This window comes from Maylandia zebra, linkage group LG6 (genome assembly GCF_041146795.1).
Source record: "Maylandia zebra isolate NMK-2024a linkage group LG6, Mzebra_GT3a, whole genome shotgun sequence".
Classification (NCBI taxonomy): Eukaryota; Metazoa; Chordata; class Actinopteri; order Cichliformes; family Cichlidae; genus Maylandia; species Maylandia zebra.
This window is the reverse complement of record NC_135172.1, coordinates 38,561,069-38,633,157: the sequence shown is the minus strand read 5'-3', so window position 1 is coordinate 38,633,157 and position 72,089 is coordinate 38,561,069. Positions and strand designations below refer to the sequence as shown.

Here is a 72,089-nt window from a genome sequence, read left to right as displayed (position 1 = left end):
TTCCTGGTTCACTGGTCTGTTTTATTATAAGTTGTGAGTTTTGGTAGACTTAAAATAACTGTTCAACTGAAAACATTAGTTTCATTAAAACCACTTGTACTGCTTGATACAAATGCTTTCTATAAAATGATAAAGTGAGGGGACTATTCAGATGCATTAAGGTAGAATTTCAGGATTAAGTGGGATTGACATAATCCTGCCAGAGGAGGGAAAAGGCCAAAACACAGGTTAACCACTAAAAAGCAGGAAAGGGATAAAACGAGCAGAAAAAAAAGCTTCAAACAGAGGGAGAGCACAGAAAAACAATATCTGTTAATGTAACAAGCAAACGGTTGGTGTAAAAGGACAGAGAAAACAGTTGGTATTGTTTTAATCCTGTCAGTGGGAACCTTCTAATCCCTTGCTGTGAGCATCACAGAAACACGTTGGTGTTTTTGTCTTTTGTTCCTGGGGCTAATCCCTGGCTTGCTGGCCCCCAGGTCTGGGGTGGTATATTGATGACATGGTTTTTTTCAGCCTATACATTACACAAAGCACAGAACACACACAAAAATCCCTGACCTGACATGTCATCAGGGAATCCTAGACATTGGTGGTTTTGGCACAGTATAGTTTTTACTGTAGTAAGAAATATAGGAAAAATAAGATTAAAATATTATCACAACAGAGTAATAACCATGAGATAATGTCTTTAAAGCATTGTGCAGACAGACCTTTGTCTTTCTTTTTGTAATCCACATTTTCAACTGCAAAAAATATGATACCTAATTATTTTAGTCGAGCTTGTATTAGTTCAGACAGTTATTTTCAGGCTTTACTGTAATGTTTTTCTCTCTATGTTTTCACTTATTTTTTCTCCCTGATACGCTTTAGATAGCTTTGGACAACACAACCTTGTGGATAGGTCTTGAAAAAGATTACTCTAATGTTGATTGTGTACCTGAAAATGAGCACCTTTCTGAAAATGTATGATATTTTACAAACCATTATCCACCCAAATCGGAGAAAGACACATAGTTTGTTTTAACCCTATTGTTGATGCTTTATTTTGTTCATTTTTTCCAGTCTGAAATAAATAAATACATTTTCTTATACTGCAGCAACAGAAAATATTTGCTTGTGCTTTGCTATGAAAGTCAACCCTGATAATATACCAAAGCATATGAATTTAGTATTGCAAATAGCAGTTCAAACCCTCAAAAATCTGTTTAAATACTAAAGTAACTGTTCAACAAGTAGGTAAATAAGAGATATTCCTCTTGTTTTGTATCAAGTATGCTCTCATATGCAATAGCTGTTTCATCTATGCACCACATAAGACAGTTAAGATGCATTGTTATGACTGGACCTGAATGCTGTACTATGAACCACCAAAAGGATCAAAATCAGTGCCCGTAGTCACACTGTACTGGTTATTTTAATCATAGTAGTTAATCTGTTTTACCACACAGAGCTGACCTTTCTATCTACTGTCATAAAGTTGGTTATTTAGTCTCTACAGCTAGCTTAAAAGCAGTGACATGTGCCTTTGCATTTTTTGACTGGAACCTGGAAATGTTTGAGCTGAAAGGGAGGACTTAATTGTTATTCCTATTTTTTTCTGTTATACTCAACCATTTGATTGCTTTTGATCCACTATTAAAGGTTTAAAATCTGGAAATGCAAATCCAGCTTACTGTTGAACAAAGAACTTGATTTTTAAGTGATTTTTATGATTTTTAAATACATCTGTGTGCTATGTGTAACACTTACTACCAGTAAGTGCAGTACTGTGTGCATACTGTGTGAGAGACAGAGAGAGAGAAGGAGAGAGACATTGTTGCCTTTGCACATACCTTTGCTGAAACCTCCTTGTAAATGGACGTATGCTTTTGAAAATTAATAAAAGTCCTTTATTTCATTGCCTCTATATTTTATAATATATACTTTATATTGTCACAACAGATTTTGCTCTTGCCTAGTCAGACCTGTGCTTTATTGTCGAGGAAAAGTGAAAAAGTAGCAGCAGCGCTGCTGCAATATTCCTCCCATTGGTGATTATAGAACAATGGTGAGACTTACAGTGATAAACTGTATCCTACTTTCCTACTTTCAAACACTGATATACTCCTTATGTCAGCAAATGCTAAATCTAAATCTCTTTTTGGGTTCCTCTCACAGAAATACAAAATGCAATTATCGCCTGTCATCATAACACCTCAGTGTCAAGTGATGATGGTGATAGCTTTACGAAACTTACATGAAGCCAAACACAAATTCATAGAGACATACGTTCATTTTGCCTCCTCACAGGGATTGTCTGACATCGCTTTGCCTGGCGGCTTAATGTTATGATGTCAATGGGTCATAGTGGTTTATGGGATTTAGCCTCTGGAGGAAGTCAGAGGCTCTTTAAAGCCAGGACAAAACGGCCTCTAAATTTAATTGAGGTTGCAAGTGGGCACAATAATAATGATCGGTCTTATCGTAAAAAAAGCATTATATTGTAAGTATTAGGAATAACAGCCAGAATGGTTATGAGTGGATCCAATTCAAATGTGAAGAGAAAAAGATACTCAGTGACACTCAATAAAAGTGGCATAGTTATGACAGACATGGAAGAACAATTGTGTAAGATATATAAATTAATATTTAAAGCACCTGTTGTCACTGGCAAAATCAGTGGTGTTCTCTCCTGACAGCTGTGAAGCCTGTCTTCAATACCATGAAAGAAGAGCAAATGTAGTGCAAAAGCCAAGTCTTCCAAGATGGCATCAGTCTATATTGTGATCTGCATGCCTACACACTTTACAGATCTATCTGAAAACTCTCCAAGCAGCCCAAATCAGTTTAAGCTTAGAGAGGAATAGTACCGTTAATACTTTTGCCTTGGCTTGAACGGCTCTCTAACAGAACTTTGAAACTTTACAGAAAATCATCCTTTCTCCAAAACCCATAATCAGGAGTTGGTACTGTATTCTGTTCACAAAAATTCAACCTTTTGTGTGTATTGGCCTTTCGAGATGCCATTATTCCATTTTCAGTAAAAACTTCATCCATCTCATATTTCATCTCTCCAAAAAAAAAAAAGGAAAAAAAATAGAAATAAAGAAATGCTTTTTTTAGGATCAAGCTTCTTTCTGTTCTCGGAGGGAGATTAACATAATTTTACGGCAGGATTTACACTGGCTAAGACTTTAAATCTGTCCTCAAATCCCAAGTGAAGTGCAGCTTTTTTGCTTTCTTAGCTATGTGTTTTTCTATATTGTAATATTTTATTTCTGGAAATGCAATACATGATTGCAGTCACACTGTAAGATCAGAAGAAAAAGAGGAATCATTCAAAAGGATATAATAGAGGACATAGATAACTTGCAGATTTAGGTCTTTGCATGTTTGTGTGTAGTAAATTTGCTCTGAAAAAGAAAAAGGTGAGTTATGGAATCCACTGCTTGGGCTACACAGTCCCAAGAGCACTGCATCAAACAAAAATGTGAAAACAGTGATAGAGGCATCGACCAGCTCATGGTGCACTGAAAAACCACATCCCAGGTAGGCAGCAGGTAAGGTAACTCAGGGGAGTACAGGGAAATGAAATGGCAAAGTCAACACATGAATTAAACATTTTGTCCAGAAAACCCACTGTGCTGACACAGCACTTTGGTGTTAACAAGTGTTTTTCTTTTTTCTTTTTTAGGTCAACATAGTTTTCTCATTCCATCATGCAAGTGGCATTAACATACTTTCTAGAAGGTCTTGTATCCAAGTATTTTTCCATCGTCATACAATAGATTTGTATAGCGCAGAATACAAAAGGCCAAGATAGCTGTCTTTCATTGTTCTCATCAATCATATATGACATCTCAGGAGATATCTTACTCTGGTGTACTTTTGATGAAACTTGGAGAAGCAATGCATCTTCACATGCTGATCTGCCATTTGAGAGATTACATTTATTGTCCAAATACATTTTTAAAGGTCACATTTTCAAAGTCAGAATGGCCCGAAATTGCTGCAGCACGGAATCTGTTTGGAAAAAGGCACATAAAAGGGAGGGATGTGCGCATTTATATTGTCAGACATTTGTATCACAGTATTTTTCAAGATTCAAGCAGTATATCATTATAATTATTTCTGCTTAAGTTGCACTTTATGTATTTTTACAATATCTACAACAGCCCTTTTTGTTATTTGGGGATTTAAACAACAGAAAAACCCGAATAACAAAAATAATATAAAATAGATTTGGCACAGGGAGCCAGTTGAAAACAACCTGGGTATTACAATTTCACTTACACTCACTTGCTACCTATAGCACTGCCTTTTAAAAATGCCATCTTACTAAAATGAGTGAAATTGCATGGTTTATATTCCTCATAGAAATGTTGTATTAAAACATTTTTTTAGATTCATCCATAATAATTTACCAAATATGTTTTATAACTGAATATTACATTTTGTCATCCTGTTCCCTGGGAAAAAGAAATCAATGCTGACTCAAGAATTTCACTGATTTCTGAAAGAATGCAACAGCAGGTGTTAAAACTCTCAAACTGTGAAAGGCCTTGGAAACAAGTCGAATCTTTCTGATTAGATTTGTAGTGGCGGAGCTTTATGCTGATTCTTCTGATTTTTTTTTTTTTTTATGATTTCCCATAGTTTAAAAGAAATCTAAGAGCATTTATTATTTTTTTAATCAGCAATTTCTTTTTATTTTCATTTTAATGAACAGCTGCAGGTGTTACCATGTTGTGTAGGGTTAGGGTTTATTGAAAAAAAATATAAAATGCTTTTTTTTTGGTCTCACACATTCGGTTTGAATGTCCAACAGTCTCGTAATCATAAATCAAGGTAATACTCACAAACTGGCTGCTTTAACCTCCTAGGACCCGAACTCTTTCACAGCATGCATTTTTAATTTCTCTTTGATATTTGGACACATTGGGACCCGATGAATGTAAAAACAAAGAATTACCAGATTTTATTTAACCTTATTTTTGTTTCTAATAAAACTGAGAGCCACATATGAGGATATTCGTTTAAAAGTTTGATAGAACAGTGGCAGTATAATGTCCTCGTAAGTGGATATCAGGCCCTTGTAGAGCAAAATTGAGTATTTTAGTCTAAATAACCCAAAATGTGATGTCCACATATGTGGACGCCAGGTCCTAGGAGGTTAACTGGTCATTTGGCTGCCTGTAATTTCATTATTTCTAAGCTAGTTCCACTTCATGTCTAATTCTCATAGATCACAACAGATGCTTTTACTAAAAAACATCCTTTTGCCACAGCATGACACAATGCTTAGTAGTGTGTCAAGCAGCTAAATCAAATTGGATACTGGATATTCATACTGTACTTTAAAAATAAATAAATAACTCTTAGCATTCCCTAAACAGACTGCTCTTGACCTACAACCAGCAGTTCATGTTTCAGTAAGCATCTGACATCTGTTAGTGTAAAAAAATTTTGAAACATTACTCACTCTGCTTTAAACGAACCTGGTGTTTGAATTCGTTTCAATCGCACTTTGCTGTTTTGCAGCATGTATACAAATTATATCTTATTTATAGTTTGGCCCATTTCCGCACACATTATTTTTAAAGGAGCAGGTTCCTTAGTGGCTAATAGTCAGAATCTGGTGTGACTTGGTTCTGAAAATTCTAGATGGATGTGTTGACTTGCCTCACCTCACCTCACCTCAGCAGATTAAACTTCTATACTGCACATAACTAAACGAGTTTATCCCCCTTGTGATTTTTTTTCATTGTTTGCAAAGTCTGCAAAACCTGTGTTTGAATACTACACCACTTTTACCTTGGGGATTTAGTTCATGCTCCTTAATGCTCATGATTTATTTTTCTATCTGATCCTACTCAGTAGAACTACTTCATGGCGCAATGCTACAGTGAACCCTTACACACTCGCCATCTGTCTTTACAGCTGCAACAGTACTGCATTAAATGCTGCTTGGATGCACACAATGACTAATGCTGAGTAGTCTGTACTCTGTGGCATTGATTCCAGGTTCAGCCACTGTAAAATACAAATGTAAAGTACTTGGTGTCTTGCAGTGTCTTTTCGTAATCTGTGCAGTAGTTACCGGCAGCCTTTTAGCTTGGTTAATGTGTGGTAACTTGGACTATGCACTGGGAATATCAGTCATTTTAATTAATAAATATATGTTATTAATACCTTACGTTCCTAATCTAGGTTCAAATTTTGAGTAGAGCTCACCCCCCCATTGTAATGTCATATGTACACTATCTTGTAATTAATATTAAAGGAATATGCTGTTTTTGCAAATATGATACATTTGTTTTGGTGGAGCCTTTGGTTATCAAACCTGTAGCAAAGGCTCAGTCATGTTGCTTAGAATTTTATGAAGTAATGTAAGGTGGAAAATCACCCTACTGCTTCAAACACCTGGACAAGAAACAAATTGGTAAGAGTGTTGCCTTTACAACCACCCTGTTACTCTGCAGACTCAGCACACAGCATCATGTACCCAAATCCAAGAGTGGGGAATAGATTTGTAGTCTGTCACATCAATGCAGTGGCCTTTTCAATGTGTCTTTAGAGTGATATGAATCCAGTAAAATTCTGCCATTCATATTAATATGTTCTTTACAATATCCACTGGCATTTTTTTCAGCGGGTTACAGAAAGACGCATAAAGCATCCATGAAAAATAATTGTTTTGAAAAACAATTGTTTATTCACCTACCTTTACTAGGTTCCTATTTGCTCACCTTGCTCTTCCTGCTCTTGTACAAATTGTCTGTCCTCTCTGTCTCTCTCCATCTTCCTCACTCCTTCTTTGCTCTAACAGTCATAGTCAAACTCATTGTATCCAACTAGAAAATAACAAAAAAGAATATTATAAGAGTTGGGGATTAACATTTGATATCAGTATAACACCTTACTCTTTTTGCTGCCGTCACCCTGCTTTGTTTCTTTCTGTCTCTAACATAATCTACAGCCTAATAACGGCATAAACTCATCCATATCAATTTATATCAATATTCTAACTGAATACAGGCTGCTGCTGGACATTGACAAGTAACATCCTTTTAGCGTGCTCACACCTGGAACTGGAGCTGTACTGTAAACAAACAATGAAGCCCAATAAGACCAGAATAGGCATGGAAAAAAACCTAAAAGAATAAAGTAAGTAAATCAGCTTGGTTGGCACCTAGCGATATGCCAATAGCCTACATTAGCTAATGTTGTTAATGTCTATTTACAGAACAAATACAAATAAACAGACACTTCAGAAGTCACAGAAATGTCCCTGCATTATCAGAACAGTCTGCACTGCCTGCACTGTAGCGTCATTACATCAAGAACACTGGACATTAAAACCTTTTTTTATTCTAACCTCTTACATCTCCAGCAAACAACTTGGCAAAATACAACATCAGACAACAGTTTCAGACAATAATAATAAAAACATGATGCGAATGGCTTGATCAAGAATTGAGCTGGGTTAGGGGTCATATAGAGAAAAGACCCAGAAGGGGCTTGTTTGGAGGCGTGGTCCCACTCCTGAAATTCAGATAATTTATTTCCAATTGTTGCTGAGATGGCCTCAGATTTTACTCTATAATGCTTAAGAGTTTATCATTGACTTAATGACTATGAGGTGCCCAAGTTCTATGGCTCCAAAACAAGCCCAGATTCTCACCCCTGCACCATCGTGCTCGACAGCTGGAATGAGGTGTTTGTGTTGATATGCTGTGTTTGGTATTCAGCAATCTTGAAACTGTGCATTACGACCGTACCAGACATACCCACTTGGCCTCCTCTATCAAATGGATATTGTCTATCCATTACCCACTCTCTTAATTACAATGGACACACAAGGTGTACTGTCAGTACACAAGATAGATTTACATTCAAAGTCCAGTATACATGTGTGTTTAATGTTGCCTGTAACCTTAAAATCTATATTTAGGGTTTTTTGTTTTGTTTTTTTAGCATAGATCACAAACTACCTCAGTCAAGAAGAAGGAACAAAAATCTGAGCAAACTTTATATGGCAAGTTTTAGTATGAGTTTCTTTCATATATATCAAAGCATATTTAACATTTCTGAAAAAATATTTCACGTGGGTTCACAACCTGGCCATCCTTTCTGTAGTGATGTCAAGACTATTTTCTTTGTTTTTACATTTTGCAATCCTTTTTAGTAGAAGAAAACTGTGCACATGAAAATATATTATTTGAAAATGTAATTAGCTGCTTCAGTTCAAAGCCTCATTGCACTGTGTGTAATGCAAATCTGTATTTCAAACAGGAATTTAGAGGCTGTTCCATGTGTATGAATGTGCATGAGTCACAACAGACTGTTTCCTGTTTGATCAGAGACACCCTCAGATGTCATACGTTTTTTTAATGTGTTCTTCAGAAGAAGACTCTATTTGTAGAGGTTGAGGTATGCATGTGTGTTTGTATATGTGTGCACGCTCGTATGTTTGTCTGAAGCCCACTCAGACTTCCCAGTGCAGACACCGAAGGTCTCTCTTGTTCTCCCCAGTGGCGCTGATTGGGAAACAGCTCCAGGCAACCTCTAGGCTCTAACTCTCACTCCTTTATCTCGTGTTTGTGAGTGTGTGAGTGCAAGTATTGTATCTAAATCTGTGTGCGTGCATGTGTGTTTATACATGTGCCCATGTGCACCCTGTTTTCTACTCAAACTGCTTCATCCTGATTAGCACATGCTAACTTTAGATGAAAAAAAAATCACCAGAGAAAAGGAGGATGATAAAGATGGGTTGAGTTCAGAAGTTGATGTAACAATATTGGGTTTGCTAAGTGGGAAAAAAGGAGTCAAAGAAAAAAATGAAGTGAAGGTTGAGGTTAAAAAAACAAAAGGAAAGCAGAAAAAAGTGACTTGCTGAGCAGGGGAACAAAGAAAAAGGTTGAAAAAACAATGACTCAACCAGGATAAGGAAGGTAAAATTGAAAAGAGAATGCGGTCAGATGAGAGGAAGGAAGGAAAGAAGGAAGAGGATGAGACCAAGGGGGGAATATGATGGAGGAATGAATCAGAATGTAAGAATCACTGCCAGGTGTTTGAACTTTGAAAAAGACAGTATTTGAGGGTAAAGAATAAAGGATAAAGGATAAAGGTTTGTTGAAGCCAAGGGGGATTCTTTCTCATTCTCTCTCACTCTTCCTCCCTACTTCTGACTCTTATCAGACTGATTGAGATTTTACCTGAAACTTAAGTCATACAGATTTCTGCACACAGAGAGGTTGAGGGCGAATGAGACAAATATATCACAGATCTGCAGATTGATTTGCAAGTGTCCACTGACAGGCATATGAATGTGTATGAACCATGTCAGACTATTGGAATGAGGTAAAGGTTCGAATAATAACAAAAGGTATCCTAGTCCAAATAAAAATCTGTAGTTAAACATTTCTACCACTTGTATTGTCAGTCAAAATATAGATAATTAATAAAACTAAAAAAAGAATTAGATTAATGTTGCTGCACAATAATGTTGTTTAGCTGTCACTCAATGTAATTTGGGATTGTTGCAGAAACATTGAACCCTCTTATGTCCCATTTGTTGCCCTCAGCTGGCTGTGTGTCAAATTATCCTTTGAATTGATAAATCCCTGCTCCAACACAGTGCTACAGAAATGATGTGCCTTTCTTAAAATTGTGATTGATTTGTGCATATGCACACATGGCTCAGCAGCAGTAATTTAATTAATGCTGGATAATTCAGAATCTGACTGTAAATAATGTTCTATGTTCTTCTGCTGACAGGTCAGCTGTTACACACAGATTTTTATAGTGGAATTGTTTGTGATAAAGCCTGAGCTTCATCACAGCTGTCATTTTTTTTAATTACAATGCCTATTGTTAGGCATAGCATTAAATTTCAGGGAATTAATTTTGTTCTAGGATTTTGAGTTGTAGTATTGCTACTGCTAGGTGTAATGGGACAGGGGATGAACAACAACAAAAGTAGTATTCAATTTAAAGCTAGCCAACACTTGAGCATTCTGTGTACTGTTAACAAGAAAGCACAGAATATAAATGTCCAGTGATGCCAGGCAACAGCACCACCAACTGCATCATTACCAGGGAATGTTTTGCAATTTGTAAGTGTCAACTATGTTAAAATTAATTAGTGATGCATTTTTACATACATTGGTTTGGGCAATTAACAAAAGTGAACAATAGAAGAATTTCAGCTACTCCCTTGTTCACAAAGGATTGCCACAGCAGATAGCTGCATATTTGATTTGACTGACTTTGAAAAAAGTCAACTAAGGCACTCGTTTGATTACCTAGATATAAAAATACTTGATAACTATAAACATATTGTGTTTATGGGTATTAAATGATTCCTTATTGTTGGTTGCATCTGAATCAAAGAAAATTCAGATCAATCAGATCTATATGTGTTCACCTAATGAGAAGTTATTATTTCAAAACAGTGACTCTTTCATTGCTAACTGTGCATGTGCCACACTCTGGAAAAAGTTCAAATCAAAGACAGTGAGACAAAATGTTACAAGGTTGTTAAGTTAACACATCATCAGAGCTACCAGTTGCAGAACTACCTTTTTGCATTCTTAATATAAAGGGTAAGTAGTGCATATGTATAAACATAGACCTGAATATATTAATTTCTGTAGGAGTGATAAGTAATGAGTGATAGGTCTGTGTTCTATTGTTAGCCAGGCTACTATTAGCCTCTGTGCTATAACTGAGACTTGGACTGGAGTGTTATGGTCTAGCTTCTTTTAGCAGATGTTAGCCAATCCTCAGTGCTCAAAGAAAACTGTTAGCAGGTTTAATTCATCTGAGAGACAGCATCTTCTATCATCGCAATTTAGCTCATCTCAGAAGTTGGGACAAGCCGCAGCCCTCAGAAGGCAGTAAGTCCTGTAATTCCTCTCTAAATTTTCTGCCACACTGACATGAATCTTTACACACCCTAAGTAACAATGCAAAACCAACTAGAGAATATTAGAACATGTCTGTTTAGTTGCAGACTTGCGCCAGTTTTTTCTTTTTTTTATTTGAAAGCTTCAGTAAGCAGAATGTACTGGGTTAATCCCATCTCCGCAACTATTCAATATATATTATTGGACATGAACTTCTAATTAAGTTGTTATCTGCAATAATTTGCATAGCAGTTTTTTTGTAAGTAACCTTGAGTAAGCACATTAGTTTTGCTATAGATATTTAGCCATTATTAATTACCTTTAATTGTAGTTGATAAATTGCTCAATGTTTCATGTTTTTCATTCATGAATACATTCCCATTTTCCCACCTTTGAATGATTAATATGACTGAAAAACTGATGCATCGAGGTTGAAATTAGAGTTCTTTGTGTGTGTTTTACAGTTGAAATTTAAGTCAAGTTTGCAATATTCTTTCCTTTAAGTACGTCACAGAATAAAGGAGTCTCCTTCATCTGCTATGGAGTATATAAGAGAAAAAAGAATTGATCGTCAAAATGCACCTACATATACAGCTGAAAATGAGTTATTTGCTAAGTTGTCTGCTATTTGTAGATACTGGCTGATCTCTGAAATTGAGGGAAAAAGCTGCCAACACAGAAAAAACAAAACAAACAAAAAAACAACAACTTTGAAATACCTTCAGAAACCCAGTAAAACTATTGCTCAAGATCATTTCTTTATATTTTGCTTCCAAGGAACCAGACTTTCTTTCCATTTTTTAAAAATGAAGGGTGGCTCAAGACTTTTGCACAGTACCAATACAGTACAGTACTGCAGATTGGACTACTGCAATTCATTGTATTTTGGTCTCGACCAGGCCTCCATTTATTGTCTTCAGATGGTCCAAAATGCAGTTGCTCGTATGCTAACTGGCCCCAAACGGAGCATATAACCCCAATTTTAGCTTCCTGTTTTTTACAGGATCCAGTTCAAACTTTTACTTTTCGTTTTTACGTCACTCAACACCCAAGCCCTTCCGTACCTGTCTGAGCTCCTATTTGTTTATGCTCTGGAAAAAATAAAACCTGAGGTCCAGCTCAAACTTAATGCTATCCATCCCTTGGACTAAACTCAAATTCCGTGGCAATAGAGCTTTGTCTGTGGCAGGTTCCAGACTTTGGATTAATCTTCTCCTAAATATTAGATTTGCACAAACTCTTGATCAATCGAAATCGCTTCTAAAGACACATTTTTATGCCCTGGCTTTTAATACATTTTGACCCAAGCATTTTGGTCTTATTTCATAATCTTAGTTATTGTTTTAATTCTCTTATTGTCCTTTTATTTTTATTGTTGTACTTTTTGTTTTTACATTGTTTCTGTTTTAATGGTATTTTCATATTGTTAAGCACTTTGTGCAACATGGTCTGTCTGGAAACCTTGACCTAATGCATGGTGATTAATAAGTTGATAGCAATTTTACAGCCAGAGAAACAAAATAGCAACAGCCACAAATGTTAAACTTCAGTTTTCAACATGAGACTTCACAAACCCAATTTTTGATATTTTTAACATATTTAACATAAACAGTAAGTTTATGTTAAATATGCTAAAAATATCAGTTATTTTAAATGGTATGTTTTTATAGTGACAAAAAAAATGTCTATAAAAGTTGCTACACTAGCTACACAATCATAAGAACAATATAGCACGGAGGCAGAAAAAATAAAATTAGTGTCTGTTAAAATGGATTGTTTACCCTGTGTTGACTTTACCCTGTATAGAACTCATTGTTTCAAAAGAGCTTTCCAAATGGAGTGAGTGAAATCCTACATGTGGTGACTTTGACAAAGTCAAAATGTTCTTACGGTTTTTGTGTGCTCACAAACTGTGAAATGTTCATGTTATTTAATTTGGATTCACCCCTTTTTAGCACTTAACTTCACCTCTCCACAGAACAGAGAACAAAAATGGAAACAGCTGGGTATTTTGTTTTGCCAGTATGTATCGTCTATACAAATCTATGACAGCACAGTTGCCAATTACAGAAATTGAATGTGTTAACTTTTAATGTGTTAATCATGTAATTTCTCTGTGGCAAACTTTGTTATCTAAATAAATGAATCTAAGTGAAATGACAAGATTGATATTTTGAATATTTTCTATCCATGTATTAGTTTATTCAACAAGACTGACATTTGTTACACAAAGTATATAAGAGTTGCAGTGTTTTGTTGCTCTGAGGTATTTGATTGATGCTGAGTGCATTAACAAATATTTTGTTAGATTCATTAAAGCCAAATATTTGGACTCAATTGAAGGTTAATATATTAAAGCTACGTAATTTTACGATATTTAACTGATGAATGCATGTCATCTTCATAGAACATCATCAAAATATGTCAAGCAAACTTTTAGATGGTGACATGATAAAAGTACGTTCATTCAACAGATGATGTTTTTTAAGTGCAGATGTCTTTATGACAAGTCTCCTCCTGGTCTCAAACCATGGGCATTTTGTGTATTAAGTGAATTTGTTTGGTACTGAAGAGTCTTGCTCCAAATTAAAACAGGTTCTAATTACTCATCACAAAGTGTACTTGTATCTTTTCATTCATCTTTCAACTTTAGATTTTCTATCAAAAAAAGGATTTTCATGAATAACTACATGCTCAGTTGTTCTTTTTTATGACTGGAATAAAAAAAACCCACCACAGACAAATCCCCAAAAAGGGGAAAAAACAACCTAGACCTTCAAAGGTGGATCCTATGTGGATTTTATGGATGCTCCGATCAATTCCAAAGCATACAGTGACTGATCAGTAGTATAGAAAAATCCCTGGCAGCAACAGATGTTTTATTTATTGCCTCCAGCTTCATTTTAACTTCATATGCTAGTTTCATACTTTTCATGATGCTGATGAAATTGTAAAGATGACAAAAACCACAATATTGAATCCATTTGAAAATAATATATCATTCTTCCACTCCATGTTGATAACATCACACGTCACAGCGTCTATGAGCGCAGGCTTCAATTATATTGAAAGAGCAGTGGGAGTTTCAGTGAGTGTGAGAAGTCTGAGAATACAGCGCACAGCATAACAAGAGCACATCTCAAACAATGCTCTTTATCTTTCAGAGAACTTTCTATACTCTCACAAAAATACACACACACACACACACACCTACACACACAAACAGACACACACACGCACGCTCCCAGATCTCAGGAGGGATGTAAAAAAAAGCATTAAAGAGCTGTCTCCATTCACTTTCATCTCTCATCTCTTTTTAATACGTCCTCCTTTCTGGAGCAGGTCTCACTCCCCCAGCTGTTATTTTAGCAGCTTGAAGTGTTTGTGAAGTATATTCCCAATCAATCAGTGAACGTTTTCTGGAAGAGTTTGAAAGACATAACAACTTCTGCTTGCTGTCAAGACGTGAACAGGTGCTTAATGTGTGTGTGGCCTGTGTGTGTGTGTGTGTGTGTTCATGTTAGATCGCATCAGGCCCATGCGCTTGCCTTGTCTTCTTTCCTCTCATGCCTTAGCTAACACAGCTGGCTGCCTCATATCCATTAGGAAGTTCTCTTCAGCTCCATTCCTTCGCTGGGTGTCACAGTGTACTGAGCACTGGCCTGTGTGTGTGTATATACATCCAGCTTTGCAAGAAGTATGTGTGTCTATCTGCTCAATGTAGGAATGAATGTGTGTCTAAGTGTGTATAAGTGTGCATGTGTGCCCTTCAGACTGCTCACGCTTCATTTGTCTGCTGAATGAGACCAGAATCTCTCACTATTCACTAGAGAATCCTTCTGAATTCTCTCTCCACCGGGGTACTGCTTCAGTAAGCACTCTTAATGGTAACCCAACAATGTGTGTGGCATGTGTGCGCAGATGTGTGCACGCATATATTAGAGTATTAAAGTAAATTTACTCTAAAACTTCAGAGCTGCTATTTTCTGTGTGTTTTTGTGTGTATCTACATACAAAGACTTTATGAGCTACGGAGGACAGCATAAGAATGTCAAGAGAGTTTAAGGTCAAAAGGGCCCAAGAGCTGGAGATGAGAAGGCCAATGCTCAGAACTATACAGAGGACATACATGAATTTACCTCTTAGACAGAATTTACCTCTTAGTCTCTATATCCTTCAAAACCTCTCATTACATCTTTCAAACTTTCTCATTTTCTTCCTTAGTCTTCTCTTTCTTATTACCCTTCTTCATAATTCTCTGATCCTCATTTGTCTCTTCTTTACACACGCACACACACACACTTCTTCATCAAAGTTGCCCAGTAAGATCACCCATATAAATGCATCACGTTTCTCTTTAGGGAAAACAAATACAATTTACTCGACTGATCCAAGTTTTGATTTTCTAAATATCCATGTTTATTGTTCTTTCTTCCTTGCTTGCATGGTAGTAGCACTTCTCACGTCTTGCTGTGATGTTGCTGTTGTGTTATTATGCCTAAGTAGGACCCATGCTGAGAAAATTGGCCCAAGTTCAGCACCGGGATAAATGACCAAAAAGGCCTTATAATAAGCACACATAATGGCCTGTGTACGTACGTTTTTTTTTTTCCTTTTTTTTGCCTGTTTGGATTTGTGAATATGTGTTCACTATGTGCTTTCTATGTGTGCACTCGTCTGTGAGTCTGCATGCGCTTGATAATGATAACCATGAATTATGCATGTGGTGTGATGCTTTTCATTCAATTTCAGCTCTTATTTTCCCCCAAACAACATTACAGAGGCGGGTCTCTGGGCATTTGGCTGTAAATAAACTCGAACTAATAGACTTCAACTCTGGGCAACACCCGTCTGCAAAGCACTCGCCAGGGAGCAAGCTTAACAAATTGCCTTCAGGCCCTGTACTCAGGTCAGCTCCTGTACATTACCATTGACTTTCAGGGGTACCACTGAGGTTAAGAAAAACAGATCTGAAATCAGCCTTCTCAGGGCACAGTTCTCCTCACCTAAAAGGCAATTCCAAAAATGGTAGTAAGCTAACAAAAGCTAAAATATTTTGAATATTTGCACACATAAATGCCATGTTACATCAACAAAGGATTTTGTGCCCTGAGCAGAAGTTGATAAATAAATCAAACTGTTTAATTTTGTGTGGGTTGATTGTGTCTTCTGGGCATAACTGTACAGATTTTATACATATAGAGCTGAATGCCTCTGAACAGGTATGTGTCAGAGGCTTCAGGTTACATGTTCTATTTTCTGTGAAATGCTCGGGGTATCAGGATGAGGCAGTATGTTGCCATACATGAGTGGCCATATATCCCTTGTCTATGATCTGTGACCTTGTCCTCTCTCATCACTCGTTGCTTGTGACTGCGCAGTGGCTCAGAGCGCTCTCTCTCCCTGCCTCTCTTCTTGTCTCTTCCTCTCTCACTCTTTCGCTTTCTCTGTCCGATGCGCTTCATTGCTCTTCAAGAGCCCCAAGCTCTCCTTTTTAGTGCCTGGGGCGCCCTGCTCAACACTTGTGACATTGGAAGTATGTGTATGTGGCTGTGCATGAGCATGTACTTATATCCATGTGTGTTAATGTTTTAGCCCATGTGAGGGGAGTCAGTCTTATGATTTTGCAGAAGACAATCACCTGCAGCTTTGATTCAAGCAGCTGGAATCACATAGTCTTCTGCCAACATTTCACACACTGTTGTTTATATGTGTGTGGGAACATTGATCCTTAGTGACTAAGTAACTTTATGCCACCCTACTTAAAAAAAACTGCAGAAAACAGTTTAGGGCTGCCTAGCCTGGAGAGAGTGTCCAGTGACAGTGGTGAAGACATCCTAAGGGCCAATGCGAAAGCCAGTAGTGCAGATGGAGGAATTCAGAGAGCCGACATTGGGGACACAGATGTGGCTTGGCTGTTGACAGGTGTTGATAGGGGGTATGGGTCACCTTTGGTCATTGGCTAGAAGCCAATGTTGATGAACATTGATGACCCACTGGCTTGGGCTCTGGACTCTCTGCCAGAACAAGACCCATAGGTTCTGGTGCTATGTGTTCCTCAGGCCCAGGTAGCTGGAGTGACAGTGGTAACTCTGGAGACTCGGGGGCTACAGGAAGCTCTGAAAGAAACTTGGGGGATGCAGGCTGTTACTTGACCCGGCATGCAGTTTTCTCACAACCAACTCTGAAGGCTGAGGCTAAGACCTGTCCGCCCTAACCCTGGGGACAGCTGTGGTTGTAGGAATGGTCTGGGCCCTCAAAAAACACAACATGCTGGGCAACAAACACAAGACTATTTGCACTCAAATCTTGCAGAAGCAGGCCTGCCCAACCACTTTCCTTGTATGAATTCATAATGCTCTAAGGTGCTGGTTTCTGAAACAACAAATACTATTTTCAAACATCATTCATCAGAATGCGTGTTGTAATTGTAACTATACACTATACTTGTTTTAGGTGTAGAGTGTCATTTTGCAGCTGTGGATAATGTCTCAACAATATCAACGCTGTTGTCTTTTTTCCTATGTTATTTAATCACATATAACAATAACATATTCATGTCTCATAAAGGAAAATGTTTTCTTGTAAGTGACTATGGAGGAACATTACTGCCACGCAGTGTAACTTGCATGCTGGTAATAGGTGGTTGTGTGTGTTACTGACAGTAGGCAGCATTACTGTTGTGAGCCCCACAATTAGCATTTAACGACTCATTTACAGTGGAAGAATAGTCCGCGCTGCAGGTCTCTGCTAGTCACGTGATACAGGTCACTCAGGACGGTACCATGCTGACATGTCAGCAGTGGAAAAAACAAAATGTTGGATGTGGATTTGAATGTGGAGTAAAACTATTCATTTTAAAAAACAAGAAAGGAAGAAATCATTGCCTCCGAACATAAAAATTAGCTTGAGTTTTGTAGGCAAGAATTCATAAAGTGTTAAAATGTGAGAAAAAAAAATCATCATTAAGTAATCGCTTACTTTACCAATGGTTTTTTGCCACTGCCAAACAGTATGTGTTTTTTGCAGTTTATAAATGATCTTTTTATTTATTCGGGGGACAATGAAAACTTATCCAAACCTACCATGCTCTGTGTTAACAAAAAAACAACTGCTCCCTGAAATCTAATAGGGCTTTGGAGCGTGATGTCACAGGAGGTGGGCCACGCCCCCAGAAGCCATGACAGTAGGCCAGACAAAGGATACAGCTTCAGCTATGGTTCGAGTAATAGGTAGTTTGCACAACAAGTTCAAAATGTTACACACTACAATGCCAATCCGATTACTCTTATCATGTGAGGCTGAAGACACAACACTTCTTGATAAGATCGTTAAGGTTTGCTGTGTTTTTGTTAATATGTGCCCCAGTGTTGTTGTCAAACCAGGGCCAAATGACACTTGCTCCTGTTGAGTATTCTTAAAGCTGTTTTTTTGGATGTACAGTACATTGCAAATAGTTGTACTTTGTGTGAAGTTGTTTTAATAAAACAAAAAAGAATAGTATATTTGTTTGTTTTTCTTTATTATAGATCTATTCACATGTACACAGCAATCACATAAAAATGAAATGCAAACTATTTACATCGCACCACACAGCTGTCATCAATCTTTAAGCACAACATGAAACATTACAGGCTATTTAGAGCAGCATGTTATTTCCAGAAGTATTTCCCAACAAGTTCAGGAAGGCACACTTTACGAAAGAAGTCTTGTGCTTGCTTTAAGCGCGGTTTCCAGAAATCCACAGCAGGGATTAATAAAAGGCCTGTAATTAACAGAGGCTAATATAGATGGGTTGGCTGTACGTGCAAATCAAAAACTGTAACTAGGAAGTTGTTTAGAAAGTTATCAAGTTCAAAGCGACTTACCTTTGTCTTAACGACAACGTACTCGCAGCGTGGAGGCTTAAAGATGGACAAATCTTGCACCCAGCCATTCATGAATTGGATGTGGGCCTCCAGGGATTTATAATTCTTAAACTGGTTCGCTGTTTATGCGCTGACTCCACAGACAAGGTATGCGAAGATATCGGGATAGGACAAAGGCGGTAGGTCGTCTGAGTTTCCACTCCACTTCACTAGTTTGAGACCATGACTGGCTTCAATCAGTCAGACTCGGCTGGGTGTCTGGTACACAGGGGCCGCTATTGAGAACAGGAAGGCTGCAAAGGGGGTAATTAGCACTGCCAAAAATCATTGGCTGCCCTCTGGCACCCCTGAAGGCCGTTGCCAGTTCCTCCTGTCTCCAGAAAATGAGGGACATCACAGGTGACCCCTTGCACCCTGCCCACCACTTGTCTGACCTCCGGTCAATCAGGTCCGACACAGGTCCCTCCAGACTCGCAAACAGTTTCTTGCCCTGGGCCATTAGAACTTTTAGCACACACTATCTCCCCACACCCCACCCCTGCCCACCCACCCAACAATCTGAGCCATGGTCTGAGTAACCCTCATCACTCAGGCCACTCAAACACAGACTCTACTCAGATCGAGTCCTTTGCACTACTTCCAAGAAAGTTGCAACCTGTTGTCTATGTGTGCCTTTTCTATTGTGCGTCTTTCTTTTGTTTTGTATAAATTCCTCACGTTTTGATATATTTTTCCTGTTTGTTATTTAATCCTGCTGTCTTAATATTTCTGTTTTATTCCTGAACAGTTGACGTGGAGCACTCACAATTTCATTGCCTAAGCAGAAAAGCCCAGACCTCCCTATCCCCAGCCACCTCCTCTAGATTATCCGGGGGAACACCAAGGGGTTCCCAGGCCAGCCAAGCGATATAATCTTTCCATCGTGTCCTGGGTCTGCCCCGGGGCCTCCTCCCGGTGGGACATGCCAGGAACACCTCACTTAGGAGGCGCCCAGGAGGCATCCTTGTCAGATGCCCGAACCACCTCAGCTGGCTCCTTTCGATGTGGAGGAGCAGCGGCTCTACTCTGAGCCCCTCCCGGATTGCTGAACTTCTCACCCTATCTCTAAGGGAGAGGCCAGCCACCCTTCGGAGGAAGCTAATTTCCGCCACTTGTATTCGCAATCTCGTTCTTTCGGTCACTGCCCACAGCTTGTGGCCATAGGTGAGGGTATCAGAATCAGAATCAGAATCAGAATACTTTATTCATCCCGAGGGAAATTAGGGTTACACCAGGCAGCACGCTAATGGCGCATGCGGTAGGGACGTAGATTGACCGGTAAATTGATAAATTGTATTGAGGACTTGGAGAAGGCATTCGACCGTGTCTCTCGGGGTGTCCTGTGGGAGGTGCTATGGGAGTATGGGGTGTCTGGCCCATTGCTATGGGTCATTCGATCCCTATACAACCGTTGCAAGAGCTTGGGTTGCAGTCGGACTCGTTCCCGGTGGGTGATGGGCTCCGCCAGGGCTGCCCTTTGTCACCAATTCTGTTCATAATTTTTATGGACAGGATTTCTAGGCGCAGCCAGGTGGTGGAGGGCTTCCACTTCAGTGGCCTCAGAATCTCATCTCTGCTTTTCACGGATGATGTGGTTCTGTTGGCTTCATCGGGTGAGTGCCTCCAGCTCGCACTGGAACGGTTCGCAGCCGAGTGTGAAGCAGCGGGAATGAGGATCAGCACCTCCAAATCTGAGGCCATGGTTCTCAGCCGGAAAAGGATGGAGTGCCCACTCCGGGTTCCACTTGGGGAGTTCCTGCCCCAAGTGGAAGAGTTCAAATATCTCGGGGTCTTGTTCGCAAGTGATGAAAAATCCAAACTTTCAAATTGCTCTTAAAGAAACATGTAATATACAATACAACGTTGAAATGTAAGTCTCAACCATTAACTTGTTTAATACTTAATCCTTCTGATTAATTTCATGAAATATATGTCATGGTCCCTGTGTCTCGCCAGCTTACCCCGTGCTAGGAGACATGTTTTGTTTTGTTTTTTGCTCTCTCTCTCTCTTTCTCCGTTCTGCAAAGGATTCCTGGTCTGCACCTGGGTCCGTTTAAGAACCCGGATGATATAATTAATATGTAATATATATCAGCGGTCCCCAACCCCCGGGCCTCGGACCGGTACCGGTCCGTCAGTCGTTTGGTACCAGGCCGCGAGAGTTGAGGCTCAGGTGTGAAATGTATAGTTTTCAGGTTTTTATCGGTTTTCAGCGTTATTTTGTTATCGTTTTTATCGTTTACTCGGTTTTCCTGGGTCTTTTCACGTGTGTTATGAATAAATTTTCTTTTTTTTGGTACCGGTACTAGTTTTATTTTGTTGTATTTATCCGCGACACCTTAAAGGCCGGTCCATGAAAATATTGTCGGGCATAAACCGGTTCGTGGCGCAAAAAAGGTTGGGGACCGCTGATATATATCATTAACATGACTTACCTATTAGAGAATATTTTCCTGTTTACATATTCAAACTTAAACTAAACTGATTCGATTAGAATAATTTCGCCCTGACTTGTTCAGGGTGTACTCTGTCCAATAATAGCTGAGATGGGCTCTAGCCTCCCACTATGCTGAATTGGAAAAGCAGAAGAACATGGATGGATGACTAGATGGCATATTAAATGGTAAATGGCCTGTATTTATATACAGGGGTCCTTAGGGACTACTAGTCCCTAAGGACCCCAAAGCGCTTTACATATTCAGTCATCCACCCATTCACACACACATTCACACACTGGTGATGGCAAGCTACATTGTAGCCACAGCCACCCTGGGGCGCACTGACAGAGGTGAGGCTGCCGGACACTGGCGCCACCGGGCCCTCTGACCACCACCAGTAGGCAGTGGGTGAAGTGTCTTGCCCAAGGACACAACGACCGAGACCGTCCAAGCCGGGGCTCGAACCGGCAACCTTCCGATTACAAGGCGAACTCCCAACTCTTGAGCCACGATCGCCCGATATTAAAGTGATGTTATTTGTATGTTGATGTTCAAATCATTGAATGATGTTAACATTTATTGGAGTTGGTTTCAGTCAAATGGCAAACCTCGGTTCTCAAATTTCCACTGACTTGTGAAAACGTCTGATTCTGAAGAAATTTAATATTCAAGTCGGTGAACATCACCCATAATGGCACATGTAGTGGAAATAATTTTCTGTATTTTATCTGTTTCGGTAAAACTGGCCTTGGTAATCAGTGCATTTTTTGTTTTTTCTTTTACGAAGAGGAAAATACTAGTTCCAGCTGTATAAGTGTATATTATCATCTTTGGTTCTAATAGCCCCTATGCCCTCCTGTCCTGTAGCTGTACTAGGAGAATGAATAGATGATGGTAATAAAAAGAATGGTAAAAGAAAAATTATATTTTTTCAAGATTGCTCTTTCTAAGATCCTTTTCTTTTTCATGTATCCTGAATAACATCCTGATGATATGTGACGGAAGTGTCGGGACTCACTGTCAGCCCTAAGGGTTATGCTATTATGGTTCCAAAGTGAAAAACTACTCCCACTCTTTTTATGCTGCCCCTGAACAATATTCATAAGACTCACAGTAAGCCATTTCATTAATTCTGAATTGTTTTTGGAATAGAACTGTATTATTCTTAGAGCCCTAGAAAAGCAAAAATGGTATGTTGTTATTAAATTATCTGCATATAAAGCATTACTACAGGTAAAACAGTTAAGATTTATGAAAGTAAACTGTTTTAAGAAAACACGGCTGACAAATCTGATGTTTATTTTGCTTGTTATTGTTTCCCCATTTTGCAACCTTGTGTCCATTTCAATGACAGCTTGATTAGCACATAAAGTAATATCTTTACCCAAACACAAATCATGCCACTAATCTCTTAACTCTGCTGACGTAGGACAGATATTCCAGTCATGCTTCTCCATCTGGGAGATTAAAGACCCTAATACATCCCCTTTACAATATTGATTATATCGATCATGCCTTGAACAACAGCATAGTCGGTGAAAAAAGAAAGTACTCTCAGGGAGTCCATCCTTTCCACCAACTTTATTTGCAGAGAAAACTGTTCTTGTTCATTTGTCAGGCTCAAGATGAAAGATAGCAGAAAGCATCAGTGAGATCGTTTAAAAGACTTAAGCTTTCCTTTTAGAGTTTTATAAACTATAAAGCATGTACTGTAGCTAGATCCTTTTGGCTTCAGTAAGTGCTGGAATCTTGTGGCATTAATCAAAATAACCAATCTGTATTAAATCCATATGCACCTTGTGATAACATCCAATTTTTGTAAATGCATAAGCGGCAAGCTGTGCTATAAGGTAAAAAAAAAATTATTGGTGTATTACATGATCATCTGAATGATTTATCTGCTATGTTAATTATTTTCATGAATGGTCAACAGGAGTACTACACTGGGTGATGCCACTATCTACTTCGATAAAGGATGTTTGTCTAGTGTATTGTGTGCTAAAGGAGGTAAATAAAAGAGGCATTGGAGCACATTTTCTTTGCATTTATAGAATGACCAGCTCTTATAATGGCTACCACTTAGATACGTATTACTCATTTCTCTCAGTTAGGAACGTTCCTAATCATAGCCACACTTCTTATCACATTTGGTTTCAGTCTAAACTGAAATGCAGCATTATGAACAATCCCTACTGCAGCCATCACTGTAACTAACCAGCTGATCTATGCCATGGAAGCTGCTTGGCTATAAGATAAACAGCCACAAAGAGCACACCAGGCAAGTATCAGAGCTGTAGAAAAGTGTGACACCTAAGAAGTACAGCATGCTGCCAAGACAAAGCCTTGGCCAGCCGCTTGAAGAGGTATACCCGACAGATGGAAGCCAGGAGAATAACTGTACTCTACTGAACCATCCAAGGTGTACTGTCAGTGCCAGGGGAACTGTATGAGAACAACCCCACAGAGGCAGGAGACAAAGCAATACTGGAAGAGTATATGTGAGAAGGATGCAACTAATGGCAACAACACTCAGTGTTTAGTGCAGTAAAGAGCAGACCATAGCAACCTCCCTGAACACGATCTATTAACCATCACAATAGCAGACATTCAAAAAAGGGTGTCAAGCATGAAGAGCTGGACAGCACCAGGGCCTGTGATGATTCACACATTGACTAAAGAAGCTAACTGAATTCCATGACCATCTAGAAGCACAAGTGAAACTTCTAATGGATGAGATGCAGTCAGAATGACTAACCAACTTATCCCACAACTTAGACATTCACATTACTCACACTCTCATTACACATACATATAGGATCTTGGGGGTGGGCACGATACACGGAGTCCAAAGTACCATCAGGGTGTACACCCCACCCCTGGCATCGTTGCCCACCTCTCAATTTTAAATACACGTAGACATTGAGGGCTAGCAGGAGGGACCATGCGCTTACCTGCTGCTCTCTGGCAGGTAGCTCCAAGCCAAGGTGAATCAAATGGACCATTACGGCAAGGCTGGGATGGTCAGTTTGGTAAAGTAAATCCGTTGGGCATCTTTCTTTGCCTTTAGACAACAATTCTGATGGCAAAAGAGCCAAACGGAACAGGCCAAGAAAAAAAAAAAAAAAAAAAAAGAAAAAAAAAAAAGAATGACTAACCAAAGGCTGAGCAGTCGTGGAGGGACTGGTACCATCCAAACAACCAACGATGGAAGCTCCTGTCAGGTATCATAGTGACTAAGATGAACAGGTACATGACTCAATACATGAGTGGGGTACAGAAAGGAATTGACAGGAAGACCAGAGCCAAAAAGTCGAAAAGTACGAGTTGTCACTGACCAGAAACCGGAGATGGAAGCATGTAAATATAATAATAACCACTGCAGCCAAGAAGAGTGCCCGACCAGCCCAGTTGTAAGTAAGCTATTAAGACTCGACTGTACACTGTGTTCGTGTTTTCCTCTGAAACAATAAGTTCAGTTGGAGCAGCCTTTCAATGCCTCTCTCTGTCTCTCGCTAGCAAAGTTGACAGAGAGAGGCAAGGTAAAGCTAGTTTTCAGCTATGAGCCCGACACAGAACCAGAGGTCCCTTTATTATGGTTCGGAGCCGCGGACCTGTTTTATATACACGTGGAAAAAAGTGCAGCCTTACCTAATGTCCCTCCTACTGTTACTTGTTTTTATATTAAGATTTAAAAATCTAGTTGGTACTGTTATGGTTTGTAACCTACAGTAATAGTAATAAATCACACAGCAATAGTACACTAATGTAGTTGTAAAAAGCATGATAATATATTAAGTAAGTATTCAGAATACGTTAATCTCATTGAGTAATGTAACTGAATACGTTACTCAATGAGCATGTATTTTGTAATCTGTAGTGGAATATATTTGAGAAGTAACCTTTCCAACACTGCTAACAGATGAGATCCATACAATATTCTAATAACATCATAGTATTTGCTTTTTAATCTGAACAGTGTGTTTTAAATCAGTTTTGCTCAGGTTTCAGATGTGAATAAGAACTTTACTTTGCTATGTAAGGAATTAAAGGATATAATCTGTTCTCTAGACAAACTGGAGCATTTCTGTCAGGGACAAAGCAGTAAGAGGACACAGGTGGTTAACCCTTTAAGACCTACCATAGAACCAAGTCCACCAGAGCTTATATTATATTTTTACATGCTTTTGGAGCCATTTTTGGGAGCATTTCAAGTTGCTATACATCAATACAACCATTATAGCCCAGATTTTAATAATATGTATTCATTAAGTGCATAGTAATTACATAAATTGCAAAAAAGTGCAATAAACTACAAAAAAATTGAAAATCGTTTTTGCTTTTTTAACATATATTTGTAGTTAGAGAAATTTAAGAGGCTTATCCCTCAAAACTGTAAATACAAAAAAGTTGCACAAAATAGTTTCCCACCACAGGAAATTTATTTTGAGTGTCTTCATAGTTTTATTTTTGAAATACACCAATTTTTATACACTGCAGGAAATATAAATAAATATTATACTGCAAATTTGCAAAAAAGCAGCATATGCATCAAAATAAACTATTTCCAGCAGTGCAATATGAGTCCTAAGCATCCCAGAAACGACACAGAAAGTCATAAAGTCAAAGATAACTTTTAAAAACACAAGTATAGGCCCTGAGGCCCTGATGGCAAAAAAGACTACATTTCTGCGAAAATGACGTCACTTCCGGTTTCGGGCAGGTAATGGCGGAAATGCAAAAGTTCGCGCTGACGTCTATTCCAACGTAGGAAGTGTTATGAACAGCTGATCGGATCGGCAAAGCGTGTTTCTGGAATATTATGTTTTTGTTCCTGCAAGCGCTTTTTATGCAGTTTTTGCAAAGCTTTATGTGGAAGGAAACCGTGACCTAGGACAAGCTGATGGCATAAGATGTAAGTACAACTCCTTCGGTTTCATATGCAAAAAAAAATTTTGCGCTAGCTTACGTGGTTGCAGAGCTACCGGGATTTAAAAATAGTTATGCAAAACAGAGCGTTCCCGCTCCGATCGGCTCTAAAGGGTTAATTAAATAAAATGGGGTTTTATTGACTCAAAACAAACCCAGAAATTTAAACGGGCAGACCAATAAAAGAGGTCAACTGAATAATAATACTCAATAAAATAAACTCAAAATAACAACTAACAAAACCTCAAACAAAGATCAGACAAACTGACCTGTTGAAATTCATGCAAAATGGTGCATTACCACACCAACTGGTGTGGAGTGTGGACCAAAATGTCAAAAAATCAAATCCTCCCAAACAAATTAGTCTGCCTTAAAAACCAAAATATGACCTGCTGAAATGACACATGGAGGGAACTTAAATACTGGCTTAGCTAAACTATATGGCACACAAGGGGAAAACAAAGTGGCTGCCACACACCCAACTAACACAAAACAATTACACAAACTCCAAACACCCCCAGGCAATGAAGCATGTGGTTCAGTCCACTGAGGCTATCAGCAGTACTTCAGATTTCTCAGCCCTTTGTTACACCTTTTGGAAGGAGAAGCCAAACCTCCAGGTAACTCAAAGAAAGAAAGACAGATGTATTAATATAACATAAAACAGAACTTTGACCTTGCAGTGTTGATATGTGTGTACTCCATATAAACATTGAAAGGTGTGATGGAACAAAGAACCAATATATTCAACAATAAGTAAAATATATTTAAAGTAGTGACTGCAAAGCAAACTAAAGTGAAGAAACTAGTGGTGAGTTGTGGAACTTGCCATATGTGGCTTGCTATCACAGTTGCATTAACTGACATTTAGGAAGCATTTGGCACAGAGAACCATAAAATTATTGTAGACAGAATTAAATTAATGGGTTTTGACTAGTGATATGAATTCTGGCTCTTTTTGGAAAATCGGCTCTTTCGGCTCAGCTCACTAAAAAGAGACGGCTCTTTCGGCTCCCAACTGGCTCTTCAGGTTGTTTTCTTGCTTTAATTAATTTATTATCAAAAACAATATAAAATTATGCACAAAATGAATTACTAATGTAAAAAAAACTCCTGTTTTTTTTTATACGTTTATATATGAACATGCTTTTATTTATTCACTTCACATAAAATGTAAAAAAGAAATTATAAAATACAAAAACCAGCTATTTACATTTCAACTTTTAACTATTTAAACTTTCAGCTTTTTCCTTTTAAACAAATTTAAAGTGAAACAACACAAAACTCTGCAAACCATGCAGAACTCAATAAAATCTAAATTAAAATACAAAAAACAAAAAGAAGATGCATGTTCTCTGTCATATAGGCCTGGGATGATTTTTTTGGAAGAGTGTTTTCCTGCTTGGAATTGTAAACACAGGATTCACTGCATGAACAAACTTTCTGAATCCTTTATCCTACACAACTGAAAATAGTTGTGTATGATTGCTATACTTTTCTAATGTGATGATGTTGTCTCTTGTTGTTGCCCCTGGCTTTCTATCTGTCTATCTCCCTCCTGCTCGGTTCCTGTGCTACTGCGAGTGTAACTACTGTCCTCCCCCCTCTGCTCAGTGCAAACACAAGGCTCACATGCAGTGTGAAGCGAAAAAAAAGTGAGAGAGAGAGAGAGAGAGAGAGAGAGAGAGGGAGAGAGAAAGGGAAAAAAAAAACATGGCTCCCAATGTTCACTTCAAAGCTCTAAGAGTCGTTTCGTTTGCGACTGACACATCACTAATTTTAAGTAGGTTAAGTTTCTTTTATTTTCTTTTTAGGAACAGTCTGCCTTTCTTTTAGCAGCAGGCTAAAGATGGAAGAGACAAAATCTTTACTGGTCCTTGAACATGCAGATATAATGTTCATGAATCCTGCTACTAGTACTTTTAAGCCCTGTGATGCTGTGTTTTTTAGATCCATCATTGGGAACAGCGTTGTCACCCATCACTGTATCCTGTACAACAGACCTGGACATTGTATAGCCCTGGGCTACATCTGGTCCTTTGGTTGTCTATGACCTCACATGTGGAATTAATATTCAAAATTAAAATTCAAAATTAACCTGCACCTTATGCTGCAGGTGTATTTACACCTGGTGTAAATTAGTATATTATATAGCAGGAAATGTTGTGTAAGACAAAATCTCAGACAAAGAATTAACCATGTTGTTGATGTAACAACATGAAAATAGTTCACTTCATTAGGGACAAACACGTTTTTGCAGGTTTGGAGGAGCATAAGACTGAATTAGTTGACATAGGGCACCACACAGCTGTCAGGTGGCTTAGGCTGGTTAAACTCCTAAAAAGAATATGGGACCCGAGAGCAGAAATTCAAGAGTTTTGTGAAGAGAATGGCAAGGACATTCCAGAGTAGATTAGAAGGCAGATCTTGCATTTGCTGTTGATGTGATTGCCCGTTGCATTTCCTCTCAGACATTAAATCAGACTTTAATGCACTTGTTCAAATGCAAAACAGACTAGACTTTCTCACTGAACAAGAACCCCCCCCCCCCCAGAAAAACTGTAGATGAAGTAATTAAACTAAAACCAAAATAGTAGTAGCACCTTGTGTAAAGTAAAAAAGAAAGTAGAAAAACTTCTATGAAAATATTGATTTTTTTTTACAATTGTTTTGGGGAATGTTCATTAAATACTAATAAATAGTTAGCATTTTTATTATGCCCAATACACATTTTAATTGCCTTATTTTATTTGTCATCACATCAAACTTATCTTTACACATTCACAAACTTAACTCTGATAACCCATTTATGACAGCAGAAAAAGAGAAACAAATGCTTTCTCTTCTTACACCTAATATACCTAACAAGTAGAGAAGACTTCAGCTCTTTTAGGATGTGATTAGATGTCACCCTAGAACAGTTTAAGCTATGTTTTTGAATGTTTTGTATAATTAATGCTCTCGCCTTTCTTAATAGCTTGAATTATGCATGATCAGTGTAGCTGTGTGTGAATGTCATGTTTGTGTTTGTGTACATATCAGAGTTCTCAAAAATACTGAGCAATACTAAAAGGGACTAGTGAATAGTAATTTGCAATTAGTATCCCCCCACCATTAGCAGCTGAAAACATTAAAAGTTGTTGGCATTCCCAATACTGAACAACACTGTGTGAAATTTTGAGAGATCAGTAGAATTTCCTGCAATTTATTGGTAATTAACAGATAGCCACATTAGCTGTCTCTTAAGTCATTATTAAGGTTTACAGCTAGCAACTACAGGGAGTGCAGAATTATTAGGCAAATGAGTATTTTGTCCACATCATCCTCTTCATGCATGTTGTCTTACTCCAAGCTGTATAGGCTCAAAAGCCTACTACCAATTAAGCATATTAGGTGATGTGCATCTCTGTAATGAGAAGGGGTGTGGTCTAATGACATCAACACCCTATATCAGGTGTGCATAATTATTAGGCAACGTCCTTTCCTTTGGCAAAATGGGTCAAAAGAAGGACTTGACAGGCTCAGAAAAGTCAAAAATAGTGAGATATCTTGCAGAGGGATGCAGCAGTCTCAAAATTGCAAAGCTTCTGAAGCCTGATCATCGAACAATCAAGCGTTTCATTCAAAATAGTCAACAGGGTCGCAAGAAGCGTGTGGAAAAACCAAGGCGCCAAATAACTGCCCATGAACTGAGAAAAGTCAAGCGTGCAGCTGCCAAGATGCCACTTGCCACCAGTTTGGCCATATTTCAGAGCTGCAACATCACTGGAGTGCCCAAGAGCACAAGGTGTGCAATACTCAGAGACATGGCCAAGGTAAGAAAGGCTGAAAGATGACCACCACTGAACATGACACACAAGCTGAAACGTCAAGACTGGGCCAAGAAATATCTCAAGACTGACTTTTCTAATGAGAGTGAGTCTTGATGGGCCAGATGGATGGGCCCGTGGCTGGATTGGTAATTGGCAGAGAGCTCCAGTCCGACTCAGAAGCCAGCAAGGTGGAGGTGGAGTACTGGTTTGGGCTGGTATCATCAAAGATGAGCTTGTGGGGCCTTTTCGGGTTGAGGATGGAGTCAAGCTCAACTCCCAGTCCTACTGTCAGTTTCTGGAAGACACCTTCTTCAAGCAGTGGTACAGGAAGAAGTCTGCATCCTTCAAGAAAAACATGATTTTCATGCAGGACAATGCTCCATCACACGCGTCCAAGTACTCCACAGCGTGGCTGGCAAGAAAGGGTATAAAAGAAGAAAAACTAATGACATGGCCACCTTGTTCACCTGATCTGAACCCCATTGAGAACCTGTGGTCCATCATCAAATGTGAGATTTACAAGGAGGGAAAACAGTACACCTCTCTGAACAGTGTCTGGGAGGCTGTGGTTGCTGCTGCACGCAATGTTGATGGTGAACAGATCAAAACACTGACAGAATCCATGGATGGCAGGCTTTTGAGTGTCCTTGCAAAGAAAGGTGGCTATATTGGTCACTGATTTGTTTTTGTTTTGTTTTTGAATGTCAGAGATGTATATTTGTGAATGTGGAGATGTTATATTGGTTTCACTGGTAAAAATAAATAATTGAAATGGGTATATGTTTGTTTTTTTGTTAAGTTGCCTAATAATTATGCACAGTAATATCTGGGATGATCAGATAGGAGAGGAGTACAGAAGTCTGGTGAGGAACTTTGTCGCATGGAGTCACACAAACCACCTGCAACTCAACACCTCAAAGACTAAGGAACTGGTTGTGGACTTCGGGAGGTCCAGAGAAGGTCCACTGCCAGTTCAGATAGAGGGGGAGGAGGTGGAGGTGGTCAACAAGTACAAGTACCTCGGGCTGTGGGTGGACAATAAACTGGACTGGTCATGCAACACAGAGCACCTATATAAAAAAGCCCAAAGCCGACTGTACTTCCTCAGGAGGCTGAGGTCTTTTAACATCTGCAGGAAGCTCCTGAGGATGTTTTACCAGTCAGTGGTTGCTGGAGTACTTTTCTATGCTGTGGTGTGCTGGGGGAGCAGCACAGCAAAGAAGGACTCATCCAGGCTAGAGAAACTGATCAGGAAGGCTGGCTCTGTGGTCGGCATGAAGCTGGACACTCTGGTGACAGAGGCAGAGAAAAGGACATTAAAGAAACTGATGGACATTATGAACAATGCTAGGCATCCTCTGCACACGGCCATTAACAACCAGAAGAGTCTGTTCAGTGACAGGTTGCTTCTCCCCAAGACAAGAACTAACAGACTTAAAAACTCCTTTGTCCCACACGCCATCAAACTGTTTAACTCCTCTCTGGAGGGGAGAGGGAGGGGAAACAGGAGGACAAAGGAGGGGGGAACAACTAAGCTGTAGTGCCTCTTCACCTCACTGTACAATACCTTGTGCAATACTTTTTGTAAATAGTCAATGGTGCAATAGACCTCAATACTTGAAATGTGCAATTCACTTGTATTTTTATTTTTATTCCTATTTATTCTATTTATCCCCTTCATATATTTTATTTATATTTGTCTCTGTATTTATATATGTGTGTGTATGTATATATATATATATATATATATATATATATATATATATATAATATTCTGTAACTGTAACTTCTGTCGGTGCTGTGCTTTTTGGAAGTCGAATTTCCCAGAGGAACCCACCCGAGGGATTAATAAAGTTCTATCTTATCTTATCTTATCTTAATAGTCACCTGCACACACAGATATCCCCCTAAAATAGCTAAAACTAAAAACAAACTAAAAACTACTTCCAAAAACATTCAGCTTTGATATTAATGAGTTTTTTGGGTTCATTGAGAACATGGTTGTTGTTCAATAATAAAATTATTCCTCAAAAATACAACTTGCCTAATAATTCTGCACTCCCTGTATAGGTACTGATTGAATTGAATTCCTATATACAGGCCCCATCGTATCTTAATGACGTTATAGTACCATATCACCCCATTAGAGCACTTTGCTGTCGCACTGCAAGCTTTTTGTGGTTTCCAGAGTATTTAAAAGTAGAATGGGAGGGAGAGGCTTCAGTTTTCAGGCCCCTCTTGTATGGAACCAGCTTCCATTTTAGATTCGGGAGACAGACACTATCTCTACTTTTAAGATTAGGCTTCAAACTTTCCTTATTGCTAAAGCATATAGTTAGGCCTGGATCAGGTGACCCTGAATCCTCCCTTAGTTATGCTGCAATGGATGTAGGCTGCTAGGAGATTCCCATGATGTTGATATTTCTTCTTCAGTCACCTTTCTCACTCACTATGTGTTAATACACCTCTCTGCATTGAATCATACTGGTTATCTATGGCGTTATTTTTGTGCCATAATTCTGAGCGCACGTAAAAAAAAATTGCAGGTGCAAGTGTCGCATTTTGAGGAGAAATTTATTTTGAGTGAAGAAAAGCTAAATTTGAGTGAACAAAATTCATTGCTGCGAGCAAAAAATGTATTTCAGTGTTTGCTATTATCCATATACACACACAATAGCAGCCCCTCTCGCTCAGTTTTTGCATTTGCGCTTGCTCGCAATGTGTTGCTTGCGCTCTCAACATTTCTTCGTCTTCACAGATGCCTGTTACCCACCAGCTGACCGGGTGGTCGCTCGGGTTAAACATAATACATAAGGCTGAACTGACAAAAAATCGTCCGACTACACCACCAGGTATTATAGGATAAACCATAAAGCCTTTGAACTAAGACAAACGCTGTTGTGACAGTGATGTACGCTGTCTTGTTGGTATATATGTATGATTTGTATCACCTTCATGTTTCCCTCTCACCACATATCCAAACCGATATCATGACCAGCAGCTTTTACAGCTGTGGCTCCACCAAACATCAGCTGATACTAGAAAGTAATATTAAATAAATTCTAACAACAGCTGATCAAGCTTGAACGTGCTGCTGTTGTTTAGCGCAACATCCGCTGATTTCCTCTTTCTGGCGCAAAGTGGGAGTTAAACAAGCAAGAGAGATGGGACTTATGACAGAAAAGCCGATCAGCTAATCATTGATCAGTTTCATGATTGAAGTAGCAACAGGAGAGGGAGGGGAGAGAATGAGAGAAGAACAGGCAATTGTGCAGCAAAAACACAGAATAACTCCAGCTTTGAGTCTTTTTTTCATTCTAGCTGAAGTACGGGACGAATCGTGTTCTTTTTCACGTCAATACGGATGTATTATAATTGGTCCAGCCCAGAGTCGATCATGACCAATTGGCTAATCCACCACCTTTCATTGTTTATACCGTTTAACCCTTCAAGACCTACCATGGAACCAAGTCCGCCAGAGCTTATCTTTATATTTTTATATGCTGTAGAGCCATTTTTGGGAGCATTTCAAGTTGCTATACATCAATACAACTGTTATAGCCCAAATCTTAATAATATATATGCATTAAGTCCAAAGAAACTACATAAATGACAAAAAAGTGCACTAAACTACAAAGAAATTGAAAATATTTTTTTTTACACATATTTCTAGTTAGAGAAAATAGTTTCCAATCACAGAAAATTTCTTTTGAGTGTCTTCATAGTTTTATTTATCCTGCCAAGTCACCAGAGGCAAAGCACTACAGTATTAATATGGCTAGTAAAGTTACTGTAATATTATTGTGTTTGGCTCAGGGATAGGTTTGGGTTTAAATCCCAGTTTGAGCATGGATTTGTTATCAATTTGTTTGTATCAGAAAGGCTATTTATACATTTGACATTGATCTGTTGTTCAAATTTTTTTAGTAGACACATTTGAGAGAATTCTTGGCCAAAGGTCTAAATTGACCTGAACTATACTGTGAAGGCATAAAATATGAACAGTATGTGAAGGTTAAAGAAGAGGATTTTATCTGAAAGTATGCAATCCTCGTGTTAAATAATATAGCATAACAGTGCAATTCAATTTTCATTTTATTTATATAGTACCAAATCACGACAGCAGTTGCCTAAGGGCATTTTATATTGTAAGGTAAAGACCCTACAATAGTACAGTGAAATGGCAAAAATCTATTGAACCACTGAACTAATAACACTAACAACTAAAATATATAAAATATCATAGACAAGGGGCCTCCACTCCTATGTGTAGCCTAAATATGAATCTGCATTAGTGAAGTCTGCTCCATTAGGTTGCCATTCTTTGCTTTTTGGGCACAGAATTAACTTTTTTTCTTCTTCATCCATCACACCACGACATGTTTTTAAACCATCTTTAGCATGGATGCACCAATCTACCTTTTTCAATTTATGATCACGAGTCCTGATCCATACCAAAAAACCACAAATTATAGGAGACATCAGGTTTGACTTGAAAAGCTTTTTTTTTTTTTTTTAATTAAATATAATAAACAGGTTGATCCAAGGATATAAATGTAGCTAATTGTTGGTATTTATTGTAGCAATGAAAGATGACAACAGGCCCAGACTAGATACAGTGAAAAATGAGCATGCAAGACACCAATGCCAAATCGTTGCTGTTGTTGTTATCAACCAACAAGCTTGGCTAGCAAGTCTCCAAATTGTAAAGACACAGTTACAGATTAATAGAAACATATTAATAAAATGAAAGATTTATTTTTATTGGATAATGTGCCAGTGCAAAAACATTACTGGCATTAAAATACTCTGAAACATATCTTTAAAACACTCCAAAAATAAAACACTGCTAATCAGCTGAGCAGAAGACAAATCTAACAAATAGCTAGTTGTAAAATCACCTATGTCAGTATCCACCTAGGAACCAAAGTGCCCAATTCTCTTAGTCTGTGGAGATGGTCTTACTTTTAAAACTGTCCTCTTGAGCCAGAATCAAGAGGCCAGTTTGACCCGTTTGTCATAGGCTTATTTTTTTCAGCCTCAGAGATTGCCACTTGATAGTGACAGAGGCAGAAAATATTATTAGAGCTTTGGTATTATTTAAAAGTGGGGTCAGTGGTAGGTGTCTTATAAGGTTTTTGCTTGACCATGAAGCTGTGAAAGGTAGTTTAAAGAAAAAACAAAATTAGCATGTAGCTAGCATTTCATTGCTGATGTAGTGACATTCAAGGCTAAGGGAGAAACTGGCCATGTAAGCCACAATACATTGAAGATAAAGGTTCTAGTGGTCACTAAATCAGCCAACTGTTGTGGCTATTTATTTATTTTTCCTTTTAAGCAAGTTTAAACTTTGGGAGATTGTTGTTTTTATTAGTGCACTGACTGTTTTATTTATTTTTTTGTATTTGTCTTGTATACTTAAAGTTTTTAATAAAAATACTGTAGCTTGGACAACAGCCCTCAGTACATATTCTGACTACCTAATCAAAACACAGAGTGCTAATCCTATCTTCTCTAACTTGCAGCAGCTTTCTTCTCTATTATTAGTGTGTTACAGCATTACTAAGCTGGCTGTTGTTATGAGAAACTGTATGAAACTATGTTTCCAAGTTTTGCTTTCATGCTTCTCATGTTGTGTATGGTGTGATTTCTGCAAGTGTTTTGGAGAAATCATGATCAGATAATTACATAAATAAACCAGACAGAGGCTAAAAATATCTTCTCACTTTTGACTTTACTAAGCAAATAAAGAAGTGCTCAACTGATATTGAATTGGGAAGATGGATTTTTCAATAACTGTTCCAGGTTGAAAAAGGCTAAGAAGCTCACATCAGTGAGACAAGGTCAGTAGTTGTTCTTGTAGCTAACATTACAGGTCTCATAAAGGGCTATTTTTAATATATTTGCTGCTCTAAACAACATACCATAGTATTCCATTTTGGCATTTTTTCCTTTTTATCGCTGCCTAAGATTGACATATGACACCTATTTTCATCTTGTCGCCTTGTCAGCCTTTTCTCGCTTCTTATGGCTTGCACTCCATGTCATCGCCTTTACCACCCCCACACAGTCCCAACAGCCACTTATGTTCTTCTCCAGCTTTTTCTCTCTCTCTATTTTTGTGTGTGAGAATGGAAAACTACTACTCTCAAACTAGCCCTTTTTTTTGTTTTTAAATAAGGCTGATTCTTATCCTGCATCTCTACAGTGACAGCCCCTACACCAACAACATGTGGATAAATCATCCTCTACACCAGCGGTTCCCAAACTTTTTTTGCTACACTCAGAAAAATTATGGTTCTTAAATGGTTCTTCAGATGTCTTCATGGTTCTTTAAAGAACCATCATACGTCAAAGAACCTTTTTATTTTGTAGATGGTTCTTCAGCTATTACAAATGGTTCTTTAAAGAACAAAAGGTTCTTCATCCTTAGCAATCTAAGTTTGATGGTGTAAATGGCATAAATATTTATTCACTATAATGAGGCTGTGAATTATACTGTGTGTTTTCTTTGTGTGCATGCGTGTGCGAAGGGGGAGGGCGGGATACCTTGCAATTACCTTTTAAGAGAAGATGGTAGGAAACTGAATATTCAAATAAAAGTTAGAAATATTTGCAAACAGTAGACACAATACACACATTCAAATACTGTACTTTAGTTTTAAATTTTAATAAAGCATTACTATTTTCTACTCCAAGGCATTACTTTTGAGATTATTATATATTTTTGAAAATATAGCATAATGATAATACTAGTTATTGTAAACTTTACAAACCACCCAGCAGTATGTAAAGTCAAATTATAAAATACAAGTAAATAACAATTGCAGAACAGAATGTCAGTGTAATGAACACACTTCGTTTTGACAAAGCACACTGCTTAGGTAAATGATCTGAGTAGTTGTTCATCACTGAGCAATTTGTTAATATGTGTTTCGAGCCAAATAAATGACAGGGAGAGAGAGAGTGACGTCAGAACACGTCATACTATAACCTCCCGGGAGCGGACGGAGGGGGTCAGTCGTTGGGATGCGCATGCGCAGACAGAGTGCGCGAGCGGCGGGCCTTGACCTTTGGGGGAGAAAAACTCTTTCTCACTGACGGTGACAGCGAAACGGATAACAGTCTTCAGTACCTGCTGGACTTTGAAGCTCTGGATTCTGGGACTGTTAGAAAAGGTAAAACATTTTCATTAAAACCTTATTACTGTTTTGTTTTTGTTACTCGTCATTGTAGCTTGCTGTTAATGTTGTGCTAACAGTAGCGATTAGCTAGATACGTTAGCCGTTGAGGTCAGCGCAATTTAGTATCCGGTATACAGAAACTGTTTTCCTAACAAAACCACTGTTATAATTAAGTGAAGGTGCTCCCAGCTAATTTGAACCTTTGGCTTCTAAAATATGTGGTTCAATTGCGTGCTGCGTACATAACCTAATGTCAGCTAGACCGAAATTAAAATTTAATATATTGTTAAAGTCACTAAAATGGCGCCTGAAGCCTGTTGTGACGTGAGCTCTGTGTCTGCTCTAGAAACTCTGTAGATCTGAGCCGTACATTAAATACTCCCATGAACCTGTACTTTGAATTCTGTAAGAGCTGTATAAAATACAGCTATGCATAAGTGTTTTGAATGAATAATTAGATTAGATAACTCTTTATTGTCTAGTCTAATTATATAGAAATGAATAGAAATGTGACATGAGAAGGTGTGTCTTTGACTGTTCCTGCATAACTTATTTTCGGACTAGTTGACAAGTTATGCTCCGGTCATTTGATGTTTCCAAGATAGATGTTCTTTTGTAATATAGTTAAATTTTCTTTGTATATTTCATTTATCCACCATCATACATCATACATACAAGCTAAGAAGAGGTCGTTATACTAACAAGAGGTATCAACGCTGGGCCAAAGTTCAGCACATGGTTAAAGTTTGTAATCCAGCCAGGGTGTAAATATCACTCAGCAGCCAGAGCTGAAGCAGGTAGCATCAACACATAAATCTACTCTACCCGGCTTAAATCACAAGAGCACCTCTGACCAAAAAGCTGTAGATTTTTGTAGATCTTGTTTGCACAAATTAATCCAGATTCACATTAATTGTGTTCACAGCTCCAACAAAATGAGGAAGAGGAGGGGGAGAAACACAATTAGGTTGAATTACAATTGGATGGAAGGCGAGGACAAGAAGAAGGAAGCTTAGGATGAGGAGGAAGAGAAGCAGCAGGAGCATCTTTAGGGATCCCTATGATGTCATTGAGGTTTGTTTCATTAATATGGTCCTCTCACAAAGAAAGATGACTTGTTTTAGTTCACCTACTTCCTGTATTAAATAGTGATGTGCAAAATGTTGTGAAAAACCATGGAGCAGGTACGTATAGAGCATCTGCAGGTAAATGAACATCAAATCTCTAAGACAGACTGAAATCTGTATATTTATCACCCTTATGATAAAACCCACGTCAGCCATTGGTTTATGGACTTTGTATTTTGAAGCCTCAACATTTGCATTATTGCTGTTGCTATGTTGGGACCATATTAGGATGAGGGATCAGAATCTGGAGGCATGCACACTATTGTTTCATTTAGTGTGTATCCATAAGATTCGTACAGCAGATCCAAGTTGTGCCTTGAAAACAGGAAAGTTGTCTGCATAGAGGAGAACTTTAATAGCAGGCTTGTACAAAGTGAGGCTTTGTGCTCTCGTTTTACTTCTGTCACCCTGTTTTGATGCAGATTTCACTTGAAATCAGGCAAGAACTGGACTTATTTTTTATAATGTGTTCTTGTGAATTGATTGTGTATCGCATATGTTTGATTTGACTTTCTGCAAGACAACAGTCGTCCACTGGCCAAAAAAGTTTTCCAAATCCCTCCACGTGATCTAGCCTGCATTTAGAAAAGAATAGCAAAAAAAATCTGCACTTCCTGCTTCAGATGCAATTTGTGTTTCTGTGTTCAGAGGCAGCGGCGAGAGGGGAGACCTCGGCTCATCCAGCTGGAGGGCCTGACCAGGAGGAGTCGAACATTAACTCAGCTCTTCCAGGGCACCCTGCAGACTCGGCTGTTGGCATCGACGAGGGATGACGTGAACGCCAAACTGGAGTCCATCACAGGTCAACTGCAGGTATGCGAGTCAGACCTTCTGAGGAGGGTTTCACTTTTCTCTCTTCTTTATAATTGACTCTTTTCTCTCTCTTTCAGCTCCTTGTCTCAGAGTGGGAGGGGTTTGAAGCACAAAGGGAGGAACTTGTCGTTTGGTTGGCTGATATGGATGTCCGCCTGAGTGAGGTTGACCAGCTGACAGGAAACACCAGTGGAAAAACTGAAACAACTGCAGGTGTGGGCTTGTTTTGATATGACATATATTTGATATGAAACATACGTCAGCGACATTATCCTAAACTGGACTAACAAAGGGCCATGAGTACAACATGAAATGTACATTACATAGCGTAAGGCTGAAGTTCATTGATCATTTTAATCATAAACTTGTTGTTGAAATATTTTTACTGAACATGCAAACATCTGCTGATGAAAATGTGTTGATTTATTGGTCTGTTATGAAGCTATTACTATTTCTATTGTGTTTTATCACTTTCTGATGTTTTATTAATTAAACAATACATGTATTATTTGTTGTGTTATCTGTAGCTATAGTATTTATATATATTTATTTATAGTATAGCAAATATATTTAATTATTACTGTTTAAAACACTAATATGTGACATGTATTAGTAGTGATGTTGTGCTGAGGGTTAAAATGCCTTTTTGTCTTTTGGTATACTACAAAATGACAAACCATTAATATATGTCTATGCTGTGCTCGTATTTATTTTACCCTACTCAAATTCAATTTATGATGCATTTTATTTTGAAAGATTTAAAATGGTTTTTTAAAGAACCACTCAAAAAAGGTTCTTTAAAATGGTTCTTTAAAGAACCATTTGAAGGACCTTTTTAAAAATGGTTCTTTAAAGAACCATTTTTAAAAAGGTTCTTTGAAAAACCATTAAAGGTGCCCCAAAGAACCATTTCTTGATGGTTCTTTGGGGCACCTTTAATGGTTCTTCAAAGAACCATAGTTTGAAAGGTTCTTTGTGGTACCAAAAAAGGTTCTTCTATGGCATCAGTCTAAAGAACCACTTTTGGTTCCAGTTGGCACCTTTATTTTTCTGAGTGTAGGCCCCCGTTTGTTTTACGTTTTACAAGAAAAATGTTCGGTTTATTTCACACCTCAAACATTTAGTAAACAATTAAGCAAATACAAGTAATCTGCAATACATTACAGGTAGTAAGAAAGTAAACTACTAACTCTTTTACGCTACGTCCACACCTACACGGGTATTTTTGAAAACACAGCTGCTTCGTCCACACGTAATCACCGAAAACTGAGATTTTTTAAAACTCTTTTTTTGCGTTTACGTGTGGACGAGGAATACAGAGTTTGTCACACAACGTCAAAGGTATGTGCCTTTTTACATGTCATGCTGTGCGCCACGCTATTGTTTACATCAGATGAATTGCAGAATGGCAGATAGAGACAAAATACTGTTACTGTTAATCTTACTTATCTTCAGGTTTTACACGCTTACATACACACACTGTACTGTCCCTCCATTTAGAAAGGCAGAGGCATCACGGTGTGATTATTTCACGTGTAGTTGTTTTTTTCCTGTGTAATAATATTCAACATTGCATTTTCAAAAAATGCCTCTCTGTGCAAAATGGGTTCAAAGACATAAACAACTGTGGGATACTGTTTGTCCGTGGTTTGAACCGAGGGAACAAATCGTGGCAGGAACAGCCTGATGTTATTTGTATCCCGCTGTAACTTTACAGTATAAAGAGCTAACATCTCCGAAATGTCAGGAGTAGTTTAGTCATTACAACAAGTGTTTGTGAACTAAAAATCAAGAATGTGGGATACTGTTTGTCCGTGATTTGAAGAACCCAGCGTGTGCTCCTGACGAAGGGAAAACCAATTCTGCAGGGGAGACCTACCTCGGCACTTGTGCAGGTGAAGCCAAAGGGAAGATATGCTTCACCATATTTTCTAGTCTTTGGCTTAGAATTAAGTTGGTTTGGAAACATATTCAGCGATGCTTCATCTCCTGCTTTGCGTTTGTGTGGGCGCCCCTGCTAGCAGTGTCCAGGCATGTTTTTTTTCCCCTTTCCATACCATGCCCCCCCCCCCCCCCCCCCCACCCCCCCAGGGGGCGGGCCCCACACTTTGGGAAGCTCTGCTCTACACCATCCTATCATTTGCTTTGGGGTTCACAGAAACATCCTCTCTGTAAATAAGACAACTGTCAACACGGATAGCTCTCTGCTGTCGCCATAACCATTTCATCGTCCATAAAAATCAATCACATGAGAGTTCACACCCCATTAATCAGACCTCTTAGGCTGATTTGATAATGGAGCATTCTGCTGTCTTATGGAACAATGCAATAACTGTAGACATTAGCCACTGTGTGCCATGAGGCTACCAGCCTAATGTTATTTCCTTTCATCATGAAAGAGGTAAGCTTTTGGTGTTCTGCAGATGTTCACACTCAAGTCTAATTATTGCAATTTTGCAAACATAAAGAGATATACCAGATGAGATCAAATAATGGGACTGAGGTGCAGGTGGTAGGAAGAGACTGAATACTATGGAGAGAGAAATGTTCATATGTCATCATTTTGATATGGCAACTTTCTATGCCAGATGGCCTTGCTGACCCCCAAGAGATCTGTGTCTACTCTCAGCATCAAACAAAGACTGTTTCACTTGTTTAGCATACATGTAAACCGCTATTCTATGTAGCCATAAGTAGCAAGGACCCAGACCTGCAGACAGTTTTTTTCCCTGCATGTGAATGCTTTTTGTTGGTGTAAACAATTTCCAACACTCAGTGGCAGGCTTTTCAGCCCACTCTCTGTGCAGCTCAGTACTCCTGTCTGGAAGGCATGACCAGGTGATGGAGAACAGCTGTGTGGGTCAGCCTCCCATGACAGCACACCCTGAATCCACTGCTCCATAGCGCTAAGTGATCAGAATAGTTTAAAAAAGCAGAATTAGTACTTAAATTGATAGTACTTCAATTCATTACGGTCAAAAATAACACAAAAAACCCCAGAAAGATGTAAACAAAGGTTGGGTGATGTGTACTGAATTTGCTGCTCTCAGCTATGGCCAGAAGGCTAACCATACCTGGTGGGCCAACAAACCATGAAGCTGCATGAAGAGGCCAACAAACCCAAGGAGTCCTTTTAGGTTTTAGTAGCTCAGGGGACTCACGAGGCAGCTGCCAGCCTTTTAAGGCAAGAAGGATGACAGCCTCTCTAACTGCAGAAACAAAGTCTCACACGTGAGAGGAATTTGGAATTAGATCACGGAGAAAGATGTGACAGAACTTGGCCCAGGCTGTTGTCAGCAAGCGTGTTTAGCTGTTGACCTCCTGGAAATAGACTAGAAACACTTTGATGATCTTTTTAACTCACTTGATGTGTTTTCTAAGTAGGTATCCAGAGATTGTGTTAGGCAAAGACTTGACATTATCAGTATTGTTGTGTTCATTTCCAAAATGAGCAAATGGGTTAGGCAAATCATTTAACATTGTTTTTAAGTACTTTGTATTTCTTCAGTGGTTATTTGCTGAAGTCCATATTGTCCTTTTGAGCTCAGAGGCAAATGAGGTTAGAGAAAGTCATTTTATTTGCCACATCACACACACACCCCATAGCTCACACACAAACACACAGACAAACATACAGAAATATTCACCCTCTCCAGCCTTCCATCCCCATCTCTGAAGATGAAATATATTGAGTTGGTGGTACAGACAGTCCCACTTGATAAGCGCCTCAGTCATGCAGAAAAACATCTTCCACATTCTCATAATGTAGACAAAATGCCATTTACATGATCCATCGCCTCAAGATAATGTCTCCCTTTGTGGGTGTAGAGGTGTCTGGGTGTGTGTCTACATGCATGTGTGCATGTTTCTGTCTGTGTGTGTGTGTGTGTGTGTGTGTGTGTGTGTGTGTGTGTGTGTGTGTGTGTGTGTGTGTGTGTGTGTGTGAGACAGTCAAATAGGAAACAAGTCCTGCCTTGTCTTTATGCCCTCTGTATTTGCCTCTGTTATAGGTGTTATAAGTTTTCTATGGGTGGAAAGAAAAACGTACATTGCTGACTACACTCCATCAGTGCCAATGTAGAGTGTAATGAACTAATTAAAGAAATAAGCTTCACAGCAGGCTTTTTTTCAGGTTAAATATATTTTTTATGATTAACCTCCTAAGACCCAAACTCTTCCACGACATGCATTTTTAATTTCTCTTTGATATTTGGTCACATTGGGGCCCGATGAATGTAATAACAAAGAATTACCACATTTTTTTTTAAACTTATTTTTGTTTTTAAGAAAAATAAGAGCCACATATGAGGATATTCGTTAAAAATTTTGATAGAACAGTAGCAGTATAATGTCCTCGTAAGTGGATATCAGGCCCACGTAGAGCAAAATTTAGTATTTTAGTCTAAATAACCCAAAATGTGATGTCCACATATGTGGACGCCAGGTCGTAGGAGGTTAAGATTTGTAGTTGATTTTATTATGTATTTATTATGTATTTAAACTGCATCCCTTTAATTTATTTTCTTAAGAGGCTCTAATGATAATTAACCAGTCAGTTCATATACACAGCAGCTTTAAGTGTATTTTGCAGCACGCTTTACTTCATGAACATTTCTTCTTTGACCTTGTAACTGGTTTTACAACAGCAGAACAAACCAGGAGAAACAGGGCCTCACTCTTGCTACACCTGATAAATTACTGAATTTAAGATGAGTTTGAATGTCGACTTTTCTTTAGAAACACAATACTTAGGGACTTTGCATAACCACTTAAAAGTGATGCCCTTCACTGTTGTCAGAGGGTTGACACCGTGTTTTGGGTTGACTAAGAAGGTGATGAAGACGTTTGCACATATCAGTGAGCTAAATTTAGTACCAGTAAGAGCATGGTCTTTGGGAGTGACCTCTGCTCCTGAACAAGGCAGGTGTGAGAATGCCTCTCAGGCAGATCACACATGTCTGCCTGGGCTGTTCCACAGCGAGAAATGGCTGACAGTTGGATGACTACTGCAGATGCAGCTGCAAAATGCAAAACAGGGCTGTAAATATGAAGTTAAAAGAATGCAGCGCGGTTTGATGGGCAGGTTGAACATTGTGTCTGCAATTAGAGTGGGTGAATATTAGTTCTTAAAATTATGCATTGTTTTCTCTAAATCTCCCACCCTACTGCCTCTCTGTCACTGCTAATTTTTCTCTCTGTATATGTGCCCCTGTCCATTTTTAACGTTTTCATTCTGTCTCTTTCTCTCCCTTCTTCATTTTCTACTGCACAAAAGAGAGAATGTACAGTTTATGTAACAGCCATTTTGAGAGGGCACATTGGGAAAAAAAGAAATGACGATCATCAGACAGTGATTATCTTCACAGCTACTCATTCATGGGATAAAGCTAATACATAATGCAAACCTCTCATCTACCCGACCATCAATGGCGCCCCCATCCATTATAAGCTCAGCCCAATATGTATTTCGCAACTAAAGGGTGATCGAAAGCATGATGGGGCTGAGGCGCCTTGAAATAAATGCAACGTTGACCCACATCTTCAACCATTCCCCTAAATTAGAAATCCATACTTCATTTCTTGGGCAAGAGCCCTTGTTTCTGCAAGGCCGATGGCTGATATGGGCAGCTATGATAGGCACTCAGTCAGTGTTCAGGCCAAGTCATGCTCTTTATGCCGTTGGACTAACTGGTAAAAAAGTCTGGATGATGGAGGCAGGGATGAGAAGAGGGAAGGCTGACCTTTAGATAATCATCTCAGAGCTAGGTTTAGGACGCAGTGTTTCTTTTCCTTTTTTTTTTTTTTTTTTTTGAGAAAAAGAATTAAGTTTGACTTTCTTGTCTAAAGGGATTAAAGTTTATAGACCAAACTGCCCAAAGGTAAAGATTCACAAGTTTATTTCATTTTATATGTGACAGAAAAAGAGAATCTGTCTTTGTTTGTGAGCTCAATTTGGTAGTTCAAGATTGATGGCAGTTGATGTATCGTTTCACAAAAGAAATTGATGCAGTTTCAAGGGACCTTCTTCAGCCTTCAAGGCTCTAAAATCAAAGTGCAGTATTTATATATATATATATTTAGCTTATAACAGTCATAAAAATCACATTGAATATATTGTCAACTTGCTCATCTGCTACTCACATTGCTTTCTTAGTACTGTCTTTAAAAAGACTAGCAAAAGAACATACACAAATCAGATGATATTGCAAAATATAAAACATTGCAGCAACAAAATTTAGACATGCATTATGTTAACATATCAATTATTATATTGTATTATTATATTATATTTACCCCATTCATCTCGTATATTTATTTATATATATATATATATATATATATCGTATATTTATATATTTATTTCATAATGCACGAAGTATCCATGACTATTTCATCTAAAGGAAGCAGTAAGAACTTTGTGACGTGATGTGGGTTGATGAGTCAATGAACCTCACTCCTGATCGATGACAGAGATACTGACGTGAGTTGTGGAAGATTTTCTATCGTTAAGGGCGGCTGTTTTAGTAAGCACTGCTATTCAAGAACACAGACGATCATCAGACAGACTGGTGTTACTGAAATTTTCTTTCAAGTGCATCTAACATTGCTGGATTTGGACACTTGGACAACAAATAAACCTTCCTATCATGCAAGAATGTAATCCAACTCTTCATCAAAGAGAAAGGTATCCTAAAACTCCCACTTTCTCCTTTTTTCTAAGTCTAGTCTAGGCTAACTAACTGTTTTGTTATTTATTGCTGCCAGCTGTGAAAAATATAATGAAATGTAAACATCTTCAGTGGTCATATGTAGTTTAAAAGGGATATTTGTGGTTTTTAAATTAAAATTACTTTTAACTGAAAGAATCCTTTTTGCTATTTTTAGATATCTTAAATTGTTATCGGATTTCCCCATTCTTTTAGAATTCTCGGGAATGCAACAGATATAGACGTTTAACTGCAGCCATTCATCTGTTTCAATAAAGATGATCCTTACCTTGCTCAGTTCAGCAAGACAATGCCAAGGACTGGTCTTCATGTATTCATGGCTATATAGTAAAAGGGTCCAGATGCCAAAAAAAGATTGCTTGAGGTGCAGTTCAAGGAGTATGACTAAGAAAGCATTGAATTGTTGAGCTGCTGAATTCCTGTATCAAGCTAGAACTGGAAAACATGTGTCCACAATACTGTAGGAATCCATCCCTGTTGTTCCCAGACACCTTTAGAGTGTTGTAAAAAAAATAGAGGTGATGCAACATAGGACTGAAAATGTCACTGTCCCAATTTGTTGGTGGCATCATACTAGAAATGAATATTAGTCTTTTTGTTTTTTGGTGAAAAATAAATCTTATTTTCAACATTTGATACCTTATGTTTGTACTATTGCCAGTTATTATCACTTGTTATTCTTTATTTCTAAATGTTTCATTCTGTTCTTATTTGGGTGTTGATCACATAGACCTAGTGATTGATTGGCTAGTAAATTCTGATTTATAAGAAAAATGTGGATATGTTTACACATACACCTTTACAAACACCTTACAATACTCACCAAAAGACTCTAAACAACAAAAACTTCCACAAATCACCTATAAACTGAAACAATATGCTTATTTGCACACTTAGTCGCATAGTTACTGAACACACATCTAAATTATACTATATTTGCACATTTTGCATCTTGCACATGTCTTCACCCTGTCTCGTCTACAATATCCTGACAGTAACTTGAACCTGGTATTCAATACCTACTGCACAATACACTTTGTGTTGTCTCTGTCCTGTCTTTGTGTATTGTACAGTTAGTATTGTATAGTTATTACTATAGTACTGTATAGTATTGTATAGTTAGTAATTAGTACCTTTTTGTCCCTTAATTTTACCAAAATTTAGGGTGTTATTTATTTGTAATTCCTAGTTTTGTATCTCTTGGAGATATATTTTTATATACTTATAAATGCACCATGAGGGGCTTGGGGTGAAACAACATTTCGGTATGCTGTATACTGTGTATACTGTTGTATTGACAATAAAGCTCTTGAATCTGAATGTATTTGTTCAGGTGACAAAATCTGGCATTTCATCAAAACACACAATCTTGTCTTTAATCTTTCAATAACATATATTTCAATAATAGATATTAAAAATTAAAAACTGAAAATCAAACGTAAGTGTGGATAAACTGAATTTGCAAACAACCTCCCAATGCACAGACTGCTACATGGAGGGATTTTAATGAACAGCTGTATTCACCCTGAGGAGCTTTACTGTATTTTTTCAAGCCACCGAGCATTAAAGCATCTAGTCTAGCATTTAGTTTGGAGGGGTAGTTTGTAACTGATGACTGATTTTAGTATTTGGGCTGATTTGTCCTGAAATTGAATCTCTGACCTTCTTATTGCTACAATGGCATTTACCTGCTTATCCACACATAATACACATATTAATTAAGGGTCAGATGTTTTTGTCAGACGTTAGGCGAATAGTGAACCATGTGTCATATGTCAGCTTATATGCCTTTTTCACTTCACTGACATATTTAATTAACCATTAGCTAAGTAGGCATTTTGACTAAAAGTGTGTTTGATTTGGTTTTGGAACCAAGGTCGAAAATCTTAGCACAGGGATGATATGCAATCACATATGTAGGCCTCACATACTTCAAATGTGTCAATGAACAGATAACGTAAGTATGTTTAAAGGTACTAGCAAAAACCACACCTGCAGTGGTTGTTTGTTTAGTTCATGTTATTCTTTGTACCCTTATTGTTTCACTGTATATAGTAAGACAGCTAAATAATGGACACAGAAAGACTACTAAAGTAATCAATAATAAAAACATATATTTGTTGACTGTAATACATTGTTTTATTCAAAAAACTTGATAACAGGCACATTGTGTCATTGTTTGATGAGCACTTATGAGATGTATGACAACATATTGCAGTGCCCTGAAACTGCCACATCACTAAAAATTGTTGAACAAAGATTATTTACAATCAACAACAGTTATGTACATGTAATGTATTCTTAATGTCGGTATTTGTTTGGAAGTCAGCTATTACACTTAACCAGTAACCAGCTGACATTGTACATCCACACTGAACGAACCATCTACCTCGTGATTCTTTCACTGTGATGTAGACTAGGAAAATAATGGAGTTTCATACCTCCTACGGCTTCTCTGAACTCGGGTATTTGTTCATACATGTTTGGCCGACACGCAACTGCCTTCCTTATTGGAACTTGGTAATCACATTTTAAATGCACACATAACTATCTATCTTGTTCCAAAAAGCAAATTTGGAAACCTTCTACAGTTCACATTAGTACAGTGTTAAAAAGATTTTTCTTTTAAAAAATTGACATTGATGGTATAGTTATTAAAAATGCCTTTTAGCATGTATCTTTCTCTGTGCGTGTGTGTGCAGCACAGAAAAAATGTGAAATTCTTCATGTTCATGGATACAAATTTTCACTTTTGTGGCATTATGTGGCAGTGATCATGTGTAAGTAGTGCATTTAAGTTTTCTACATAGTAGGAATGCATCACCATGGCAACAAAGAAAACAAAGCTTTAAAAGACATGCACTGCATTCTTTTTCTAACCATAACACAGTATTTTTTAATGCCTAACCTTATCCAAGTTGCTTTACATGCTGAAAGCTGAGTCGTATGTGTCTAACCCTAATCAAATATGAGAGTGCATTAATGAAAAGCCATGTTTGTACCAAAAAAAAATGTGCTGAGAAATTCATTTTGAGGAAGATGAAAAAGGTTTGTGTCCAGAAATGTAAATCAATTTATTGAAGGTTATGACTGTTTCACAAAATGCTGTGAGACTGTGTTGCTTTTCATCTGGGGGCCTGGAACCTACCATAGCCTACCAGAGGCAGGGTACACGCGGGACAGATTGCCAGACAACCATTTGCGCTCACATTCACACACATGGGCAATTTAGAATCACCAATTAACCTAACCCCACACCATACATACAGAGACAAAATATTCTTTCTTTTGACAATATATTTTTTCTGTCTGTCTATGTAGCCTACATATTGCACTAGAGAAAGGTCAGGGAAACTGGGCAACCCAAATGTACTGAACACCCAATGGAATGCATTTGATACTGTCAGAAGCAATTTGGGGTTGGCACAGGGTGTGCCAGGAGCATGTCAGTCTGATTTAGAGTTCCTCCATTGGGGTACCAGCATTAGGGGGAGTCCTGCTGACAGTTATACACTTATAAGGTCACACATAGTGAACATTAACATCTACACATAAACACACATAATCCCCACATGAGAAACACATAGAAAATCTGATGCAGCATGACTACACACACATGTGGCAAGTGTACATGCATGTGTACATATGTGTGGACACACTGTCTTATTCAATCAAGTCCCTGGCTTACAAAGCCTTAGTGAGACTGAAAGAGAAGAAAAAAAGCACAAGCAGAGGTGTCCTAACATTTCACAACATTTCAGTGAATGCTCTGGTCTGCAAAGAAGCCAGCGATTCATGAAATAATTCAGCACATCACAGTATGAAGTAGCCAAGCGATGGCTCATCTCATGGGGAGAGAGAGACAGGAGAAAGATGCCACTGTGGACTCATTCAATTAAATTTTATTACCTTTGTGTGAATATATATGATTGAATGTGGATTATGCCTGAGTGCTTTGTATTTGAAAGGATTTGAATTTTTGATACTTTTCTTTACATGAAAATCTGGATGGTCACTATTCCTAAATTAACACCCTCTCATACATAGACACATTACTTCTCACATCTGCCTCTGTTTTAAAGATTAATCCTACTAACCTCTGTCAATTTTTTTTAACTTTATATTGTACATATGTATCTTGTCTCCCTTCACAGTATATAGTTGTCAATATTTTCTGGGGGGCTTTTTAGGTGTGCATCCACACTATGTGTATGTATACAAACTACAACTGTGCTTTCTATATTTAATCACAGACTTTGCAGCTAAACAATGCAACACATTTCTGCTTTCATACAGTGATAAATGACATAACAGTAACCCCATTATTACTTCCTAATCAACCCCTTTTGGTTCATATGTGTGTGTGTGTGTGTGTGTGTGTGTGTGTGTGTGTGTGTGTGTGTGTGTGTGTGTGTAAAGCAGTGAGTGTACCTTGAGGTGGAAATCACGGAAGGCATTATTTCATGAATTTCATTAGTGAGGTGAAAATAATTTCCGTGCCAGCAAGTATTGTAATTCAGCTATTGTTGTTAATCCAAATTTAATATGTTGAAAATGATTGGAGGGAGATGAGTGAAGTGCTTATGCTGCTGCTACATTTCTGTGATGAGATCTCCTTGCCTCTTATGACTGATTTTCTTTTCTTTACTCTTTTCTGTTTTCTCTCAGAAAAAAGATTGTTTTTTCCCTCCTTTTTACTACCACTCCCTAACCTCCTCTGTATCAAAAGTGAACACAAGCCACTGTCATCTTCTGTGGGCTTTCTAAGCTGTGATCATAGTGAATAATTCAATAATATTGATGTCCTTGTTTTGAAGAACAAGAATAGTGTAAATTCATGCATATGAGATCGCTGTTTGATGTAGCTATTTCGAATTTTCTGGCTCACTTGAAAGCTAGTTCACTTGACAGATTCCGAACATTCACAGGAACTGATTCATTCACCCATTGTCACTGTATATGAATAATGACCACATAATCAATACATACCTAATTTTCCTTTCTATTGTTTTTTAAGAAATTAGAAAAACACAAAATGCAAACTTTAGAAGTTGAGTTTTTTCAGACTACTCATCAAAGTCTAAAGATCTTCCAAGGGCGCTGTTGAGCTTTATTTTTCTCTCTTTGGGGGGCAGATACTCATGGTGTGCATTTTGACTACAGGAGGGCACAGTGAAAATTATAAAAGAAACACAACTGACTTAAACTTGTGGTAAGAAATGTGAAGGCCTTTACAGCAAATGTCAGATACAAAGCCACAGAGCTATGAGAAATATGGTAAATAGGCTGTATTTATATAGCGCTTTACTAGTCCCTAAGGACCCCAAAGCGCTTTACACATCCAGTCATCCACCCATTCACACACTGGTGATGGCAAGCTACATTGTAGCCACAGCCACCCTGGGGCGCACTGACAGAGGTGAGGCTGCCGGACACTGGCGCCACCGGGCCCTCAGACCACCACCAGTAGCCACACACAGAAATGGTTGTTGATTCAGTATGTTACATAGTGGCTTTTCACTAATTTAGCATTTTATTCTCCAGATAAAGATTCTTATAGCTATGCTAATATGCCAATATGGAACAAGTGTGAGTTCTGTGTTTGTCATCGTTATCATCGGAATTTGACTTGGGCAATATGTAAATTTTGCAATCTCAAGCTTCTTGTGTTCTTTCTTCCTGATGTTAGCCATCACCAGTTTGCCATCTGTACCTGGAATTAACACAGGATCTAAGGCTACGTTCACACTGCAGGTCTTAATGCTCAATTCCGATTTTTTGATCAAATCAGATTTTTTTGTCTGCTCGTTCACACTACAAATAAAACGCGACAGCAAACGCGCTCTAGTGTGAACGCTCAAAGCGGCCCACATGCGCAAAAGAAGATGTCACACACAACGCGCTCTGTTTAGACCCAGAGCAACAGTATTGTTTGACTGATGGCCCTTAATATAAAGACTTCGGACTTCACGTTTCCCAATTTTTGCTTTAAGTTATTTTGTTATTTACATAATAATGTAAATAACCTAACAATGATCCTTATTGCTGTTTAAGAGAGGAGCGGTGCTTCAAAGGATAGCTGCAGATTTCTGTCAGAATCTGCAGATTATTCAGTACAAATAAAATGTTTACGTTGTCTTCCCAACAGTTTCACTGACATCTACACTGGATGGCCAGGAAGCGTTCGCGATGTCTTCTCGGGCGCTTCTCTGGCGCTGATAATTGGCTTCAGTCTTGTGTCGGTGACGTAAAAGGCGGATTTAATGCGACTTGACCGTTCAAACAGCAGTCGCTTTCTAAAACATCGGATATGTATCGGATTCAGTACCACATACGAAAGTGACCCAGATCGGATTTGAAAATATCGGATTTGCGCCGTTCACACTGTCATAGTATGATCGGATATGGGTCGCATAGGGTCAAAAAAATCGGATTTGATGCGCTTTCGCCTGCAGTGTGAACGTAGCCTTAGTTTGGTCATTCTCAACCACACTTGGGGGCAAATCCCCTTTTTGTCCTAGGGATTTCAAGGCCTTACTCAGCACAGATGCCCCTGCATACTGGTTGTCAATAGAAAATTGTACTTAGTAGTCAGTATAATCTTTTAATAATATAAGTTTACATATGGTAGTGATAGGATGTGCGATCCTTATTAGTCTGCGAAGGCTTTGTGTGCATTCCAGAGTGCTCTGGCATTCACACCCACCTCCTGGGAGCATGGGAAAGGTCGTACCTTCTTTTATTGTTTTACGGTAGGATAAACGTAGCTATGTCAGTTTTAGTCTAAGTGCCTTTTTTACATATAGATGAACTGTTGGATTTTCCAGACCAGCAGGTTTAGGGAAGTCGTTTATGGGGTCACACTCTGACACACACACACACATACGTATACACCTTCACATTCCAATGTAAGGAACAAACACCCACTGATGTATAAATAAAGACCAGGGCAGTCTCAGAGCTGCGAGTCCCTGAGCCCTCACTCTCGTGCGAGAGCTCAGAGCTGCCCTTGCTAAGCAACAAGTAAAATTGTGTGTTTCTCCTCTCTGATTCTCAGCTGAAGAAGTGTTTTAGAATACATCTCCTAACACTGGTCCAGCCACTTGGTTGTAGCATTACATGTATGGCCTGCGTGCTAGCATATTGCACCCTGCTGTTATGTGCTGGATTGCCTCAGGTTCATCTTTCCATAGTCTGGACATGGGATGTCATGGTTCCCAAGTCTCCTGTGCTGGCCTGCCTTTTTCTTTTGTTTTTCTTTGTTGTCTTTCTTTATTGTTTTTCTCCCTTAGTGAGTGTGTGTGGGCATATTGTGTTTACCATCTCTGTTCAATTCAATTTGAATTCAATTCAATTTTATTTATATAGCGCCAAATCACAACAACAGTTGCTTAAAGGTACTTTATATTGTAAGGCAGACCTTACAATATTGCATACAAGCACTTTGGCGCTAGTGGGAAGGAAAAACTCCCTTTTAACAGGAAGAAACCTCCAGCAGAACCAGGCTCAGGGAGGGGCGGCTATCTGCCGCCACTGGTTGGAGTGGGAGGAGGAAGACAGGATAAAAGACATGCTGTGGAAGAGAGCAAGAGATTAATAACAAGTAAGGATTCGATGCAGACAGGTGTATTAACACATGAATGAATGAGAAAGGGGACTGAAGAAGAATACTCAATGGATCATAGGAATCCCCCACATGCCTACATCTATTGCAGCATAACTAAGGGAGGATTCAGAGCCACCTGATCAAGCCCTAATTATATACTTTAGGAAAAAGGAAAGTTTTGAGCCTAATCTTAAAACGACAGATAGTGTCTGCCTCCAAAATCAAAAATGGATTCCACAGAAGAGGGGCCTGAAAAGCAAAGGCCTTGCCTCCCATTCTACTTTTAAATACCGTATTTCCCGGACTACAAAGCGCACCTGAATATTAGCCGCACAAGCTAAAATCAGGGGAAAATCCTGTTTTGTACATACATTAGCCGCACCTGACCAAAAGCCGCAGGTGTTTCAATATTGACTTATCATATGTAAGAGAATATGCACAAAGCGAATTGTCAGGAAAGAGATGGCTGTTTGGAGACACACCCCTTTTATTAATATTTTGAAAATCAAGTTATGGGTACATATTTGCACATGTGCTGTGCTTCATAAATGAGTAACAAATGTAGTACATAACAGTAACCTACAGCACACCAGAAAAATAGATTCGGACTACTTTTTAGGCTCAGGTGCAGTGACACGGCTTTAACAAGAAGAAAAGTCAGTCATTCACCACCATCTTCCTGCGCACTAAAACCACCAAAGTCCTCTTCTCCAGTGTCGGATACGAACAGGCTCAGGATGGCTTCGTCATCCACTCTCAGCTTCTTTCCTTCGTTGTCACTTTCAAAACCAAAGAATAATCCTCATTGTCATTGTCAGTGTCGGAGTCGAACACCCTCTGAAGGGCCGTGGCGGTGTCCTCCTCTTCATCATGCAGCAGTCCAGCCCTTCGAAATCCGTTGATCGTGGATGTTTGCACACTTTTCCACGCTGTCAGAATCCACCGGTGGAGTTGAGCACAACTTGCTTTTCGCAAGTTTACCGCCGCTCGTCATCCACGACTCCCGCTGAACGCATAGCGCTACTTTGAAGTTTGTTTTTCGCGCTACTTGTACGGCACTATGTTGCCTGGCAGATGGACATGTGACCAACATACCACTCTTGAACCCCGATCCTTCCGCCAGGCAACGTAGTGCCGTACAACAGCGGAACAAACAAAACAAATCGTCTTACGATATCACAAAAATCATGGAAAATCTATAGAAAAGCCGCACCTGACTAAAAGCCGCAGGGTTCAAAGCTTGTGCAAAAAGTAGCGGCTTATAGCCCGACAATTACGGTACTCTAGGAACCACAAGTAAGCCCGCAGTCCAGGAACAAAGTGCTCTAATGGGGTGATATGGTACTATAAGGTCATTAAGATAAGATGGGGCCTGATTATTTAAGACCTTGTATGTGAGGAGCAGGATTTTGAAATCAATTCTGGATTTAATAGGCAGCCAATGAAGGGAAGCCAATATAGGAGAAATATGCTCTCTCATTCTAGTCCCTGTCAGTACTAAACATTTTGGATTAGCTGAAGACTTTTCAGGGAGTTTTTAGAACATCCTGATAATGACAAATTACAGTAGTCCAGCCTGGAAGTCATAAATGCATGAACTAGTTTTTCAGCATCACTCTGAGGCAGTATATTTCTAATTTTAGCGATATAATAATAACCTCAGTTTTATCTGAATTTAGAAGCAGAAAGTTCGAGGTTATCCAGGTTCTGATGATGCTGCCTAAGAGAAGCATGTACAGTGGCTTCCAAAAGTATTCCGCCCCCTTGAACTTTCCCACATTTTGTGACGTTAAAGCCACAAACATGAATCAATTTTATTGGAATTCCACGTGAAAGACCAATACAAAGTGGAACAAAAATCATACATGATTCCAAACACTTTTTACGAATAAATAACTGAAAAGTGGGGTGTGCGTAATTATTCAGCCCCCTTTGGTCTGAGTGCAGTCAGTTGCCCATAGACATTGCCTGATGAGTGCTAATGACTAAATAGAGTGCACCTGTGTGTAATCTAATTTCAATACAAATACACCTGCTCTGTGACGGCCTCAGAAGTTGTCTAAGAGAATACTGGGAGTGACAACACCATGAAGTCCAAAAAAAAAAAAAAAAGAAAAAAAAAAAAAAAAGAAAAAAAAAAAAAAAACAACACACCAGACAGGTCAGGGATAAAGTTATTGAGAAATTTAAAGCAGGCTTAGGCTACAAAAAGATTTCCCAAGCCTTGAACATCCCACGGAGCACTGTTCAAGCGATCATTCAGAAATGGAAGGAGTATGGCACAACTGTAAACCTACCAAGACAAGGCCGTCCACCTAAACTCACAGGCCGAACAAGGAGAGCGCTGATCAGAAATGCCCAAGAGGCCCATGGTGACTCTGGACGACCTGCAGAGATCTACAGCTCAGGTGGGGGAATCTGTCCATAGGACAACTATTAGCCGTGCACTGCACAAAGTTGGCCTTTATGGAAGAGTGGCTAGGGATGGGTATCGTTTAGGTTTTATCCGATACTGGTGCCAAACCGGTACTTTTGAAACGGTGCCGGTGCTTTAAACGGTGCTCGAACCGGTGCTTAAAGAATGGAGAACACAAACTTGTCCAAAAACCTCTCATTTTTAGCTGTTTTTCTTTTGTAAAAAGATAAAAATAGCCTTTTCTGCAGCTATAGGGCATATATGGTATCACTACTGGCTGGAAGCAGTGCTTAAACAATGGAAAAAACACATACTTTGTCCAAAAACCTCATGTTTAGCTGTTTTCCACTTTTTCTTTGGTCATTTTAGCTTTTTTGGCCAGGGTGAAGGGATTATCTGCCATCAAACAAGAAGACAGCCGCATGTAACTATGACGGTGTTTGCTAGTTCACCTCACATGCATTAATTTAATAACGTGATCAAGGTTCAAGGTTCTTTATTATTTGTCACATGCATAGTTATACAAGTATAACACACAGTGAAATGTAGCCTGACACGCTCCTCGACATGTGCAAAAATTAGGGGGGGGGGGGGGTGTAGAGGAAGAACATTATATATATATATTATATATATATATATTAGGGGTGCAACGATATTCGTATCGATGTTGAACCGTTCGATACAGTGCTTTCGGTTCGGTACGCATATGTATCGAACAATACAACATTTGTAATTTATTTTATCAACTTTCCTTCTGACGATGCTGTCTGTGTGGAGCGCTCAGTGAATCTGCGTTCGACTACTCCGCCTAGGCTGCACTGTCGAGCGCAGATCCACTGAGTGCTCCACACAGACAGCATCGTCAGAAGGAAGAGCGCAGGGCACCTCCCCCACCCTCATTCAGATCTGGCGTTTGGAATTATTTTGGTTTTCATGTGACGTATGACCCTGAAGGTAAGCGAGTCATGGACTAAAGTAAAACAGTATGTTGGATGTGCCATGCAATGCTCAATTACATGGGTGGGAACTAGTGTGTTAGCGCAGTTAGCTCGTTAACGTGTTAGCCGTCTAGCCCCATGCACGGGGCGATCGGCGGTAGCTCGTTAACGGAGATTTGCCGTGTTGTGGTGTTAAGGTCATTTCAACGAGATTAACCTGAAAGCACTAGTGGGAACACAACGAATATGACTGCACATTTACGCCGACATCATCCTAGTGCAAAGACAAAAACAACAAGCATGCTACTAACTTTAGCCGAGTCATTTAGACAGCTGTTAGCACATGATTCTCCTTATGCTGCTGAGAATATAGCCCAGAAGAAGCGGATAGTATAGCTTTTATTTTGGAAAGAGCCATTTCTCTGTAATAAACTCTCTTTTCCAAAGATGAGTGATTCCTCAATCAGATACAGGGCTTGCAATATCGCTAGCCCGACGTCCCGGAGCTAGCGATTTTTTTTCAGTCGGGCTACCAAAATCTATCTCTTCCCTGCCCGTCGGGCTATTGTAGGAAGGAAAAATATATGTCAATGCTTTTGCATTCTTTCAGAAATGTAGCTGGGTAATTATGTCATTGGCATCGGTGAGCCACTGTCAATATGTGACATATTGAAATCGCGTTTGAATTTGCGCTTGTTTTTTTGCTTTCACTTTGCAATCGTGCGAACTGTGTATAGAGAGCGACAGCACTGATCTGTGAGTGATGATAATTTGTGCACCAATTCCTCTGACATCGTCTTATTAATCGTTAGCTTACTATGCAAACATGACAAGTGAAATCTCCCGCAGCAAGCTTAAACATGTGAGAGGTTGATCGCGCAGAGAATCGCTGAGCTTATGTGAGTGAGTGTGTAAAAGCATTTCAGTTCTGCTGAGCCAAACAAGACAGGTCAGGGTGAAGAAGTGACAGCCAAAGAAAAGCTTACCACAAAACAGAGAAGTTATGACAAATCAGACTATAAGGCAAAAAGAAAGTGCAGCTTTATGGTTTCATGGACAAAATAATTTCTGTGGCTGCAATATGACGAGCTAAATAACCAGGGCTGCACATAAGTGGTCCGCAGGTGCGCATTCGCTGTCAAAATAAAAAACACGCACAAGGGTTAGGGTTAAATTTAAAAACTGTACTTTTGAGTTAAAATATATATTTATAATTTTAATAAATGACAAATTAAAAATGCATGAACATTTTTTTTGTATCGAAAAAATATCGAACCGTGACACCAAAGTATCGAACCGAACCGAACCGTGAATTTTGTGTATCGTTGCACCCCTAATAAATATATATATATATATATATATATATATATATATATATATATATACACACACATATAGTGTATACACTGGGTGAATGTGCAGTAGTAGCAGCAAGCAGGTGAATTCTGTACATTAATATGAATAGATATCTGACTATTTTACAGGATAGACAATATAAACATATTTAAAATTAAAGGAATTGAAATGTACATTGTGCCTTGGTTTAGTGTCTGGAAGAGTCCTGTCTCAGTCAATTATAGATGATGTGAGAGGGCGGGTGTGTGTGTTTAGGGCACGGATGGCTTGGGGATAGAAGCTCCTCTGGAGTCTCTCTGTCCTTGCCCGGAAGATGCGGAACCTTCTACCAGATTGCAGAAGTTGGAACAGTTTGTTGCCAGGATGGGACGGGTCCTTCAGTATCTGCGCTGCTCTAGTCCGGCATCTCCTGGTGTAGGTGTCCTGAAGCGGGGGGAGAGCAATCCTGCAGCAGCGTTCTGCTGTACGGATCACTCTCTGGAGAGCTTTTTGGTCCTTCACACAGCTGTTCCCGAACCACGATGTCATGTTTTGTGTGAGGATGCTCTCCACAGCGCCTGTATAGAAAATCCTGAGGATCTTTGGAGAGACCCTGAACTTCTTCAGTTGTCGTAGGTGATACAGGCGCTGCCTAGCCTTTTTGGTCTGGACCTGAATGTGGGCAGCCCATGTCAGGTCTGAGGAGATGTGGATACCAAGATACTTGAAGGACTGCACCCTCTCCACTGGAGCTCCATTGATGATAATGGGCTTGTAGTCTCTGTGCTGACCCCTTCTGAAGTCCACCACCAGCTCCTTGGTCTTGCTGACGTTCAGCTGGAAGTGGTTGTCCTGGCACCACGATGCCAGATTCTTCACTTCATCCATGTAGGCCGCCTCATCGTTGTTGGAGATGGCACCCAACACCACTGTGTCGTCAGCAAACTTCACAATGGTGTTGGAGCCATGGGTGGCCACACAGTCTGAAGTGTAGAGGGAGTAGAGCAGTGGCGAGAGGACACATCCCTGAGGTGCTCCTGTGTTGATGGTGATGCTGTTGGAGAAGCACCTGCCCACCCTCACCACCTGAGTTCTGCCAGTGAGGAAGTCCAACACCCATGCACACAGACGGCTGTTAAGTCCCAGATCCCTCAGCTTTGTGAACAGTCTGCAGGGCACTATTGTGTTAAATGCTGAACTGTAATCAACAAACAGCATTCGCACATAGTTACCCTGTTTCTTGTCCACGTGGCTGAGAGTGGTGTGTAGGACGTGGGCGATGGCATCCTCTGTGGATCTGTTGGATCTGTAGGCGAACTGCAGCGGATCTGTGGTGTCTGGGATGGAGGAGGAGATGATGTTCTTCAGCAGCCTCTCAAACACCTTCATTACTACCGAGGTCAGTGCAACTGGCCGGTAATCGTTCAGGGATGAGGGTTTGCTGTTCTTGGGCACAGGGATGATGGTGGATCTTTTGAAGCATGTGGGGACCACAGACTTCGCTAGGGACTCGTTGAAGATGTAAGTGAACACACCTGCTAGCTGGTCAGCACAGCAGCGCAGCAGACGGCCGGTGATACCGTCTGGCCCCGCCGCTTTCCTTGTGTTCACTCTCCTCAGTGCCGCTCGGACGTCATGCTCCGCGATGCTGGTCACCGGTCTCTCGCTGATGACATCACTGTCCTCGGTAGTCAGGCGGTAGATAGCATTAGCCGCCTGGCTAACCTCGAAACGGGCGTAGAACCGATTCAGCTCGTTGGTGAATGCAGAGTCGGCGTTGATCGGCGCAGTGTCCCTGGCTTTGTAGTCCGTAATGGTGCGTAGTCCGTGCCACATACTCCGTGTGTTGCCCTGGTGGAAGCGGGACTCCACACGTTCCCGGTACCTGCGTTTGGCATCTCTCACCGCGCGCCGCACGCCGTATGAGGCCGCTTTGTAGGCGCTCATATCGCCAGTGGCGAGACCCGCGTTGTAGGAGGCGGTCCTGGCGTTTACTGCAGTGCGGATCGATCTGTCCATCCACGGTTTCTGGTTTGGGAATGTGGTGACTCTCGCAGTGGGGATAATCTCCTCCGCTAGCATATTGACGAAGCATACTGCTACTTCCGTAAACTCGTTGATGTCGACTGCGCATGCTCTGAACATGTCCCAGCCTACTCAACGTAAATTACACACGAACAACATTATGCCACTCACCCAGAGAAGAACGGCTGCTGCTGCCATCATCATCCGTCATCATTTCTGCTACACTGGCAGGGCTAGGGGTCAGGACTCTCCTCTTTGTGTTCTTGCGGGATTTTGCTAACTCCGGGTCTGATAACAGACACCACACCTGCAGAAGATGTGCTCGGTTTGAGGTCTTGCAGCAAGCTATCAAATACGGTGCATTTCTCTGCTTAAAAGAATGTACGTACCTGGGCCCGCCTACTATCATTGGGAAGGTAAAATGATTGGCTAGAATCCAAAGTGTATGACATCTCAGGGAAAAAGCATCGAAATAAAACACCTAAATGTGCGCTGCTTTTCGGTCTGGTTACTACCGTTTATGTCAGAACCGGTGCCATCATGGCACCGGATACCGGTACCCATCCCTAAGAGTGGCAAGAAGAAAGCCATTGTTAACAGAAAACTATAAGAAGTCCCATTTGCAGTTTGCCACAACCCATGTGGGGGACACAGCAAACATGTGGAAGAAGGTGCTCTGGTCAGATGAGACTAAAATGGAACTTTCTGGCCAAAATGTAAAATGCTATGTGTAGCGGAAAACTAACACTGCACATCAATCTGAACACACCATCCCCACTTTGAAATCATGTATGATTTTCGTTCCACTTCTCACGTGTACACAACTTTGTATTGGTCTTTCACGCGGAATTCCAGTAAAATTGATTCATGTTTGTGGCTGCAATGTGACAAAATGTGGAAAAGTTCAAGGGGGCCGAATGCTTTTGCAAGCCACTGTATAATGTAAACAGAACTGGTCATAGCACTAAACCTTGTGGAACTCCATAATTAACCTTAGTTTGTGAAAATGATGCTCCATTTACATTAAGAAATTGAAGTCTATGTAATAGACAAGATTCAACCGCATCTACATGGATGTTAAAATCCCCTACTATATATATATATATATACATACATACATACATACATACATACATACATACAGTGGGGCAAAAAAGTATTTAGTCAGCCACCGATTGTGCAAGTTCCCCCACCTAAAATGATGACAGAGGTCAGTAATTTGCACCAGAGGTACACTTCAACTGTGAGAGACAGAATGTGAAAAAAAAAATCCATGAATCCACATGGTAGGATTTGTAAAGAATTTATTCGTAAATCAGGGTGGAAAATAAGTATTTGGTCAATAACAAAAATACAACTCAATACTTTGTAACATAACCTTTGTTGGCAATAACAGAGGTCAAACGTTTACTATAGGTCTTTACCAGGTTTGCACACACAGTAGCTGGTATTTTGGCCCATTCCTCCATGCAGATCTTCTCGAGAGCAGTGATGTTTTGGGGCTGTCGCCGAGCAACACGGACTTTCAACTCCCGCCACAGATTTTCTATGGGGTTGAGGTCTGGAGACTGGCTAGGCCACTCCAGGACTTTCAAATGCTTCTTACGGAGCCACTCCTTTGTTGCCCGGGCGGTGTGTTTTGGATCATTGTCATGTTGGAAGACCCAACCTCGTTTCATCTTCAAAGTTCTCACTGATGGAAGGAGGTTTTGGCTCAAAATCTCACGATACATGGCCCCATTCATTCTGTCCTTAACACGGATCAGTCGTCCTGTCCCCTTGGCAGAAAAACAGCCCCATAGCATGATGTTTCCACCCCCATGCTTCACAGTAGGTATGGTGTTCTTGGGATGCAACTCAGTATTCTTCTTCCTCCAAACACGACGAGTTGAGTTTATACCAAAAAGTTCTACTTTGGTTTCATCTGACCACATGACATTCTCCCAATCCTCTGCTGTATCATCCATGTGCTCTCTGGCAAACTTCAGACGGGCCTGGACATGCACTGGCTTCAGCAGCGGAACACGTCTGGCACTGCGGGATTAGATTCCCTGCCGTTGTAGTGTGTTACTGATGGTGACCTTTGTTACTTTGGTCCCAGCTCTCTGCAGGTCATTCACCAGGTCCCCCCGTGTGGTTCTGGGATCTTTGCTCACCGTTCTCATGATCATTTTGACCCCACGGGATGAGATCTTGCGTGGAGCCCCAGATCGAGGGAGATTATCAGTGGTCTTGTATGTCTTCCATTTTCTGATGATTGCTCCCACAGTTGATTTTTTCACACCAAGCTGCTTGCCTATTGTAGATTCACTCTTTCCAGTCTGGTGCAGGTCTACAATACTTTTCCTGGTGTCCTTCGAAAGCTCTTTGGTCTTGGCCATGGCGGAGTTTGGAGTCTGACTGTTTGAGGCTGTGGACAGGTGTCTTTTATACAGATGATGAGTTCAAACAGGTGCCATTCATACAGGTAACGAGTGGGGGACAGAAAAGCGTCTTACAGAAGACGTTACAGGTCTGTGGGCTACTGGAATAAGAAGGCATCGGTGGGCAAGAGACGAAAACAGGGCGTTGTTGGAATGCTACTACGCAAGTAACCCCGGCAGAAGGGGCTACATGAATAGGATGAGGGACCTATGGATTCTTCGATACCCAACATCCACAATGACGGCGAAACAACTAGTAGCTCAGTGTTCCAATATTCGAAAGAAGGGACTGCTCTCACAGCTAGAGATTGACGAGGTACAACACAAATGCTACGGCAAGGAGGAGTCAGGACGCCAGGTCAGGGGGGAGATATCATCACCCCCACCCGAGATTGGGTACATAGCCCCAAGTGCGATAGGAGAAGGATCGTTGAGTGCGAGAGGAACTGACCTGAAAAATAGGATCATGGCCAAGCTTGAAACCTGGATCCCCCGTAGCCGGTTACCAAGATTACGTGAAGTACCCTCAGAAGGTCTGCTAGATGATGTTAATGCAGCACTACGGGCAATACCTACAACCACGATTACCGACACTAACAAGCTGATCTACAATACGGCAGCAGTGATCAGTGAGATGCTTGGCTACAAGTTGAACAGCGACAAGGGGCAGTACCCTCCATGGAGAAGGAGGCTAGAGGGCAAGATCAAAGTAGCACGGAGGGAGGTTAGCCAACTAACGGAGTTGCAGAAAGGTGCGACAAATAAGGTGCCTAAGAAATACAGCAAGCTGTCCATACCTGAGGCCTTGGAAACTGCCAAGCAAAGACTCACAGCCTTGGCCAGCCGCTTGAGGAGGTACACCAGAGAGATAGAAGGCAGGAGAATAAACCAGCTGTTCTCCACAGAACCAGCAAAGGTGTACTCTCAGTGGCAAGGGAACAATAAGAGAACAGCACCACCAAGGCTGGAGACGGAGCAATACTGGAAGAGCATATGGGAGAAGGATGCAACCCATAACGGCAATGCTCCGTGGCTAGTGGATCTGAGGGCAGACCACAGCGACCTCCCTGAACAGGGTCCAGTAACCATCACAGTGGCAGATATCCAAGAAAGGGTCTCCAGTATGAAGAGTTGGACAGCACCAGGGCCCGACATGGTTCACGCCTACTGGCTGAAGAAGCTGACTGCACTCCACGAGCGTCTGGCAGCACAAATGAACCAGCTGCTAGTTAACGAGAGACACCCGGAATGGCTAACTGAAGGCCGGACGGTCCTGATCCCCAAGGACCCCAAGAAGGGACCGGTCCCCTCCAACTACCGACCAATAACCTGCCTCAGTACTACATGGAAGCTCCTGTCAGGCATCATATCGGCTAAGATGAACAGGCACATGGGTCAATACATGAGCGGGACACAGAAAGGAAACTGACCAACCTGTGCACTGCCTGGATTGATTACAAGAAGGCCTATGACTCAATGCCCCACAGCTGGATACTGGAATGCCTAGAATTGTACAAGATCAATGGGACCCTAAGAGCCTTCATCAGGAACTCAATGGGGATGTGGCGTACAACACTAGAGGCCAACTCCAAGCCCATAGCACAAGTCACCATCAAGTGCGGGATCTACCAAGGAGATGCTCTGTCCCCACTGCTGTTCTGCATAGGCCTGAACCCCCTCAGTGAGATCATTAACAAGACTGGCTACGGATACCGACTACGGAACGGAGCAGTTGTCAGCCACCTCCTGTACATGGATGACATCAAGCTGTATGCCAAGAGTGAACGAGACATCGATTCACTGATCCACACTACCAGGCTATACAGCAATGACATTGGAATGTCGTTCGGACTGGAGAAGTGTAGTCGGATGGTAACAAAGAGAGGGAAGGTAGTCAGAACTGAGGGGATTGAACTACCAGAAGGCAACATTGCAGACATAGAGGACAGTTACAAGTACTTGGGGATCCCGCAGGTGAATGGGAACCATGAAGAGGCCACTAGAAAAGCTGCAACCACCAAGTACCTGCAGAGGGTCAGGCAAGTCCTGAGGAGTCAGCTGAATGGTAAGAACAAGATCCGGGCTATCAACACCTACGCCCTGCCCGTGATCAGGTACCCTGCTGGGGTAATAGGCTGGCCAAAGGAGGAGATAGAAGCCACTGACATAAAGACAAGAAAGCTCCTTACCATGCATGGAGGGTTTCACCCCAAGTCCAGCACCCTGAGGCTGTACGCTAAGCGGAAGGAAGGGGGCCGGGGACTGGTGAGTGTCAGCACCACAGTCCAGGATGAGACAACGAACATCCAAGAATACATTGGGAAGATGGCCCCAACTGACCGAGTGCTCAGTGAATACCTCAGGCAGCAGAAACCCAAGAAAGAGGAGGGAGACGAGGAACCATCATGGAAGGACAGGCCCCTGCACGGTATGTACCACCGGCAGATAGAGGAGGTGGCTGATATCCAGAAATCCTACCAGTGGCTGGACAAAGCTGGACTGAAAGACAGCACAGAGGCACTAATCATGGCAGCACAAGAACAAGCTCTGAGCACAAGATCCATAGAGGTTGGGGTCTATAACACCAGGCAAGACCCCAGGTGCAGGCTGTGTAAAGATGCCCCAGAGACAATCCAGCACATAACAGCAGGGTGCAAGATGCTAGCAGGCAAGGCATACATGGAACGCCATAACCAAGTGGCCGGCATAGTGTACAGGAACATCTGTGCCGAGTATAACCTGGAAGTCCCGAGGTCAAAATGGGAGATGCCCCCAAGGGTGGTGGAGAATGACCGAGCTAAGATCCTGTGGGACTTCCAGATACAGACGTACAAAATGGTGGTGGCTAACCAACCAGACATAGTGGTGGTAGACAAACAGAAGAAGACGGCCGTAGTGATCGATGTAGCGGTTCCGAATGACAGCAATATCAGGAAGAAGGAACACGAGAAGCTGGAGAAATACCAAGGGCTCAGAGAAGAGCTCGAGAGGATGTGGAGGGTGAAGGTAACGGTGGTCCCCGTGGTAATCGGAGCACTAGGTGCGGTGACTCCCAAGCTAGGCGAGTGGCTCCAGCAGATCCCGGGAACAACATCGGAGATCTCTGTCCAGAAGAGCGCAGTCCTGGGAACAGCTAAGATACTGCGCAGGACCCTCAAGCTCCCAGGCCTCAGGATAAACCGCCCACAGGGGCGTGCTGGGTGTTTATGTATATATATATATATATATATATATATATATATATATATATATATATATATATATATATTTTTTTTTTTTTTTTTTTTTTTTTATCTGAGCCTAGCATTAAATCAGATAAAAAGTCTGCGAAATCAGACAGAAGCTCTGTGTAAGGCCCAGGTGGAAGACAGTTCATGACAAATAAGATTGTTTTTTGAGTTTTCAAGCTAGGGAGGACAATGCTATCAGGCTTTCGACTGGATTAAAGCTCTGTCTGGTCTTTGGTTGATTAACAGGCTGGTGTGGAAAATTGCTACCGCCCCCTCGGCCTCTGCTTTGAGGATTCTGGTAGTTGGTCTGACTTGGAGGTGTTGATTTATTTAAACTAACATAATCATCCCACTTTACTCTGCCTTACAGAAACCTGGTTTAATTAATTTGTTGATCAATTATTAAGTCGCGTACTAAGAGAGACATGGAAGAGAGATATCTAATGTTTAATAATTCACCTTTCACTGTTTTACTCTTTGGTGCAGATGTGGATACTGTAATCTTCTTTGTGTTTTTTTTTTGTGCTTAAAATGTTTTTTGCTGATTTTTCGTTTGTCTGTTTGGGAGCTGACACTGTCTCTAATGGGATGGGGTTTTGGGGGGCGTAACATGAAGAGAGAAGCTGCAGAGCTGTGTAAGAGTGCAACTCTGCTTTCTTGTCCCAACTCTGGACAGTCACGTTTCACAAAGTGGGATGGATGCCAGTTGAACTTTTACAGTGATCGAACACAGCATTGGACAGAATTTTGGCGTGATGCTACTAATAATGCCAAGGTTGCGGGTTCGATCCCCGTACGGGCCACAACTAAATTTTGATGGGGCAGGGATAGCTCAGTAGGTAGAGTGGTGGCCACATTTACCACCTCCCAGAAACTCCAGCGTTACCATCACCTGATCTATTCCCAGTGGATAGAAAGCCCAGGGCTTTCTAACACAGTGTACGCTTATCTTTAGGCAGTTACAAAGAACGTACGATTGACTTTAAATTTGTTATGAAGATTATCTTAGCAAAGTCAATCTGAGGCAGAGCATTATTGTGGGCTCAGGCACCAATTCGTTCTGGTAATGAGTTAATGTATGCTGAATACATTATCCTGTCTCAGAGTGATGCTGAAAAACTAGTTCATGCATTCATTACTTCCAGGCTGGACTACTGTAATTCATTATTATCAGGATGTCCTAAAAACTCGCTGAAAAGTCTTCAGCTAATCCAAAATGCTGCAGCAAGAGTACTGACAGGGACTAGAAAGAGAGAGCATATTTCTCCTGTTTTGGCTTCCCTTCATTGGCTTCCTGTTAAATCCAGAATTAAATTCAAAATCCTGCTCCTCACATACAAGGTCTTAAATAATCAGGCCCCATCTTATCTTAATGACCTTGTAGTACCATATCACCCTATTAGAGCACTTCGCTCTTGCTCTGCAGGCCTACTTGTTGTTCCTAGGGTATTTAAAAGTAGAATGGGAGGCAGAGCCTTCAGTTTTCAGGCCCCTCTTCTGTGGAACCAGCTTCCAGTTTGGATTCAGGAGACAGACACTATCTCTACTTTTAAAATTAGGCTTAAAACTTTCCTTTTCGCTAAAGCATATAATTAGGGCTGGACCAGGTGACCCTGAATCCTCCCTTAGTTATGCTGCAATCGGCGTAGGCTGCCAGCTATTCCCATGATGCATTGAGTTTTTCCTTTCCAGTCACCTTTCTCACTCACTATGTGTTAATACACCTCTCTGCATCGAATCATATCTGTTATTAATCTCTGTCTCTCTTCCACAGCATGTCTTTATCCTGTTTTCCTTCTCTCACCCCAACCGGTCGCAGCAGATGGCCGCCCCTCCCTGAGCCTGGTTCTGCCGGAGGTTTCTTCCTGTTAAAACTGAGTTTTTCCTTCCCACTGTCGCCAAAGTGCTTGCTCATAGGGGGTCATATGATTCAGTGGCGTGTCTAGAAAATTTTTGTTGGGGGGGCCAGGTAGGGGCACAGATTTGGAGAAGGGTGGCAGATGTAATTGGCAGATAATGTTTAAAAAAAATTCTACCAACCGTTAACCATAATTCAATAATCCTATAAACGTAATAACCGAATGCGCTTTTAACTCTTATTAGAATGAGATTTTAACCAGTTTTTAGATACTGTGTTGATAAAGTACAAGAGATACAATCAGTGCTTTGTCAGTGTTTACTCAGCATTCAAGGACAGCAATATTTGCATAGTATTTTTACTGACATATAGTGCACATATGTTTTGGGCAAAAACATTTTTTAATATTAAAATACGAACATTTGTAACAAACAATTGACAAATTAGCCAGTTCCAATGTAAAACTTTATCTGCCTATTAAAAAAAGAAGATAATCTTCTCACAAACTGGTGTTTGATTTTGAAACAGGAAAAAAGTGGGGAAACAACTGAAAAGACTAACATTTGAATAAAACCTGGAAGCAAGTAAATACTTTCTATGCTGCCTTATGGTAAACTTTGGTAATATTGATAAAGAACAACACTGGCTGATGATGAAATACAGTCAGCTGGCATGGTGACACTGCCAGTATTAACCTGCAGGGCTGGACTCGGACAGAAAATCGGGCATTTTGACTAGAGACCAGCCCACCAGGTATTAAAGCCATAAAGACTTTGAATGAAAACAAATGCTGTTGTGACAGTGATGTACACTGTCTTGTTGGTATATGTATGATTTCTATACATTTTACATCAGATAACAACTTTGGTTGTAAGATTTAGATAATTATTTAATAAAAGCTAGATATTTTAAATGAGAATAAGAAAGAAAAGTATTTCTTTGTGCCCCCCTCTCCCTGTTAATGCCCTACCTGGCCCCCTGGCAAAACTCTCCTAGATCCACCCCTGCACAGTTACCAGCTGTCAGCTACATAAAAAAGGATCCTGGTGTTATTTATCTCTCAGAAACAGTTAATAACTTCCCTTCAACTCATTCATGTGACCTAAAAGGTAAACCCGTTTCTCCATCACCTGTTCAGCTCTGATGATTCAGTAAGGACATCTCCTGGTTTCATCTTCATGTTTCCCACTCACCACATATCCAAACCGACATCATGACCAGCAGCTTTACAGCTGTGGCTCCAGCAAACATCAGCTGATACTAGAAATTAATATTAAATAAATTCTAACAACAGCTGATCAAGCTTAAACGTGCTGCTGTTGTTTAGCGCGACATCCGCTGGTTTCCTCTTTCTGGCGCAAAGTGGGCGATAAATAAACAAGAGAGAAAAGCGATCAACTGATCATTGATCAGTTTCATGATTGAAGTAGCAACAGGAGAGGGAGGGGAGAGAATTAGAGAAGAAGAGGCAGCTGTGCAGCGTAAACACTGAATAAATCCAGCTTTGTGTCTTTTTTTCATTATAGCGAAAGACCAGGACAAACTGCATCTCTTCTCAGCTCAATACGAAACGTGTAATATTTTCTCTGAATGAGAGACCATTCCATTTTTTTAAGGAGCCGTTGGCAACTCTACTAACTAACCTTATGAATAAAATAAACTTGACTATCAGTAACATCATAGCACCCACCCAGCTGTATAAAAACTCCGTCAAACTGGCTAGAACGCAGTATGAGTTATTGCAACTGACGGTAAAAAGTCAGCACAACGAAAATAAACTCCACCTAAACTTGGTTTATATCTGACCCAGATAGACTGCAGGTCATAACTTCTTACCTGAAGTTCAGTTCACCTGACACTCGGACTGGCGGCCGCCTCGGGGCTCTCCTCCTGCCTCCCCTTCCCTCATCCACCTGCTGGCCTCTGTGGAAGCCCCGCCATAGCCACCACCAAACAACTGAGTTATTTTTACACATCGACCTGCATCTGGCCAATCCACCAAGTCTCATTGTTCATGCCATTACAAAAAAAAATAAAAAAATAAGTCACCGGGCATATGTCCGGTATGCCCGATGGGCAGTCCAGCTATGTTAACCCTTTACAGCCGATCGGAGAGGGCACGCTCTGTTTTGCGTAACTATTTTTAAATCCCGGTAGCTCTGCAACCAAGTAAGCTAGCGCAATAATTTTTTTTGCGTATGAAACTGGAGGAGTTGTACTTACATCTTATGCCATCAGCTTGTCCTAGGTCACAGTTTCCTTCCACATATAGCTTTGCAAAAACTGCATAAAAATCACTTGCAGCAACAAAAACATGATATTCCAGAAACACGCTTCGCCGATCCATCAGCTGTTTGTAACACTTCCTACGTCCATCAGCGCGAACTATCACATGACCGCATGACCTGCCCGAAACCGGAAGTGACGTCATTTTGCGGAAATGTAGTTTTTTACGATCGGGGCCTTATGAGCTTGTGTTTTACTTGTTATGTGTTTTAAAAAGTTATGTTTGACTTTATGACTTTCTGTGTCGTTTCTGGGATGCTTAAGACTCATATTGCACTGCTGGAAATAGTTTATTTTGATGCATATGCTGTTATTTTGCAAATTTGCACTATAATATTTATTTTCGTTTTTCCTGCAGTATATAAAAATTGGTGTATTTCAAAAATAAAACTATGAAGACACTCAAAATAAATTTCCTGTGGTGGGAAACTAGTTTGTGTAACTTTTTTGTATTTACAGTTTTGAGGGATAAGCCTCTTAAATTTCTCTAACTAGAAATATATGTTAAAAAAACAAAAACGATTTTCAATTTTTTTGTAGTTTATTGCACTTTTTTGCAATTTATGTAATTACTATGCACCTAATGCAGACATATTATTAAAGTTTGGGCTATAATGGTTGTATTGATGTATAGCAACTTGAAATGCTCCCAAAAATGGCTCCACAGCATGTAAAAATATAATATAAGCTCTGGCGAACTTGGTTCTATGGTAGGTCTTAAAGGGTTAACCTGCAACCAAATCTGCAGCTCCATACAGCAATGTTACGACTTACATTATATCTTATAACTCATCATATGAGAGAGCACTGGAGGCGTAGGTACTCGTTTCTGTTAAGCAGAGACCAGGAGATTCCAACCTGGCTACTCAACTCTGTATTGCACAGATTTCTCTCCCGGGACATCTGCCGATCTTGGCTCTTAACAATCAGTGGCTAACTTCCTTCATACTGAACCAGACTTACTTCTGCTTTCAGGCAACAAGCATGCTATTTTTGATACTCAGCGTTCCCCTCTTGTGCTTCATTTCTCTTGGCTTAAGAACCATCACCCTACCATTCACTGGGCTAGTAATAAGATTCTTCTACAGAATTTATACTGTCACCAGCATTGTGTGCAATCAGCTTTACCTCCAGACAACCCCTAGTTTGTTTGTTTTTTTGTACTCTAATTCCACAAACTCCAGATCTGTCAACAGATCATGCATGACTTAGCATTTGAGATATATATGGTAAAAAATGGCCTTAAACCTTCTGCCTTCTCTTTTCTTGAAGGAAAAAAACAAGAGTATTAAAAAATTTCTGTCTGTCTTTCTGTCATTGGCCTACACGCACTTGAGGTTTGCAAAACAAGTTCAATTCAATCAAAAGTGCAGTGAAAAATATGGGTTTAAGCATAATTAGAAAACACCATCTCTATGAATCAGTCCACTTAGGCCCCAGAAATTATAATCCTAGTGACAGAGATTTACAGCTTGTTGACAAATACCTGAATGAGGTTGCGCTTCAAGCATGTTAAGTACTGCAACGTTTGTGTTTACAGCATTTGTAAGCTGGCATAACATTCTTGTTTTCTGTATCCTACAGAGCACATCTATTGCTAATAAACAATAGTCTCTTATTTCCTTTACTCTATTAATCATTTGTCTTCAAGTTTAGGTTTTTATGTCATAGTCTCTTAAAAAAGTGATTAATCTACTTTTACACTCTCATCACAGCAAGATATTCCACCTTATTAAGTCCCCATAGGGACCCAAACTCTTCAAGCAGGTTTAAATTAGTGCTTTCTTTCTCTGTTTGATTTACATCCAGTGATTAAATGGGGGGCTGAGGGTGGTGGTGGTGAATGAAAGAGGGAAAAATAGCTTACGTCAGCAGCTAAGAAGATCTTTGAATGCAGAGCTGTTATTTCATCACAAACTAAATCATTCAGATACTGCACTGTCTCTGCCAAGTTATTTCAATGACATCAAATTACTTGGGCCTACTTCCGAGACGTGCATCAAAGGCAAGGTCAGGTAAAGGTCATAAATGTAAAAAGGTAAAAATAGTCATATTAGTCAGAGTTTAATTTTACTGCTCAGGAGAGTTAGTGGAACATATTTTGAGGTGTAGTGTCTATAAATTCGAAAAACTAAAGTGTTTGTT

General features: G+C 39.9%; 1 protein-coding gene across 1 annotated transcript; it reads left to right on the top strand.

Annotated features, from left to right (window-relative positions):
• Positions 1-38,047: 38,047 nt before the first annotated feature.
• Positions 38,048-39,392, top strand: LOC143419209 (uncharacterized). The gene is made up of 3 exons (XM_076885483.1): positions 38,048-38,233; positions 38,935-39,099; positions 39,177-39,392. Exons 1-3 carry the CDS (start codon positions 38,177-38,179, stop codon positions 39,327-39,329), a joined length of 375 nt encoding a protein of 124 aa, XP_076741598.1. The 5' UTR covers positions 38,048-38,176; the 3' UTR covers positions 39,330-39,392.
• The last annotated feature ends 32,697 nt before the right edge of the window (positions 39,393-72,089 follow it).

Coding starts and splice junctions, on each gene's coding strand:
- LOC143419209 (XM_076885483.1), top strand. CDS start 38,177: ATGAGGAGGAAGAGAAGCAGCAGGAGCATCTTTAGGGATCCCTATGAT. Junction 38,234..38,934: donor ATCCCTATGATGTCATTGAG/GTTTGTTTCATT, acceptor TTCTGTGTTCAG/AGGCAGCGGCGAGAGGGGAG. Junction 39,100..39,176: donor CCATCACAGGTCAACTGCAG/GTATGCGAGTCA, acceptor TCTCTCTTTCAG/CTCCTTGTCTCAGAGTGGGA.